The sequence below is a fragment of the Eleutherodactylus coqui genome, unplaced genomic scaffold (genome assembly GCF_035609145.1).
Source record: "Eleutherodactylus coqui strain aEleCoq1 unplaced genomic scaffold, aEleCoq1.hap1 HAP1_SCAFFOLD_30, whole genome shotgun sequence".
In the NCBI taxonomy this organism is placed as follows: domain Eukaryota; kingdom Metazoa; phylum Chordata; class Amphibia; order Anura; family Eleutherodactylidae; genus Eleutherodactylus; species Eleutherodactylus coqui.
The window spans coordinates 919,562-991,650 of NW_027102247.1; the positions used below are offsets into that span (position 1 = coordinate 919,562).

General features: G+C 48.6%; 5 pseudogenes; 1 reads left to right on the top strand and 4 right to left on the bottom strand.

Annotated features, from left to right (window-relative positions):
• Nucleotides 1–13,021: 13,021 nt before the first annotated feature.
• LOC136601086 (U2 spliceosomal RNA) lies at nt 13,022–13,149 on the bottom strand (annotated as a pseudogene).
• Nucleotides 13,150–18,905: 5,756 nt separating this feature from the next.
• On the bottom strand, nt 18,906–19,033 carry LOC136601087 (U2 spliceosomal RNA; annotated as a pseudogene).
• Nucleotides 19,034–25,307: 6,274 nt separating this feature from the next.
• LOC136601132 (U2 spliceosomal RNA) lies at nt 25,308–25,435 on the bottom strand (annotated as a pseudogene).
• A 6,272-nt stretch (nt 25,436–31,707) lies between these two features.
• LOC136601088 (U2 spliceosomal RNA) lies at nt 31,708–31,835 on the bottom strand (annotated as a pseudogene).
• A 12,768-nt stretch (nt 31,836–44,603) lies between these two features.
• On the top strand, nt 44,604–44,731 carry LOC136601084 (U2 spliceosomal RNA; annotated as a pseudogene).
• The last annotated feature ends 27,358 nt before the right edge of the window (nt 44,732–72,089 follow it).

Here is a 72,089-nt window from a genome sequence, read left to right on the forward strand (position 1 = left end):
CTTTCCGTGTCTTTTCTACCTCGCATTTTAAATCCCGCAACTTATCTTCCGGCAATTGACATACCATCGCCTCCGTATCAATCCAGATGCCCAAAAACTGAAGAGAAGTTGCAGGGCCCTCTGTCTTGTCGGGAGCCAAAGGCACCCCGAACCGATCCGCCACCCACTGTAACGTTCCCAGCAGAGTCGCACACATCGGCGATTCCGCTGGGCCAATACACAAAAAATCGTCAAGGTAGTGAATTACTGACTGCTGCTTTGCAGTGTCTTTCACTACCCATTCCAAGAAAGTGCTGAAGGCTTCGAAGTATGCACATGAGATTGAACATCCCATGGGCAGACACCGATCGGCGAAATACTTACCTCCCCAAAAACAACCAAGTAAGCGAATACTATCTGGAGAAACCGGCAAAAGGCGGAACGCCGACTCAATGTCGGCTTTCGCTAACAGCGCCCCCCTCCCATACCTTCTTACCCATTTTAGTGCCGCATCAAAAGATGTATAAACCACCGAACAGAGCTCAGGGTCTATACCATCGTTCACTGATGCCCCTTTCGGATAAGAAAGATGGTGTATTAACCGAAACTTATTCGGTTCCCTCTTAGGTACTACTCCCAGGGGAGACACTACGAAGTTCCGGAGGGGAGGCTCCTGAAAGGGGCCTGCCATCCGCCCTAAGCTAATTTCTTTTGCCAGTTTCTCCGAAACCACTTCCGGATTCCTCATGGCCGAGAGTAGGTTTTTTGTTGATAACGGAATCTCATGTTTTGGGGGAGGGATGTGAAACCCCCCCCGAAAACCTTCTTCCAACAATTTCGCCTTTTCCCTGTCAGGATACCTATTTAGAAACCTGACCATCTCTTCCAGCCTCACCGGCGTCCTCCCTTTTTCCACCCCCTCCTGCGGCCTTTCCTTTTCCTTTCTTAAAGCATTTTGATGCTCCATGTGACCCGCCATTGCAGTGTGAGCAGACATGCTTAAATCTGCAGCCTGCTCCGAATTTGCATTGGCCCTCATTAAATTGCCAACACAAACCGACTCTATTACCCCCTGACTGACCCCCCTGGTTTCCCCCCTGTGAGGTTGAAGCCAGGCCTGATGGCCCGGCTCCCCCGTGAAAAGGCTGCCCAAATCGACTAGGTGCCATGACCCGAAGCCACAGACCAATATCTTTTTGGTCCCAACGGATTGACGGCCTCACCGCCTTACGTTGCCTAAACTGTTCGTCGTACCTTAACCAGGTTTGACCCCCGTAAACCCGATACGCCTCGCCTATCGAATCTAGATAACAGAAGAGGCCGGAACAGTTCTCCGGCGCCTTCTCCCCAATTACGCTGGCCAATATAGCGAACGCCTGCAACCAATTATTAAATGTTTGAGGAATTAAACGCCATCTGCGTTTTTCTTCCTCCTCCTTCTTGTATTCGGTCCTTTTGCCTTTGTCCAAATTAAATTTCTCCAAAGGCAAGAGGGAGAATATCTCTACAAATTCGTCCCGCCATATCTTCTCCCTCGTTTCCTTCTTAAGATGTGCTCCTAACGGGCCCTCGAAACACACGTATACCTCCCCTTTTGCCCTATCGTCCAACCGCACTGCTTCCCCGTCCCTTTCCGTTTGTACGGCAACCGTCACCCCTGACGCCGTTTCATCTGCCCCCCCCGAGCTGACCCCTAGAGTACTTACCCTACTGGAAGGGGTTGCCATTGAAGTACTCCATGCAGCCACCGGCGATGGCCCCACGTCCGGCCCTCCCGTTCCCCCTGCCTGGACTCCCCCAGTCGCCCCAGCGGGGAAGCCCTCCCCGCCAGACGACACACTACCCGGCGTGTTAAACGCCGTTCCAGGCAAACCGACCGACCCCATTTCCTGCCTCCGCAGGAATTCCCACATACAACCCATAAGTGCCCTCAAATCGTTATCCCCCCCATGCGCACCAGCAAAACTGACCGCACCACTACCTATACCCCCCCCTACAGGCACAGATCTAGCAATAACATTTACAGTGTTTTGTGTGGTAGACTCACCGGGCTGCGCAGGTGCTGTGGGCCCACCAGCCGCCGCTCCGTCTTCCTGGCGTCTCATCCTGGGATCCGTCCATGTCCCGCCCGATCCGTCTGATTCCTCCGCCGACTGCCGCCTCTCCGCTGCGCGCGCAGCCGCCCCGCTGGAACTCAAAAAACCGGCATTAATAAAATCCTCCGGACCAGCCTGCTGCTGTCCCCTTCTTCCGCCGAACACCTGCTCCAGCTCCCCTCCCCTGGTCCCCCGGCTAACCCTCCCGCTGGGTCCACACTGCTCCCCTCCAGCAGCTCTGGACCCTCTGCTCTGTCCTGACACGGATCCTCTCGCCGAACTGGGACAAGGGCGCTCCTCTCTGCTACCCTCACCGCTGGAGCGCCCCCCCCCTCTAACTGCTCCTGGAGCCGACTGTGCAGTCGCAGGTCCCGGCCCCCTCGCAGCCCGGGTACCTGCGCTGCACGCAGCACCACGCCGCCGATTAGGATTCCTCCCAGCCCTGGCCCCCCCCCCTGCCGCTGCGGGGGCTGGCCCGGCTGGAGGTTCCACAGATGGGCTCCCTGTGCGGCGCCGGCGCACAGGCGCGTGCTCGGGGCTAAGCCTCTCCGGCGCACGCGCCCGACGCGGCCTCCTCTCCCTCTCTGGAACTGCCGCCGCTCCCCCCTCTCCCTCACTTGCCAGTCTTTCGAGCCACCCGATTCCTCGCTCAGCTGCCGCTGCCCGGATCCTCTCCATCAGCGCTTCCATCTCTTCAGGCTCTTCTTGAACTGCAGTACCTCCGATCTCCACCGGGGGCAATCTTCCTGCTCAGGTCCTGTCACCAACGGTGTTTTGTGCTCCGGTCTTCTGAACAGCGATCTTCCTGCTCCGGTCTTCTCACTAACTGTCTTCTTGCTCCGATCTCCTCACCAGCGGTCTTCCTGCTCTGGTCTTCTCACCAGCGGTCTTCTTGCTCCGATCTTCTCACCAGCGGTCTTCCTGCTCCGGTCTTCAGGTAGGTCTTCTAATTTCTTCTGTCTTCACCCGATCGTCCTCTGCTTCAGGTCCTCCCGATCCTCCTCAGCTGCCACGCTTAAATTCTTATCCTGCTGTCTTTTTTTCTTCGGTCTTCACTCTTCTCCCCGTCCAGGTTCCAGGTCCTTCTTCTTCCTCTGCTGCTCCCGGAATGACTCCTCCCCCTTTTCTTCCCGCTCTTTCTATCCCATAAACCTTTGCTCCCCCTCATTACACCCCCTCCCTTTTAACCTCCACCTCACCTTATTTTCATTTAAAATATTAACCCTTTCCTCCCCGTTAACCCCGTCATGATCGCCTTCACCTACGGCCCTGCGGGCCCCGTTTCCTGCCTCCCTTACTGTCCCTGCTTTTCTTCACCACAACTTTAATAGATCCAGACATCTCATTTGGACAATTAGTATGTTTTTCCGAAGCTTTGTTAGCTGTGTGCTAATTTGGTACAGTATTGTGATGGCACCTGTACGTTTGCAAGAAAATAAATAAAAGCTATTAGTGTATCCAAAAATGCCAAATAAAAAATAAAAATTCAAAAATTTTATGTAATCTGTTATCCGGCCTATAAGATGAAATTTTAACACAGCAAATTATTGTCCAAATTCGACGTACGTGTACACACGCGTACGTACATACACACGCGTACGTACGTACATACATACACGTACGTACGCGTACATACATACACGCACGTACATACATAAACGCATGTACGTACATACGTACATACATACACGCACGTACATACACGCACGCACGTACATACATACATACACGCACGTACATACATACACGCACGTACGTACATACAAACACGCACGTACATACATACATACATACATGCATGCACGTACGTACATACATGCACGCACGTACGTACATACATACACGCACGTACTTACATACATACACGCACGTACGTACATACATTGTGCATTTCGATCACACAAAAAAATACGCAGCATACTATATTTTCTCGCACATTCTCATAGGGAAAGAACGCATATTATACTAATTGTCTATTTCACTAGCTGAGATAATCGTTGCGTGTTATTTCTTTGTCTGTGCAAATATGCGTAAGCTCGTCGGAATCCAGCCTAAATGTAAAAATATATCTTTATAAGGCCATTTTCACCCTGTTTTTCCTCTCACTACGGTTCCATGTGTTTTTGGCGCTGCACTCCCATGTGTATCCAACATGTCGGGGCTTCCTCTATATCAGTCGTGTGAGACCGGCCTTCGGTAGATCGCTACCTTTTTATCACGTGACCAGGGACAGCTCAACGAGACCACCGATCACTGCTCCAGGCTCTTGGTGACCTTTGTTAGCCGGGAGCACAGAGATTTAAAATTTACCGGGCTCCCTAGCTGCTGCGCATGTGTCTGGCATTTTAAGGCAGGTTCATGCGCAGAAGCCGGAGAAGGTCCACGGAGGAGGATCACATCGAGGTTCAAATACGGAGGCCTCCGGTAAGAAGTTTCATCTCCTCTCACCGATCAAAGAGGGGAGATTAAACTTCAACTTTTTCTTAACTTTTACATGATCGCCGTTATCCAACCGAGGATAAGGATCCCGTCGGGGGACATCGCCGGAGGCCTTAGGAAAATATTTTCACCTTCCCTTACGGATTGGATTCGTGACAGGAGGTGAAGCTGTAACTCTTTTACTTTTACATGATCGCCGTTATCCATTGGCTAATGGCAATCACGTGACTGGGGACCACGTACTGCGGCCCACCATGAAATCTCCAGGCTCTCAGCTATGTTTGGTAGCCAGGAGCAGGGATATCTTAAATTACTCAGGCAATCTGCGGCTCTTGCATCGGCCAACGTTGACGACAGGCGTGTGCGCAGAAGCTGAGGTGAGGTCCAAGGGTAAATCCGGGGGCCTTAGGTATGTAAATGCATCTCCCCTCACGAATATGAGCGAAGATTACATTTTACCATTTTTTAACTTTCTGTTGACTTTTAAGGGTGACTGGTGGTCGCGCCAACAGCAGGGAGTTGTCATGTCAAGCACTGAGTTCCCATGAACGGCGGAGTCGTAGTCATGCAATGAGACTAGTGCTACGTGACCAAGATCGCTGTATAGCCCTGCGACCTCACACTCTCGGGCTGGCTTCACACCACCGGTTTCCTATTGTTCAATCCGCAGTCGTCGTCCACACGGAGGATCTGCAGCAAATCACATGCATTGAAAGATACATACTACTGCTACTTCCTTCACACTCGCGGTCATCTGCATTACAGAATCTGCAGGAACGCAGGGTCGCCGGCTGGGGTAACGGCCAGATTCCGCTGTGGTATCCCGCATTCGGAATGTGAAGCGGTCGTGTGCAGCTGGCCTTACTGAAGACAATGTAGTTGCGATACAACTCACAAGTAGCTGCGACCAATATATTGCAAAAATCCAACCTCGGTGAGGTTTTAGCACTCTATAGGTTGTGGGAACTTGCGCGACCCCATTGATATATTTGAGAATGCAAGTTCACAGGGCTGCACAGCGATCTTTGGTCACATGACCCATGTCATGGCGAAAGACTCCATAGAGCTCCAGCCTTAGGGCTCATGTCCACGATTGTGTTCTCACCGCAGAGAGGCAGCGTTTTACGCATACCACCGTGGGCTCTTCGGCCAGATTCACACAGATGTATTTGCGTAGCATATTACACATGAAAAATATACATGCTAAATACACGTCAGTAGAACCCGCTGATTGCAGCGAGTTCCTTCACATAAGTGTATTTTGCATGCGCATTTTGTCCAAAAAAAAAGCAGTCCCCTTTATTTTCTCGTGCATTTCTGCAGGGGAAGAACATGTATTATTCTAATTACACTAATTGCCTATTTCAATAAATGGCGGCATGGTTGCGTGTTTTTTTGCGCTTGCAAATGTGCTTGATTCATGCTAACAAAAGTACAGTAAGGGCCGCTTCACACAAACATATTTGTTTCAATGGGTGCCTTCAGAATTCTCTTTACAATATAGTTGCGTATAGGCTGCGGGTATATCCGCGACCACGGAGCACAATAGGCTCTATGCTGCGGATATCCGCGGTAAAATAGAACCTGCTGCGTTCTCTTTTCTGCTTCCATGGGTGGAAATTCTGCAGGAAATCCGGCAGCGGAATTTCCGCCCGTGTGCACGGGGCCTAAGGCTGCTCTAAGACGTGCGTTCAGAAAACACAGCTTAAAATCGTGGGTTTTTTACCTCAATTTTGAGCAGCACTTTTGAACGCATGGTAAAGCGGTTTTAATGCACCCCACAATTGTGATGGGTGGGGAGGTGCGTTAGAAAACGCAAATACAGGACAGATAGCGCTTAAAAATCACCGCTTCCGAGCTCACGTCTGAGTAATCGCATTCAAATCAATAGAAACAGTATACCGCAATAAAAAGCGGTGTGTGTGTGTGTGATTCTCATCTAGCGCAGGAAACGCGTTAATAGGGCTAATTCATGTATGGAAATTCGTTTTGCAGCTTTCCTAGCTATCCTCCGGCACGGCTACTTACCCGAAGTGATGCGAGGCGGTTTTGAGATAAAAATGCCTCACATCCGCGGGGAAATTGCATGTTGGCGAGGGAGTGATTCACGGCCCGATATCGCACTCGTCCGTGTGACGTTAGCTTTATAGTTTGGGGGATAGTTCTGGTATACACGCTGATTTTGTAGCATAGATGCGCTGTGAATTGAGGTGAATATATATTTTGGCAAGTCAGTCAATGGACCTAAAAGAGGAGTCAAGGCATGATCTACTGACTTAGGGCTAATGCCCACGGATGGATTTCTGCCGCGTTTCATGAACCTAATAATAGCTTACTGCCTTTAAATGTTCACACAGCATGAAAGAAATCGTGCCATGTTCTAATTGCCACGGGAAAACGCGCAGCCGGCGTCCATTGCAGTCAATTGAAGCCATGCATCACGTGATACATGGCGGAAGTATAGCATGATTACGCGTTTTTTTTGTTTTTTTCAGCCTCACTGCGGCTGTAGATTGCTGCGCCCGTGTGAAGGAGTCCTAAAGAATATTTAACATTAAGCAAAAACTAGTGCCAGATTCTTGACAAGCACACAAGCTACCGCTAATCTCTGCGCCAAAACTATGCCAAATGATTGTGCCCCAATACCTTTACCTTACTTATATTTGTTACTGTATTACTTTATTATTGCAACACACTGTATGCAAATGAGCCAGGTGTCTGGCAGGCTGATGTCACTGCATTGTGATGTCATCAATTTAGAAGTATAAATACCGGCAGCCATGTTAGTCAGTCTCCACTGCAGCTTGGAGACGGGAGGTGGGGGAACCCCTATCTCCTCCGAGAAGCCACAGAACTGGACCTTTTTTTATTTTTAGCTGAGTGCATTTTTAATGCAGCACACAAGGGGGAGACAGCGGCCTACCAAAATCTACTGGGTCATATGACGCGGCTGGCGGTGGGCGAGGAAGCGGTTTTTACTCTATCTTCCGCTGTGCTACAGCGTGACGGATGGCTTCCATTGACTAGAATGGAGGCCGGCCACGCGTACACCCGCGGCAAATAAAGCATACCGCGGGTGAGGTCGGGTGATTTCACAGTGCGGAATTCCGCGATGGAATTCCGCACCGTGAGCATTGAGCTATTAGGTTCAATAGAACCTAATAGCTGCGGGCAATGCAGCGGACTTACACAGCGTATTACGCAGTGGAAATCCCTCCGTGGGAAGGAGCCCTAACTTTAGCCAGCAGAAGGCGCCATAGTATAAGGCAGAAAAAGAAAAGCCCCTAGGCAACCCCGAATCCAAAATTGGATTGCAGAGGGTTAAAGAGGCCCTGTCCTTTTTAGAACGACGGGGTAAAATCATACGTCCTGATCAGCCCCGCCCCTGACACGTTGGCACTTTGCGATAAATAAGTGGCTTTTGTGTTGCAGTTTGGGTACCCAGTCTCTAAAAGGTTCGCCATCACTGATATAGAGGAAGCCCCGACATGTTGGACATGTTGGATACACATGGGAGTGCAGCGCCAAAAACACATGGAACCGTAGTGAGAGGAAAAACAGTGTGAAAATGGCCTTATAAAGATATATTTTTACATTTAGGCTGGATTCCGACGAGCTTACGCATATTTGCACAGACAAAGAAATAACACGCAACGATTATCTCAGCTAGTGAAATAGACAATTAGTATAATATGCGTTCTTTCCCTATGAGAATGTGCGAGAAAATATAGTATGCTGCGTATTTTGTTTGTGCGATCGAAATGCACAATGTATGTACGTGCGTGCATGTATGTATGTACGTACGTGCATGTATGTATGTATGTATGTATGTACGTACGTGTATGTATGTACGTACGTGCGTGTATGTATGTACGTGCGAGTATGTATGTATGTATGTACGTGCGTGTATGTACGTGCGTCTATGTATGTACGTATGTACATGTATGTACGTACATGCGTTTATGTATGTACGTGCGTGTATGTATGTACGTACGTACGCGTGTGTATGTACGTACGCGTGTGTACACGTACGTCGAATTTGGACAATAATTTGCTGTGTTAAAATTTCATCTTATAGGCCGGATAACAGATTACATAAAATTTTTGAATTTTTATTTTTTATTTGGCATTTTTGGATACACTAATAGCTTTTATTTATTTTCTTGCAAACGTACAGGTGCCATCACAATACTGTACCAAATTAGCACACAGCTAACAAAGCTTCGGAAAAACATACTAATTGTCCAAATGAGATGTCTGGATCTATTAAAGTTGTGGTGAAGAAAAGCAGGGACAGTATGTAGCTTATAGCGGTTTAGAGATTTATTAGAGATCTCCTGTGTGATCATTGTCCGGGTCTCCTGGACTCATGGTTAGTGTAGGGAATAGCGGTATAACCAGGAGCTTAGAAGTTCGCCCGCTAGCTTCACGTTTTGTCTAAAATGTCAAGTAATACCTGTTCTTTATAATCAGCCTATCTGTTAGTAGTGGTTGCATTTTTGGCTTCTGTATGCAGTGTTTTCTATCTCTGTGTATTCTGTTCCGTCTCTGTTATATGCCATGCGTGTGTCCTGTTCTGTGGCTCCTAGGATCAGCTATGGCCCAGTTCCGAAGACCGCTGGGCCGCCCTCTTATTTGGGCGATGTCTACGCTTAGGTTGGGCCACTGTCGACCCCCCCCCCCCCCCCTTTTAGCACAGGGTCAGTGGCATGGATTCCATGTGAATTTCCTGTGTGCATGTATACTACTAGACTACTAGTCCTTTGGTCACGATGGTGTTGGCAGTCTGCTAAATCTGCCCACACGATCATAACAGTCTGTTCAGAAAGCCACATAGTACTGATTACATTTTGGGTCCTATTTGTGCATACTAACATAACATTAGGGCCACAATGGGTACATTTCTGAAAACAATACAAACAGGGGTATCCATTTTGGGGTGTCAGTGCACATGAAAATGATTTTGGGGGAAAAAATTTTAGAATAGCACATTACCCGAACACTTTTTTTTTTTTTTTAATCTAAATTGCATTAATTTCTGAAAATGTGGGATCTAAATAATGTGGCGCGCATGCGCAGAAGCCGGCGAGCCCGGCAAATTCAAAATCTCCCTGCACCCGGCTGTCACAGATAGCCGAGTGCAGGGAGATATGACTGGGATAACGGTGATCATATAAAGTTAAAAAGTAAAAAAAAAAAAAAGTTAAAAGTTTAAAAAGTTAAAGTTTCATCTCCCCTTACGGATCGTATCCGTAAGGGGGATGAAATTACGTACCCAAGGTCCCGGATTTGTTCCCTGGTGGGATGTTGATCCGTGGACCTTACCCCAGCTTCTGCGCAAAAGTGAAAGATTGCCCAATAAATGTAACATCTCCCTGCTGCTGGCTACCAAAGGTCGCCAAGAGCCTGGAGATGTCACGGGGAGCCGCGGTATACGGTTACTGGTCACGTGATCGCCGTTATCCAATGCATAATGGCGATCACGTAAAAGTTCTTTAAAAAGTGGCAGTTTCATCTCCCCTCACCGAAGCGATCGGTGAGAGGAGATGAAACATCTTCTCGGAGGCTTCCGCATTTGAATCCAGATGCGATTATCCTCCATGGATCCTGCCAGCTCCTGGGTATGCGCCCGCCGGCAAAATGCCGGACACATTCGCAGGAGCTGGGGAGCCCAGGAAATTTTAAATCTCCTTGCTCCCAGCGACCAATGGTTGCTGCGTGCTTGGAGCAGTGACCGGGGGCCTCGTTGAGCGGTCCCCGGTCACATGATAAAGTAGCGAACTAACATTAGGCCGGTCACACATGACCGGAGAGGAATTACGGGTTCTGCATGCGCTTGATCAACGGTAATCCACGGATCAATCGCATGCATTGGATTACACAATTCCCCCCAATTAGCGGGTCGGAATTGCGTAATCCACTCGCAGAAACCACACACACATATATACACACACACACACACACACACACACACAAGGCTCTCACCCTGCAGCTGCTCCTCCTCAGCGATGCTCTCCTTGCTGCAGAGATCATGTTCTCTGCACTCCCCTTCCCTCCTCCGCGGCCGTTGTCAGTCTGCTATCGGCACTTCTCTATTACTGTCTGCATTAGACAGAACAAGCCGAGAGCAGACTGCCTACTGACAGCAGCACGGAGGAGTGAGGGAACTTACTGCATAGGCGGCGGGCCGGATTCGGCCTGCGGGCATTGTTTGACACCTGTGCTCTAGATCATACAAACTTCTAGGCTGTGGGAGTTGCCGTCCTAAATGCGCAGACCGGTGCCAGCGGCCGGGGAGTGACGTTTCTGTGTGGGGCTCTGCGATCCCTGCACAGAAATAGAGCATGCCGCGGTTTGTTTTCCACGTGTGATTTCGCGCGGACAAACCGCGGCCGTCTGCCTAGGATTGCGTTTTCTAACGCAATCCTATAGCAGCTTCCATGGGTGGAAATTCTGCGGGAAATCCGGCAGCGGAATTTCCGCCCGTGTGCACGGGGCCTAGGGCTGCTCTAAGACGTGCATTCAGAAAACACAGCTTAAAATCGTGGGTTTTTTACCTCAATTTTTAGCAGCACTTTTGAACGCATGGTAAAGCGGTTTTAATGCACCCTACAATTGTGATGGGTGGGGAGGTGCGTTAGAAAACGCAAATACAGGACAGATAGCGCTTAAAAATCACCGCTTCCGAGCTCACGTCTGAGTAATCGCATTCAAATCAATGGAAGCAGTATACCGCAATAAAAAGCGGTGTGTGTGTGTGATTTTCATCTAGTGCAGGAAACGCGTTAATAGGGCTAATTCATGTATGGAAATTCGTTTTGCAGCTGTATGCAGCATGATTTAGGTATGGGTACGCGGTGAGAAAGGTAAGGGGGGGCCCTGAGCTGAACTTTTGCACCCGGGCCCTTGAGCCTTTAGGTACGCCCCTGACCCTAAGGGTGTTTCTCACCTCATCTTTCTGCGTTTTATATACAAAAATGACAGGAAAGGGTTGTGACCCGGCGGCCGTCGCAGGGAGAAGATGACCATCGCCACTGTATGCCACGGAAAGGGGTGAACGCGCGTGTGAACTGGCATTTCAAGCGCAACCCGATTACTGTAAACCTTGTTTATGCACAAATACGCTCCACTGCGACAATAGTCTTGGCGTGTACACTCGTCTGCCGAAGCCCTAGGGCCTCTTTCTCCTTTACGGAGCCTAAAGTGGATGGTTTAAAATGCCACCCCTACCTAAGGTTCATTCATCCAGTGCAGATAGGCGCTGGATGAACAATATTTTGATTTTGTTAACTGTTAATGATGTTTTTTTTCCTTATGTCAAATATAGCATCACATCCCTAAATGTAAAAGGCCTGAACAGCCCCTATAAACGTAGCATGCTTTGGAGACAGGCTCTTAAGTCCCACTCAGACATCTTCCTCGCCCAAGAGACACACTTCCTGAGAGATAAACACCCCCCCTGCAACCACCCTAAATTTCCAAACATTTTCCTGGCATCAAATGAAGGGAAAAAAAAGAAAGGCGTAATGATAGCCATTAGCCGGAACGTTACATTTTCCCAAAAAAACGTATACGTGGACCCAGGCGGGCGATTTCTAATATTAGTCTGCGTAATTAACGCCACCACCTACACTCTAGTAAATGTCTACTTCCCATTTAAAAGGCAGGCCAAATTCTTCAAACATGTTCTTTCCGAAGTGGCTAAAATTCGAGAGGGGAATTTGGTGATCGGAGGAGATCTAAACTCAGTGGTGGACCCTACCTTGGACTCCACCGCGAGCGGCAGGGGCATGTCACCCATTGTCCCAATCATACACTCAGAAGAATTATACGACGTGTGGAGGTGCATGCATGGATCGTAGAGGGACTACACGTTTCTCTCCGCGCCACATGCATCTTATTCTAGGATAGATATGTTCCTGCTGCCGCGGGCAGGCCTCGAGGGGGTTTTACAGGCGGATATTGGAACAATATCATGGTCTGACCACGCCCCCATATCCTTAACGCTCCAAGAGAGCCCATTTCAATAAATGGCGGCATGGTTGCGTGTTTTTTTGCGCTTGCAAATGTGCTTGATTCGTGCTAACAAAAGTACAGTAAGGGCCGCTTCACACAAACATATTTGTTTCAATGGATGCCTTCAGAATTCTCTTTACTCACACATTTCGCATGCGTGCAAAACCTCACCATGCTCTATTTTTGTGCACATTTGCGCACCAAGGGTCCCTGTACAAGTCTATGGGAAGTGTGCACGTAACCGATTCCTATCTCCAAAAAAAGTTATAATAAACAGCGATAAAGTCTTATAAACTCCAAAATGGTACAAATAAAAACTACAGGACATCACGCAAAAACACGAGCCATCGCACAAGTATCATGCGATACTTCCGCCATGTATCACGTGGACATGAGGCCTAAATCTAAGTGCTTGGTTGTTAGCAGCCGCAGCTGCGCTGCACCTCTTGCTCATCAGTTTTTTTTCCTGCTTTTGGAAACTGCTGTAGGAAAGGGGGTGCACCAGTACTGGAGGTACTGCAATACCAGGTCAATGTGCGGAGTGGACAGAGCAAGCACTTTTTCCAGCTCCCTGTTCTAAAAATCCATTTAATATATGATCCCCAGATAGGGGACGTATCAGATGCAACACGCTCAGCCAGCACTCCGGGCACACCCACAATGCACTGAGGGAGCCGGAAGACCTTTGCATAGCCCCGCCCAACGCCTTCTCAACCAGGGTGAGCCGTCCCCGCGGGAGACCCGCGCCTGAATGGAGCATGTCCGGATTTTTTCCTGCACGCGGGACCCGCGACTGCAGGGAAAAATGACATCCGCAGGTATTTTACTACCTGCAGGTGTCTAATGCATCCATATCCATTGCATAGCGCCGATCGCAATGTCGGGGGTGGGGGGGTCCGAACAGCCCGGGATGACAGCTCCATGCTGCGGACACCGACAGCATGGAGCTGTCACGTCCAGAGCCCGAGGGGCTTTATTCTCTGCAGGACACATGTTTTTACTTCCTCAGAGAATAAAGCCCACTTCGGGAGGACGTAAAAACACTATGGCCCGGGGCGTGGCTTAGCAAGCAAGGAGAGAGGTCGCACGCTGTTTTGCTCCTCCACAGAATCTCCCTTTTCAGCCCTTTTCTGGGTCAAATCAGTGACCCAAACAGAGGCAGACAAGAGCACAGCACCTGGGGACCCACCAGAACCCACAACCGGCCCGGACAAGGCTCACCTGGTGATCTCCAGCCGCCAAAAAGAAGCCGAAGAGCCGCGGCCCTGCACAGCGGCCCGCGCCCTAACCCGACAAGTACCGCGCTCAGAAACACCCGGCGAGGACCGCTCACGGAGCGCCAAGCAGAGGACTATGGCACAAGGTAACCCCTGCCGACTTGGAGGGGAGGCTCTGTCACCCTCAGTGCCCGCGCTCTCACCGCAGCGCCTTGCAAATACACAGCCGCGGCTCCCTCCCTCTGAATATACCGCCGTGGCCACCAACCTGCAACTCGGCGGCACATACAATCATCAGGGTGATCCCCCGCTGGACTAATCCCCACGCTGGTGGTTTTCCCCCTCCTGCTCCCCAGAGCCGACAATCAGCACGGGCGGGCACACCGGAAGATCTGCACCTAGTCTCTAGCTCCCTGTGAGGCAGCGGCCATCTCGCCCCCCCTCCCCCCTGAGTCGAGCAGGCTGCTTGGCATACTAGCCAGACCAGAGCAGAAAAGTAAAAAAGAGAGGATACTGTGATCCTCCCAGCACATCAACACCAGGCAAAGTTTAAAGCAGTACTCACTATTTCTGACGTGCAGCGGGGGAACGGAGGTCCTCTCCCCGGAGCTCTCAGACCGACAGCAGGCTCCATTAAAGTGTAGTGCAATTCAAATATCAATGCACCACAGCACCATCTAGTGGCCAAAACAGAGATAACCAGGACCTGAACCTCTTCTCATCCCTTTCTCAAAGCACTAAACAAAGCCAATCCTTGCCCATTAGAAAGAGCAACGAGGCCCCTAAGGCCTCCTTCCCACGAGCGTGACGGGCTCCGCCGCGTAATATTACGCAGTGAAGCCCGTCACGGCGCCCCCCAGAGACCCCATACTTACCAGCGGAAGATCGCGTGAAGACACTTCCCTGCACACCGCCGTCGCGTCATGTGACACGCCCACCGCGTCACATGACGCGGCCGGCCGTGTCACGTGACGCGCCGGCCGCGTCATATGACGCGCGGCGGTAGGCGGGGAAGCGTTTTTTCACGCTATCTTCCGCTGGTTGCAGCGGGAGATAGCGTGAACGGAAGCCGTCAGCGCGTACACCCGCAGCAAATAGAACATGCTGCGGGTGACAACGGGAGATTTCACGGTGCGTAATTCCGCGGTGGAATTACGCATCGTGTGCATTGTGCTATTAGGTTCAATAGAACCTAATAGCATGGGGCAACGCAGCGGATTTTTGCCACGGATTTACGCGGCGTAAATCCGTTCGTGGGAAGGAGGCCTAAGGCCTCATGTCCACGGGGAAAATAAGAATTAAAATCCGCAGCGGATTTTAACTCTTCTCCCGCGCGCGGATCCGCACCCCATAGGGATGCATTGACCACCCGCGGGTAGATAAATACCCGCGGATCGTCAATAAAAGTGATTTTAAAAAAAATGGAGCATGAAAAAAATCTGGACCATGCTCCATTTTCATGCGGGTCTCCCGCGGGGACGGCTCCCGCGGGCTTCTATTGAAGCCTATGGAAGCCGTCCGGATCCGCGGGACACAAAAATCATATTTTACTTACACGCTCCGGTTCTTCTCTTCGGCGCCGCGCCATCTTCTCTCAGTCGCGGCCGGATCATTTTGCTTCGGCCCGGCGCATGCGCGAGGCACGTCACCGACGTCATCATGCACATCCGCCGAGCCGAAGAATGAAGATCCGGCCGCGACGAGAGAAGATGACGCCGCCGCGAAGAGAAGAAACGGAGCGGATGGGAGGTGAGTTTATTCTCATTTATTCCCATTTTCAGCGCTCATGTCCGCGGGGCAGGAGGGACCCGCTGCAGATTCTACATGGAGAATCTGCAGCGGATCTGATTTTCCCCGTGGACATGAGGCCTAAGTGTGTTGAGAAGAGGGACCCACAGTTAACTACAAGGAGAATACCTCCCCACCTTACTGCCAAGTGATCTGTGGAGGAATATCTGCATAGCCAGACTGCTATATAGAAACTGTCAGCAACCCACAAAGACAGACCCTGTGCCAAAGGGTACTGACAGAAAAACACTATATAGCCTCCTCAGCATTACAAAATAGCCTGGAAGCAAGTCCCAGCCCCCGCAACACCCAAGGAAGCAATACATCGCGCGCCTCGCAGACGCAAATATCAAATTCCCGGTGCGACCCAGCGGACTCCTCAATCCCAAACACTTTCTTCTCAGCAAATACTGATAGTTCTAAAAAAAGAAAGGACTCTTATCAGGCAAAGCCACACTTAACAAATCTTCAAAACTCTACAGGAGCGCTACCTAAGGCACTCAAGATGGAATAGCAGGACTCTATGTTCTAACTCCACCCGCCACATGAGGCTCCTCAGCAACACATAACAGGACCACTCAACATCAATGAGCTTCTAAAGGAACTTTTAACAAACAACTACGCCTTCCAACGCCTCCATAAAGAATACGCCACCCAGTAGACCACTATACAACAAATAGCGACCAATCCACAGCGCATATCCAAGAATTAACTATTCAGGATGGTTAAGCGACGTATTAAAGCAACGGCCCCCAGGAGACTCTCAGAGTACTTCCCGCCTGGCACACAGAGCAACAAAAACAAACCCGCCACATCTCATTCAAACATCCCCGTAACCGAAGAAATACCCAACACCCACAGCCCTGCGGCTCTGTCTCCATACTCCTCCACAGGATCTCTCCCGCCTACCCCAGCCAATCCCAACACCTCCCCTGGAAGCGAAGGGAAAAGGAATGTTCAGGACCCCCTACCAGCCTCCCCCTCCCCAAAAGGACCGGCGGCAAAAAAGAGCCAAAATAACAATCCACAAGAAACTCCCCCGCAGACAGATCCTATCAACAATCTCCAAGCTTATCCCGACTCTGAAAGCCCCTTAACTATAAACGCTCTGAAGACTATGCTAATCTCGCTGCAAAAGGACATTTCTAAAGATATACAGAGCCTCTCTGGTCAATTACAATCTAACATCGACCACCTAGCTACCAGAACTGACCACCTTGAACGGAAAATGGGAGAATTTACCAAAGCCCACAACGAGTTGGTAGATGCGCATGGCAGTATGGAAGAAGTCGCATATTTGAGAGAGAAGGTCATAGACTTGGAAGACCGATCCAGAAGAAACAATCTCAAATTTAGGGGAGTTCCAGAGACTGTGACCCCCCCTGACATTCCACAATATATACTCAAATTACTCCAAACGCTCCTCCCGGACCTTCCCGAGATCGAATATGCAGTTGACAGAGCCCACAGAATTCCAAAAGCACGCTCTGTCCCTGAGTCAGCCCCCAGAGAAATCTTAGCAAGAATACACTTCCATAAAATAAAAGAGGAAGTCTTGGCAGTTGGAAGGCGTAGAGGCACACTACCGACTCCATATGAAGACATACAAATATTTCCAGATCTTTCAGCCGCCACTCTGCAGTCTCGGAGAAAGTTTACAGAAGTTACAGCAGCACTACGAGAGGCGCACATCAAGTATAGATGGGGATTCCCAACCAAACTACTGATCTCAAAAAATGGAACCATCCAGGTTGCCACCTCGCCAGAAGAAGGCGTCTCGTTCCTGAAACAATGGGGGATCCCTATCCTTCAGAAGCCTCTGAGGACGGCGGTAGAATCTCCTACAAGAATCGAACAAGACTGGAAAACATCAGATAAGCATGGCAGACACGCATAAATTGATGTTGTAAAGGGTCTTGAACCCATAGTTATATTTCTCCTTTACGGAGCCTAAAGTGGATGGTTTAAAATGCCACCCCTACCTAAGGTTCATTCATCCAGTGCAGATAGGCGCTGGATGAACAATATTTTGATTTTGTTAACTGTTAATGATGTTTTTTTTCCTTATGTCAAATATAGTTATAAAAGGTTCAGTAGGAGGCCACTTCCCTACCCCCCCCCACCATACTTAATATGAAAAAACACAACGACTCCCCAGCGTATAAACCACCTACCAGTTATGCCCATTAGCATCACATCCCTAAATGTAAAAGGCCTGAACAGCCCCTATAAACGTAGCATGCTTTGGAGACAGGCTCTTAAGTCCCACTCAGACATCTTCCTCGCCCAAGAGACACACTTCCTGAGAGATAAACACCCCCCCTGCAACCACCCTAAATTTCCAAACATTTTCCTGGCATCAAATGAAGGGAAAAAAAAGAAAGGCGTAATGATAGCCATTAGCCGGAACGTTACATTTTCCCAAAAAAACGTATACGTGGACCCAGGCGGGCGATTTCTAATATTAGTCTGCGTAATTAACGCCACCACCTACACTCTAGTAAATGTCTACTTCCCATTTAAAAGGCAGGCCAAATTCTTCAAACATGTTCTTTCCGAAGTGGCTAAAATTCGAGAGGGGAATTTGGTGATCGGAGGAGATCTAAACTCAGTGGTGGACCCTACCTTGGACTCCACCGCGAGCGGCAGGGGCATGTCACCCATTGTCCCAATCATACACTCAGAAGAATTATACGACGTGTGGAGGTGCATGCATGGATCGTAGAGGGACTACACGTTTCTCTCCGCGCCACATGCATCTTATTCTAGGATAGATATGTTCCTGCTGCCGCGGGCAGGCCTCGAGGGGGTTTTACAGGCGGATATTGGAACAATATCATGGTCTGACCACGCCCCCATATCCTTAACGCTCCAAGAGAGCCCATTTCAATAAATGGCGGCATGGTTGCGTGTTTTTTTGCGCTTGCAAATGTGCTTGATTCGTGCTAACAAAAGTACAGTAAGGGCCGCTTCACACAAACATATTTGTTTCAATGGATGCCTTCAGAATTCTCTTTACTCACACATTTCGCATGCGTGCAAAACCTCACCATGCTCTATTTTTGTGCACATTTGCGCACCAAGGGTCCCTGTACAAGTCTATGGGAAGTGTGCACGTAACCGATTCCTATCTCCAAAAAAAGTTATAATAAACAGCGATAAAGTCTTATAAACTCCAAAATGGTACAAATAAAAACTACAGGACATCACGCAAAAACACGAGCCATCGCACAAGTATCATGCGATACTTCCGCCATGTATCACGTGGACATGAGGCCTAAATCTAAGTGCTTGGTTGTTAGCAGCCGCAGCTGCGCTGCACCTCTTGCTCATCAGTTTTTTTTCCTGCTTTTGGAAACTGCTGTAGGAAAGGGGGTGCACCAGTACTGGAGGTACTGCAATACCAGGTCAATGTGCGGAGTGGACAGAGCAAGCACTTTTTCCAGCTCCCTGTTCTAAAAATCCATTTAATATATGATCCCCAGATAGGGGACGTATCAGATGCAACACGCTCAGCCAGCACTCCGGGCACACCCACAATGCACTGAGGGAGCCGGAAGACCTTTGCATAGCCCCGCCCAACGCCTTCTCAACCAGGGTGAGCCGTCCCCGCGGGAGACCCGCGCCTGAATGGAGCATGTCCGGATTTTTTCCTGCACGCGGGACCCGCGCCTGCAGGTAAAAATGACATCCGCAGGTATTTTACTACCTGCAGGTGTCTAATGCATCCATATCCATTGCATAGCGCCGATCGCAATGTCGGGGGTGGGGGGGTCCGAACAGCCCGGGATGACAGCTCCATGCTGCGGACACCGACAGCATGGAGCTGTCACGTCCAGAGCCCGAGGGGCTTTATTCTCTGCAGGACACATGTTTTTACTTCCTCAGAGAATAAAGCCCACTTCGGGAGGACGTAAAAACACTATGGCCCGGGGCGTGGCTTAGCAAGCAAGGAGAGAGGTCGCACGCTGTTTTGCTCCTCCACAGAATCTCCCTTTTCAGCCCTTTTCTGGGTCAAATCAGTGACCCAAACAGAGGCAGACAAGAGCACAGCACCTGGGGACCCACCAGAACCCACAACCGGCCCGGACAAGGCTCACCTGGTGATCTCCAGCCGCCAAAAAGAAGCCGAAGAGCCGCGGCCCTGCACAGCGGCCCGCGCCCTAACCCGACAAGTACCGCGCTCAGAAACACCCGGCGAGGACCGCTCACGGAGCGCCAAGCAGAGGACTATGGCACAAGGTAACCCCTGCCGACTTGGAGGGGAGGCTCTGTCACCCTCAGTGCCCGCGCTCTCACCGCAGCGCCTTGCAAATACACAGCCGCGGCTCCCTCCCTCTGAATATACCGCCGTGGCCACCAACCTGCAACTCGGCGGCACATACAATCATCAGGGTGATCCCCCGCTGGACTAATCCCCACGCTGGTGGTTTTCCCCCTCCTGCTCCCCAGAGCCGACAATCAGCACGGGCGGGCACACCGGAAGATCTGCACCTAGTCTCTAGCTCCCTGTGAGGCAGCGGCCATCTCGCCCCCCCTCCCCCCTGAGTCGAGCAGGCTGCTTGGCATACTAGCCAGACCAGAGCAGAAAAGTAAAAAAGAGAGGATACTGTGATCCTCCCAGCACATCAACACCAGGCAAAGTTTAAAGCAGTACTCACTATTTCTGACGTGCAGCGGGGGAACGGAGGTCCTCTCCCCGGAGCTCTCAGACCGACAGCAGGCTCCATTAAAGTGTAGTGCAATTCAAATATCAATGCACCACAGCACCATCTAGTGGCCAAAACAGAGATAACCAGGACCTGAACCTCTTCTCATCCCTTTCTCAAAGCACTAAACAAAGCCAATCCTTGCCCATTAGAAAGAGCAACGAGGCCCCTAAGGCCTCCTTCCCACGAGCGTGACGGGCTCCGCCGCGTAATATTACGCAGTGAAGCCCGTCACGGCGCCCCCCAGAGACCCCATACTTACCAGCGGAAGATCGCGTGAAGACACTTCCCTGCACACCGCCGTCGCGTCATGTGACACGCCCACCGCGTCACATGACGCGGCCGGCCGTGTCACGTGACGCGCCGGCCGCGTCATATGACGCGCGGCGGTAGGCGGGGAAGCGTTTTTTCACGCTATCTTCCGCTGGTTGCAGCGGGAGATAGCGTGAACGGAAGCCGTCAGCGCGTACACCCGCAGCAAATAGAACATGCTGCGGGTGACAACGGGAGATTTCACGGTGCGTAATTCCGCGGTGGAATTACGCATCGTGTGCATTGTGCTATTAGGTTCAATAGAACCTAATAGCATGGGGCAACGCAGCGGATTTTTGCCACGGATTTACGCGGCGTAAATCCGTTCGTGGGAAGGAGGCCTAAGGCCTCATGTCCACGGGGAAAATAAGAATTAAAATCCGCAGCGGATTTTAACTCTTCTCCCGCGCGCGGATCCGCACCCCATAGGGATGCATTGACCACCCGCGGGTAGATAAATACCCGCGGATCGTCAATAAAAGTGATTTTTAAAAAAATGGAGCATGAAAAAAATCTGGACCATGCTCCATTTTCATGCGGGTCTCCCGCGGGGACGGCTCCCGCGGGCTTCTATTGAAGCCTATGGAAGCCGTCCGGATCCGCGGGACACAAAAATCATATTTTACTTACACGCTCCGGTTCTTCTCTTCGGCGCCGCGCCATCTTCTCTCAGTCGCGGCCGGATCATTTTGCTTCGGCCCGGCGCATGCGCGAGGCACGTCACCGACGTCATCATGCACATCCGCCGAGCCGAAGAATGAAGATCCGGCCGCGACGAGAGAAGATGACGCCGCCGCGAAGAGAAGAAACGGAGCGGATGGGAGGTGAGTTTATTCTCATTTATTCCCATTTTCAGCGCTCATGTCCGCGGGGCAGGAGGGACCCGCTGCAGATTCTACATGGAGAATCTGCAGCGGATCTGATTTTCCCCGTGGACATGAGGCCTAAGTGTGTTGAGAAGAGGGACCCACAGTTAAAGGGGTTGTCCCGAGGCAGCAAGTGGGTCTATACACTTCTGCATGGCCATAATAATGCACTTTGTAATGTACATTGTGCATTAATTATGAGCCATACAGAAGTTATAAAAAGTTTTATACTTACCTGCTCCGTTGCTGGCGTCCTCGTCTCCATGGTGCCGACTAATTTTCGCCCTCCGATGGCCAAATTAGCCGCGCTTGCGCAGTCCGGGTCTTCTCCTCTTCTCTATGGGGCTCCGTGTAGCTCCGTGTAGCTCCGCCCCGTCACGTGCCGATTCCAGCCAATCAGGAGGCTGGAATCGGCAATGGACCGCACAGAAGCCCTGCGGTCCATGAAGACAGAGGATCCCGGCGGCCATCTTCAGCAGGTGAGTATGAAGACGCCGGACCGCCGGGATTCAGGTAAGCGCTGTGCGGGTGGTTTTTTTAACCCCTGCATCGGGTTGTCTCGCGCCGAACGGGGGGGGGGGGTTTAAAAAAAAAAAAAACCCGTTTCGGCGCGGGACATCTCCTTTAACTACAAGGAGAATACCTCCCCACCTTACTGCCAAGTGATCTGTGGAGGAATATCTGCATAGCCAGACTGCTATATAGAAACTGTCAGCAACCCACAAAGACAGACCCTGTGCCAAAGGGTACTGACAGAAAAACACTATATAGCCTCCTCAGCATTACAAAATAGCCTGGAAGCAAGTCCCAGCCCCCGCAACACCCAAGGAAGCAATACATCGCGCGCCTCGCAGGCGCAAATATCAAATTCCCGGTGCGACCCAGCGGACTCCTCAATCCCAAACACTTTCTTCTCAGCAAATACTGATAGTTCTAAAAAAAGAAAGGACTCTTATCAGGCAAAGCCACACTTAACAAATCTTCAAAACTCTACAGGAGCGCTACCTAAGGCACTCAAGATGGAATAGCAGGACTCTATGTTCTAACTCCACCCGCCACATGAGGCTCCTCAGCAACACATAACAGGACCACTCAACATCAATGAGCTTCTAAAGGAACTTTTAACAAACAACTACGCCTTCCAACGCCTCCATAAAGAATACGCCACCCAGTAGACCACTATACAACAAATAGCGACCAATCCACAGCGCATATCCAAGAATTAACTATTCAGGATGGTTAAGCGACGTATTAAAGCAACGGCCCCCAGGAGACTCTCAGAGTACTTCCCGCCTGGCACACAGAGCAACAAAAACAAACCCGCCACATCTCATTCAAACATCCCCGTAACCGAAGAAATACCCAACACCCACAGCCCTGCGGCTCTGTCTCCATACTCCTCCACAGGATCTCTCCCGCCTACCCCAGCCAATCCCAACACCTCCCCTGGAAGCGAAGGGAAAAGGAATGTTCAGGACCCCCTACCAGCCTCCCCCTCCCCAAAAGGACCGGCGGCAAAAAAGAGCCAAAATAACAATCCACAAGAAACTCCCCCGCAGACAGATCCTATCAACAATCTCCAAGCTTATCCCGACTCTGAAAGCCCCTTAACTATAAACGCTCTGAAGACTATGCTAATCTCGCTGCAAAAGGACATTTCTAAAGATATACAGAGCCTCTCTGGTCAATTACAATCTAACATCGACCACCTAGCTACCAGAACTGACCACCTTGAACGGAAAATGGGAGAATTTACCAAAGCCCACAACGAGTTGGTAGATGCGCATGGCAGTATGGAAGAAGTCGCATATTTGAGAGAGAAGGTCATAGACTTGGAAGACCGATCCAGAAGAAACAATCTCAAATTTAGGGGAGTTCCAGAGACTGTGACCCCCCCTGACATTCCACAATATATACTCAAATTACTCCAAACGCTCCTCCCGGACCTTCCCGAGATCGAATATGCAGTTGACAGAGCCCACAGAATTCCAAAAGCACGCTCTGTCCCTGAGTCAGCCCCCAGAGAAATCTTAGCAAGAATACACTTCCATAAAATAAAAGAGGAAGTCTTGGCAGTTGGAAGGCGTAGAGGCACACTACCGACTCCATATGAAGACATACAAATATTTCCAGATCTTTCAGCCGCCACTCTGCAGTCTCGGAGAAAGTTTACAGAAGTTACAGCAGCACTACGAGAGGCGCACATCAAGTATAGATGGGGATTCCCAACCAAACTACTGATCTCAAAAAATGGAACCATCCAGGTTGCCACCTCGCCAGAAGAAGGCGTCTCGTTCCTGAAACAATGGGGGATCCCTATCCTTCAGAAGCCTCTGAGGACGGCGGTAGAATCTCCTACAAGAATCGAACAAGACTGGAAAACATCAGATAAGCATGGCAGACACGCATAAATTGATGTTGTAAAGGGTCTTGAACCCATAGTTATATTTCTCCTTTACGGAGCCTAAAGTGGATGGTTTAAAATGCCACCCCTACCTAAGGTTCATTCATCCAGTGCAGATAGGCGCTGGATGAACAATATTTTGATTTTGTTAACTGTTAATGATGTTTTTTTTCCTTATGTCAAATATAGTTATAAAAGGTTCAGTAGGAGGCCACTTCCCTACCCCCCCCCCACCATACTTAATATGAAAAAACACAACGACTCCCCAGCGTATAAACCACCTACCAGTTATGCCCATTAGCATCACATCCCTAAATGTAAAAGGCCTGAACAGCCCCTATAAACGTAGCATGCTTTGGAGACAGGCTCTTAAGTCCCACTCAGACATCTTCCTCGCCCAAGAGACACACTTCCTGAGAGATAAACACCCCCCCTGCAACCACCCTAAATTTCCAAACATTTTCCTGGCATCAAATGAAGGGAAAAAAAAGAAAGGCGTAATGATAGCCATTAGCCGGAACGTTACATTTTCCCAAAAAAACGTATACGTGGACCCAGGCGGGCGATTTCTAATATTAGTCTGCGTAATTAACGCCACCACCTACACTCTAGTAAATGTCTACTTCCCATTTAAAAGGCAGGCCAAATTCTTCAAACATGTTCTTTCCGAAGTGGCTAAAATTCGAGAGGGGAATTTGGTGATCGGAGGAGATCTAAACTCAGTGGTGGACCCTACCTTGGACTCCACCGCGAGCGGCAGGGGCATGTCACCCATTGTCCCAATCATACACTCAGAAGAATTATACGACGTGTGGAGGTGCATGCATGGATCGTAGAGGGACTACACGTTTCTCTCCGCGCCACATGCATCTTATTCTAGGATAGATATGTTCCTGCTGCCGCGGGCAGGCCTCGAGGGGGTTTTACAGGCGGATATTGGAACAATATCATGGTCTGACCACGCTCCCATATCCTTAACGCTCCAAGAGAGCCCATTTCAATAAATGGCGGCATGGTTGCGTGTTTTTTTGCGCTTGCAAATGTGCTTGATTCGTGCTAACAAAAGTACAGTAAGGGCCGCTTCACACAAACATATTTGTTTCAATGGATGCCTTCAGAATTCTCTTTACTCACACATTTCGCATGCGTGCAAAACCTCACCATGCTCTATTTTTGTGCACATTTGCGCACCAAGGGTCCCTGTACAAGTCTATGGGAAGTGTGCACGTAACCGATTCCTATCTCCAAAAAAAGTTATAATAAACAGCGATAAAGTCTTATAAACTCCAAAATGGTACAAATAAAAACTACAGGACATCACGCAAAAACACGAGCCGTCGCACAAGTATCATGCGATACTTCCGCCATGTATCACGTGGACATGAGGCCTAAATCTAAGTGCTTGGTTGTTAGCAGCCGCAGCTGCGCTGCACCTCTTGCTCATCAGTTTTTTTTCCTGCTTTTGGAAACTGCTGTAGGAAAGGGGGTGCACCAGTACTGGAGGTACTGCAATACCAGGTCAATGTGCGGAGTGGACAGAGCAAGCACTTTTTCCAGCTCCCTGTTCTAAATATCCATTTAATATATGATCCCCAGATAGGGGACGTATCAGATGCAACACGCTCAGCCAGCACTCCGGGCACACCCACAATGCACTGAGGGAGCCGGAAGACCTTTGCATAGCCCCGCCCAACGCCTTCTCAACCAGGGTGAGCCGTCCCCGCGGGAGACCCGCGCCTGAATGGAGCATGTCCGGATTTTTTCCTGCACGCGGGACCCGCGCCTGGAGGGAAAAATGACATCCGCAGGTATTTTACTACCTGCAGGTGTCTAATGCATCCATATCCATTGCATAGCGCCGATCGCAATGTCGGGGGTGGGGGGGTCCGAACAGCCCGGGATGACAGCTCCATGCTGCGGACACCGACAGCATGGAGCTGTCACGTCCAGAGCCCGAGGGGCTTTATTCTCTGCAGGACACATGTTTTTACTTCCTCAGAGAATAAAGCCCACTTCGGGAGGACGTAAAAACACTATGGCCCGGGGCGTGGCTTAGCAAGCAAGGAGAGAGGTCGCACGCTGTTTTGCTCCTCCACAGAATCTCCCTTTTCAGCCCTTTTCTGGGTCAAATCAGTGACCCAAACAGAGGCAGACAAGAGCACAGCACCTGGGGACCCACCAGAACCCACAACCGGCCCGGACAAGGCTCACCTGGTGATCTCCAGCCGCCAAAAAGAAGCCGAAGAGCCGCAGCCCTGCACAGCGGCCCGCGCCCTAACCCGACAAGTACCGCGCTCAGAAACACCCGGCGAGGACCGCTCACGGAGCCCCAAGCAGAGGACTATGGCACAAGGTAACCCCTGCTGACTTGGAGGGGAGGCTCTGTCACCCTCAGTGCCCGCGCTCTCACCGCAGCGCCTTGCAAATACACAGCCGCGGCTCTCTCCCTCTGAATATACCGCCGTGGCCACCAACCTGCAACTCGGCGGCACATACAATCATCAGGGTGATCCCCCGCTGGACTAATCCCCACGCTGGTGGTTTTCCCCCTCCTGCTCCCCAGAGCCGACAATCAGCACGGGCGGGCACACCGGAAGATCTGCACCTAGTCTCTAGCTCCCTGTGAGGCAGCGGCCATCTCGCCCCCCCTCCCCCCTGAGTCGAGCAGGCTGCTTGGCATACTAGCCAGACCAGAGCAGAAAAGTAAAAAAGAGAGGATACTGTGATCCTCCCAGCACATCAACACCAGGCAAAGTTTAAAGCAGTACTCACTATTTCTGACGTGCAGCGGGGGAACGGAGGTCCTCTCCCCGGAGCTCTCAGACCGACAGCAGGCTCCATTAAAGTGTAGTGCAATTCAAATATCAATGCACCACAGCACCATCTAGTGGCCAAAACAGAGATAACCAGGACCTGAACCTCTTCTCATCCCTTTCTCAAAGCACTAAACAAAGCCAATCCTTGCCCATTAGAAAGAGCAACGAGGCCCCTAAGGCCTCCTTCCCACGAGCGTGACGGGCTCCGCCGCGTAATATTACGCAGTGAAGCCCGTCACGGCGCCCCCCAGAGACCCCATACTTACCAGCGGAAGATCGCGTGAAGACACTTCCCTGCACACCGCCGTCGCGTCATGTGACACGCCCACCGCGTCACATGACGCGGCCGGCCGTGTCACGTGACGCGCCGGCCGCGTCATATGACGCGCGGCGGTAGGCGGGGAAGCGTTTTTTCACGCTATCTTCCGCTGGTTGCAGCGGGAGATAGCGTGAACGGAAGCCGTCAGCGCGTACACCCGCAGCAAATAGAACATGCTGCGGGTGACAACGGGAGATTTCACGGTGCGTAATTCCGCGGTGGAATTACGCATCGTGTGCATTGTGCTATTAGGTTCAATAGAACCTAATAGCATGGGGCAACGCAGCGGATTTTTGCCGCGGATTTACGCGGCGTAAATCCGTTCGTGGGAAGGAGGCCTAAGGCCTCATGTCCACGGGGAAAATAAGAATTAAAATCCGCAGCGGATTTTAACTCTTCTCCCGCGCGCGGATCCGCACCCCATAGGGATGCATTGACCACCCGCGGGTAGATAAATACCCGCGGATCGTCAATAAAAGTGATTTTAAAAAAAATGGAGCATGAAAAAAATCTGGACCATGCTCCATTTTCATGCGGGTCTCCCGCGGGGACGGCTCCCGCGGGCTTCTATTGAAGCCTATGGAAGCCGTCCGGATCCGCGGGACACAAAAATCATATTTTACTTACACGCTCCGGTTCTTCTCTTCGGCGCCGCGCCATCTTCTCTCAGTCGCGGCCGGATCATTTTGCTTCGGCCCGGCGCATGCGCGAGGCACGTCACCGACGTCATCATGCACATCCGCCGAGCCGAAGAATGAAGATCCGGCCGCGACGAGAGAAGATGACGCCGCCGCGAAGAGAAGAAACGGAGCGGATGGGAGGTGAGTTTATTCTCATTTATTCCCATTTTCAGCGCTCATGTCCGCGGGGCAGGAGGGACCCGCTGCAGATTCTACATGGAGAATCTGCAGCGGATCTGATTTTCCCCGTGGACATGAGGCCTAAGTGTGTTGAGAAGAGGGACCCACAGTTAAAGGGGTTGTCCCGAGGCAGCAAGTGGGTCTATACACTTCTGCATGGCCATAATAATGCACTTTGTAATGTACATTGTGCATTAATTATGAGCCATACAGAAGTTATAAAAAGTTTTATACTTACCTGCTCCGTTGCTGGCGTCCTCGTCTCCATGGTGCCGACTAATTTTCGCCCTCCGATGGCCAAATTAGCCGCGCTTGCGCAGTCCGGGTCTTCTCCTCTTCTCTATGGGGCTCCGTGTAGCTCCGTGTAGCTCCGCCCCGTCACGTGCCGATTCCAGCCAATCAGGAGGCTGGAATCGGCAATGGACCGCACAGAAGCCCTGCGGTCCATGAAGACAGAGGATCCCGGCGGCCATCTTCAGCAGGTGAGTATGAAGACGCCGGACCGCCGGGATTCAGGTAAGCGCTGTGCGGGTGGTTTTTTTAACCCCTGCATCGGGTTGTCTCGCGCCGAACGGGGGGGGGGTTTAAAAAAAAAAAAAACCCGTTTCGGCGCGGGACATCTCCTTTAACTACAAGGAGAATACCTCCCCACCTTACTGCCAAGTGATCTGTGGAGGAATATCTGCATAGCCAGACTGCTATATAGAAACTGTCAGCAACCCACAAAGACAGACCCTGTGCCAAAGGGTACTGACAGAAAAACACTATATAGCCTCCTCAGCATTACAAAATAGCCTGGAAGCAAGTCCCAGCCCCCGCAACACCCAAGGAAGCAATACATCGCGCGCCTCGCAGGCGCAAATATCAAATTCCCGGTGCGACCCAGCGGACTCCTCAATCCCAAACACTTTCTTCTCAGCAAATACTGATAGTTCTAAAAAAAGAAAGGACTCTTATCAGGCAAAGCCACACTTAACAAATCTTCAAAACTCTACAGGAGCGCTACCTAAGGCACTCAAGATGGAATAGCAGGACTCTATGTTCTAACTCCACCCGCCACATGAGGCTCCTCAGCAACACATAACAGGACCACTCAACATCAATGAGCTTCTAAAGGAACTTTTAACAAACAACTACGCCTTCCAACGCCTCCATAAAGAATACGCCACCCAGTAGACCACTATACAACAAATAGCGACCAATCCACAGCGCATATCCAAGAATTAACTATTCAGGATGGTTAAGCGACGTATTAAAGCAACGGCCCCCAGGAGACTCTCAGAGTACTTCCCGCCTGGCACACAGAGCAACAAAAACAAACCCGCCACATCTCATTCAAACATCCCCGTAACCGAAGAAATACCCAACACCCACAGCCCTGCGGCTCTGTCTCCATACTCCTCCACAGGATCTCTCCCGCCTACCCCAGCCAATCCCAACACCTCCCCTGGAAGCGAAGGGAAAAGGAATGTTCAGGACCCCCTACCAGCCTCCCCCTCCCCAAAAGGACCGGCGGCAAAAAAGAGCCAAAATAACAATCCACAAGAAACTCCCCCGCAGACAGATCCTATCAACAATCTCCAAGCTTATCCCGACTCTGAAAGCCCCTTAACTATAAACGCTCTGAAGACTATGCTAATCTCGCTGCAAAAGGACATTTCTAAAGATATACAGAGCCTCTCTGGTCAATTACAATCTAACATCGACCACCTAGCTACCAGAACTGACCACCTTGAACGGAAAATGGGAGAATTTACCAAAGCCCACAACGAGTTGGTAGATGCGCATGGCAGTATGGAAGAAGTCGCATATTTGAGAGAGAAGGTCATAGACTTGGAAGACCGATCCAGAAGAAACAATCTCAAATTTAGGGGAGTTCCAGAGACTGTGACCCCCCCTGACATTCCACAATATATACTCAAATTACTCCAAACGCTCCTCCCGGACCTTCCCGAGATCGAATATGCAGTTGACAGAGCCCACAGAATTCCAAAAGCACGCTCTGTCCCTGAGTCAGCCCCCAGAGAAATCTTAGCAAGAATACACTTCCATAAAATAAAAGAGGAAGTCTTGGCAGTTGGAAGGCGTAGAGGCACACTACCGACTCCATATGAAGACATACAAATATTTCCAGATCTTTCAGCCGCCACTCTGCAGTCTCGGAGAAAGTTTACAGAAGTTACAGCAGCACTACGAGAGGCGCACATCAAGTATAGATGGGGATTCCCAACCAAACTACTGATCTCAAAAAATGGAACCATCCAGGTTGCCACCTCGCCAGAAGAAGGCGTCTCGTTCCTGAAACAATGGGGGATCCCTATCCTTCAGAAGCCTCTGAGGACGGCGGTAGAATCTCCTACAAGAATCGAACAAGACTGGAAAACATCAGATAAGCATGGCAGACACGCATAAATTGATGTTGTAAAGGGTCTTGAACCCATAGTTATATTTCTCCTTTACGGAGCCTAAAGTGGATGGTTTAAAATGCCACCCCTACCTAAGGTTCATTCATCCAGTGCAGATAGGCGCTGGATGAACAATATTTTGATTTTGTTAACTGTTAATGATGTTTTTTTTCCTTATGTCAAATATAGTTATAAAAGGTTCAGTAGGAGGCCACTTCCCTACCCCCCCCCCACCATACTTAATATGAAAAAACACAACGACTCCCCAGCGTATAAACCACCTACCAGTTATGCCCATTAGCATCACATCCCTAAATGTAAAAGGCCTGAACAGCCCCTATAAACGTAGCATGCTTTGGAGACAGGCTCTTAAGTCCCACTCAGACATCTTCCTCGCCCAAGAGACACACTTCCTGAGAGATAAACACCCCCCCTGCAACCACCCTAAATTTCCAAACATTTTCCTGGCATCAAATGAAGGGAAAAAAAAGAAAGGCGTAATGATAGCCATTAGCCGGAACGTTACATTTTCCCAAAAAAACGTATACGTGGACCCAGGCGGGCGATTTCTAATATTAGTCTGCGTAATTAACGCCACCACCTACACTCTAGTAAATGTCTACTTCCCATTTAAAAGGCAGGCCAAATTCTTCAAACATGTTCTTTCCGAAGTGGCTAAAATTCGAGAGGGGAATTTGGTGATCGGAGGAGATCTAAACTCAGTGGTGGACCCTACCTTGGACTCCACCGCGAGCGGCAGGGGCATGTCACCCATTGTCCCAATCATACACTCAGAAGAATTATACGACGTGTGGAGGTGCATGCATGGATCGTAGAGGGACTACACGTTTCTCTCCGCGCCACATGCATCTTATTCTAGGATAGATATGTTCCTGCTGCCGCGGGCAGGCCTCGAGGGGGTTTTACAGGCGGATATTGGAACAATATCATGGTCTGACCACGCCCCCATATCCTTAACGCTCCAAGAGAGCCCATTTCAATAAATGGCGGCATGGTTGCGTGTTTTTTTGCGCTTGCAAATGTGCTTGATTCGTGCTAACAAAAGTACAGTAAGGGCCGCTTCACACAAACATATTTGTTTCAATGGATGCCTTCAGAATTCTCTTTACTCACACATTTCGCATGCGTGCAAAACCTCACCATGCTCTATTTTTGTGCACATTTGCGCACCAAGGGTCCCTGTACAAGTCTATGGGAAGTGTGCACGTAACCGATTCCTATCTCCAAAAAAAGTTATAATAAACAGCGATAAAGTCTTATAAACTCCAAAATGGTACAAATAAAAACTACAGGACATCACGCAAAAACACGAGCCGTCGCACAAGTATCATGCGATACTTCCGCCATGTATCACGTGGACATGAGGCCTAAATCTAAGTGCTTGGTTGTTAGCAGCCGCAGCTGCGCTGCACCTCTTGCTCATCAGTTTTTTTTCCTGCTTTTGGAAACTGCTGTAGGAAAGGGGGTGCACCAGTACTGGAGGTACTGCAATACCAGGTCAATGTGCGGAGTGGACAGAGCAAGCACTTTTTCCAGCTCCCTGTTCTAAAAATCCATTTAATATATGATCCCCAGATAGGGGACGTATCAGATGCAACACGCTCAGCCAGCACTCCGGGCACACCCACAATGCACTGAGGGAGCCGGAAGACCTTTGCATAGCCCCGCCCAACGCCTTCTCAACCAGGGTGAGCCGTCCCCGCGGGAGACCCGCGCCTGAATGGAGCATGTCCGGATTTTTTCCTGCACGCGGGACCCGCGCCTGCAGGGAAAAATGACATCCGCAGGTATTTTACTACCTGCAGGTGTCTAATGCATCCATATCCATTGCATAGCGCCGATCGCAATGTCGGGGGTGGGGGGGTCCGAACAGCCCGGGATGACAGCTCCATGCTGCGGACACCGACAGCATGGAGCTGTCACGTCCAGAGCCCGAGGGGCTTTATTCTCTGCAGGACACATGTTTTTACTTCCTCAGAGAATAAAGCCCACTTCGGGAGGACGTAAAAACACTATGGCCCGGGGCGTGGCTTAGCAAGCAAGGAGAGAGGTCGCACGCTGTTTTGCTCCTCCACAGAATCTCCCTTTTCAGCCCTTTTCTGGGTCAAATCAGTGACCCAAACAGAGGCAGACAAGAGCACAGCACCTGGGGACCCACCAGAACCCACAACCGGCCCGGACAAGGCTCACCTGGTGATCTCCAGCCGCCAAAAATTTGTTTCAATTCTTTATGTTTATTATTGTATTTTGTGATGAAGCGTAGCACTCCCTTTTCTGCTGATTGAAATGATGTTTTGTTTTGTTTTCCCACTATTCTTTCCTCGTCTCTAGCCTTCCTATAGGAATCGTTTATAAGGGTCATCGGGTATTTCTTTTCTCGAAACCTATCACACAAGATTTTGGCTTGTTTTTCAAAGTTTCCATTAGAGGTACAGTTTCTTCTGATCCTCTTAAGTTGTCCATAGGGGGCGTTAGTTTTCCATGCTTTATGGTGATTACTCCGGAAATCCAACAGGCTGTTAGCATCTACTTCTTTAAAGTGTGTCTGGGTCTCAATTTTACCTCCCTTGATACTGATATCTAAGTCTAAGAATGTGACTTCAGTAGGACTAAGGGTTCCTGTGAATTTAAGGTTCCAATTGTTGGAATTTAATTTGGAAACAAAATTGTTTGCTTCATCGATTGTCCCATCCCATATCATGATGATATCATCAATGAAGCGTCTATAGAAACGTATGCAGGGGTTTGTAATAGTCTCCTCAAATGCCCCCATGTAAAGGTTGGCAAAACAGGGGGCACACTTCGTGCCCATTGCTGTACCACGGGTCTGGACATAGTATAAATGAGGATAGGACACTATGTACAGAATTATTTAGAGATTGCAAATAGTGATTGTTCACATCTAAGCTCCTCCCTTTCCTTTTCCTTTAGTGTTTGTTTGCTATAAATAAGAAGCACTTGATAACTGCTCCCTATGCTTGAAAAAGGCTTGTCAAAAGCCGAAACGCGTTGCGATACCCACCTGTTTCTGTATGCAATAAATTGTTTTATGAAGAATACTCCTGCCTCGTTGGAATTTCCCTGTTTCCTTTGGATATCGGGGTGCCAGGAGTCCAGGCACCCCGCTTCAAGTAAGAATTCAATACTTTGATACGGTTGGACGGAGCGCATTAAGTGAGTCCTTTTGCTTATATAGATTTCGCAGCCAATGATTCCCGACGGTTCCCTTCCCTTCAGCAAGGTTTTCACTGATGTGATGTTGAGAGAGAAAATCGCAGCCTGCTGTGTCCTTCTGCGCAGTGCGTTTTTTAAAATCTCCCATGTAATCCTATGGAGGCTGCGTTTTATCGCATCACAAGGCGACAAATATGCGCTGCAATGTTAACATTGGAAAGTCCTACCGACTTGCGCGTTAAACAAAAACATGCGGTTTTTAATGTGCGCGGCAGCGATGCGATTTAATCCTCTAAAAAAAAGCATCGCTGGTGATGGTCACGGCCGTATATTGGGACAAAACTAAGCCTAAGATTTCTGTGGTTTCGTTTTCACCAGCAGTATTCTCTCCCGTTAATACTTGACCGAGAAAATATTTAAGGGGTCTAGTTTTTTAAACAGGGTCATTTGTGGGGGTTCTCCAAAGCGCTCAAGGGCTCCACAAGTGAGCAATGGGACCTAACACACTTTCATGCAAAATAACTGTTCACGAAGCCACCGGCTGCTCCTTTCGGTTTGGGCCCCATTGTGCATACGGACACAAGATTAGGGCCACAATGGGTATATCTCTGAACACGGGACATACGGGGGGGGTCTCCATTTTGGGGTGCCAATCCTCATCTTCATGTGCAATATAGAAAAAAAGCCCATCATTAAAATTAAAATGACATATTTGCAAAAATATGAAATTTAATTTCTTCCCCTCCAAATTGCATTAATTCTTGACAAAAACTGTGGGGTAAAAATCCTCCTGACCCCCTCAGTGAATACATTAAGGGGTGTAGTTTATACCCATGAGACTTTGCAATCTTGGCTTGGTGCAGGAAAAGAAAGTGTTCCTCAAAATGTTAAAAATCAATGTAAAATTTGTACGTCTCCAAAATATGAACCCCCAGCGATCCGCTGTAATCCAAAGAAGATCTGGCAGTAAGGCTAATGTCACACAGCGAGTGCGATACCAGGCCGTGAATCGCGGCCCGTTTTCGCGCTCGCTAACGTACGATTTTTCTGTGGATGTGAGTCATTTTTGTAATAAAGCTGCCTCCCCTCCCTCCCGCTGCGGCTGTCCGCACCTAGCACGCGGTGCGATGCTGCCGCCAGCCCCATTAAAACAATGGGTGATGCAAGGCCCCGCCCAAAGATAGAACGAGCCGCGGGAAAATATTTATATTTATATTATACTATTATACTATCACATACAGGACACGATCAATGCATGCAACCCGATACCAACAAAAGCAAAATGGTGGATCATGTGAGTGGGAACCGCATACAGCGGCTCCCGGTGACAGCTCCCTGCTCTCGGCTACTCATTCTAGTCGAGAGCAGGGAATTTTTAAATTTCCCGGGCCTCCCGGCTCTCTGCGGATGCGCGTGACGTAATGCGTCTGACGCGCAGACGCCGGCGGCAGTGCCGGGGAGAAGACAGAAGGATCCGGACGCTGCGGAGGACCGGAAGTGAGTACTCTCAGCTCCCCTTACGGATCGAATCAGTATGGGGAGCTGAAACTTTAATTGTTTTTAACTTTCCATTGAGTTTAACGCGATCGCGTGACCGGGGGTGGGGTCCCGCGGCCCGGGATGACAGCTCCATGCTGTCGGCTACCTCCGGTAACCGGCAGCATGGAGCTATCACGTCCTGAGCCTGCAGGGCTGTCATTCCTAGAGGATGCATAAAACTACGTCCTCTAGGAATAAAGCCCAGCCGGCCAGGACGTAGAATCCCGATGGGGCCGTCGTTAAGGGGTTAAAGAGCCGATTCCATGGGAAAAACGCATTTTCCGTCAGCTCTGTACAGGTAAGCGGAAACATTTGTCCATTTTCATCAACAAATATTTAATTGATTTTCTAAATTATTGATTTGACAAAGTATATAAAATGCAAATCACAATAATAAAGTATATAATAAAACAAAAGAACTGTTGTGATGAGTCTATGGATTAACCTCGCCTTGTTTCTCAGTGGTAACAAGTCTAAATCATATTCCACATTATTTGAAAGATGCAAAATTGGCCAATCGTTACATTTCGTATTATTCGGTTTGCATAATTTAATTCTTAACCCCTTAGTGACTAGCCCATAGTGTTTTTACGTCCTGCCCAAGTGGGCCTTAATCCCTGAGGACGTAAAAACATGTGTCTGGGTGGATGACAGTGATCATGTAAAGTTAAAAAAAAAAGTGTGAAAAAGTAAAAAAAAAAAAAAGTTAAAGTTTTAAAAAAGTTTAAAAAGCGTACGTTTCATCTCCCCTCACGGATCATATCCGTGAGGGTGGATGAAAGTACGCACGTAAGGCCCCCAGATTTATCCGCGGACCTTACCCCAGCTTCTGCGCACACGCCTGTCGCCAAAATGGCGGACGCATGCGCAAAAGCTGTGGATTGCCAGGATAATTTAAAATCTCCCTGCTCCTGGCTACAAAACTGAGGCAAGAACCTGGAGATTTCACGGGGGGCCCCGGTGAGTGGTTCCTGATCCCGTGTTCGCCGTTATACAATGGATAATGGCGATCACGTAAAAGTTTTTTTTTTAAAATTGAAGTTTCATCTCCCCCTCACCGATGCGATCGGTGAGAGATGAAACTTTTTACCGGAGGCCTCCGTATTTGCACCCCAACGCGATCCTCATCCGTGAACTTACCCGGATTCTGCACATGCGACCGCTGGCAAAACACCGGACACATGCGCAGGAGTCGGGGAGTCCAGGAAACGTAAAATCTCCTTGCTCCCTGGAGAGCCTGGAGCAGTGACCTTGTTGAGCGGTCCCCGGTCACGTGATAAAAAGGTAGAGATCTACCTTAGGCCGGTCTCACATGACCGGATAGGAATTACGGATTCCGCATGCGTCTGATCCGCGGTAATAAGCAGATCAATCGCATTGGATTACACAATTCCGCTCACATTAGTGGGTTGGAATTATGTAATCCACTCGCAGAAAAGAGAACGCAGCAAGTTCTATTTTACCGCGGATATCCGCAGCATAGAGCCTATTGTGCTCCGTGGTCGCGGATATACCCGCAGCCCATACGCAACGACGTTGTAAAGAGAATTCTGAAGGCACCCATTGAAACAAATATGTTTGTGTGAAGCGGCCCTTACTGTACTTTTGTTAGCATTAATCAAGCACATTTGCAAGCGCAAAAAAACACGCAACCATGCCGCCATTTATTGAAATGGGCAATTAGTGTAATTAGAATAATACATGTTCTTCCCCTGCAGAAATGCACGAGAAAATAAAGGGGACTGCTTTTTTTTTGGACAAAATGCGCATGCAAAATACACTTATGTGAAGGAACTCGCTGCAATCAGCGGGTTCTACTGACATGTATTTAGCATGTATATTTTTCATGAGTAATATGCTGCGCAAATACATCTGTGTGAATCTGGCCAAAGAGCCCACGGTGGTATGCGTAAAACGCTGCGTCTCTGCGGTGAGAACACAATTGTGGACGTGAGCCCTAAGGCTGGAGCTCTATGGAGTCTTTCGCCATGCCATGGGTCATGTGACCAAAGATCGCTGTGCAGCCCTGTGAACTTGCATTCTCAAATATATCAATGGGGTCGCGCAAGTTCCCACAACCTATAGATTGCTAAAACCTCACCGAGGTTGGATTTTTGCAATATATTGGTCGCAGCTACTTGTGAGTTGTATCGCAACTCCATTGTCTTCAGTAAGGCCAGCTGCACACAACCACTTCACATTCCGAATGCAGGATACCACAGCGGAATCTGGCCGTTACCCCAGCCGGCGACCCTGCGTTCCTGCAGAATCTGTAATGCGGATGACCGCGAGTGTGAAGGAAGTAGCAGTAGTATGTATCTTTCAATGCATGTGATTTGCTGCAGATCCTCCGTGTGGACGACAACTGCGGATTGAACAATAGGAAACCGGTGGTGTGAAGCCGGCCCGAGAGTGTGAGGTCGCAGGGCTATACAGCAATCTTGGTCGCGTAGCACTAGTCTCATTGCATGACTACGACTCCGCCGTTCATGGGAGCTCAGTGCTTGACCATCTCCGTCAGCTCGACAGAAGTGAATGGAGAAGTAGTCACACGTTTAAAGAAATCTCATCCATATAATGTTGTCTCTATTGTATATATTGTTATTATGCTGTCTCCATATGTGTATATGTCTGTATATGTGTGTGTGTGTGTGTGTGTGTGTGTATGTATATATATATATTTTTTTTCTTTTTCTTTCCTGAGGAAGCGAAGCATGCCTTGAGGCTTGTGTTCTGGATGTTTTAAAACTCTGCTAAAACCACTGATTACCAATGATCTATTGGTGGGCAATTAAAAAAAAACAGTAATGGAGCTAAAAGTGATGTAGAAGTAGTAGCCGTGAAAGGGAGTGGAGGTTGGAGGGGTCTGTAGAGGGCCCCAAGCTAAACTTATGCACCCGAGCCCATGAGCCTCTATCTACGCCCCTGCTCTGGGTAATATGCAAATAAGGGAGCTGGCATGAATCCTCCTTAGGGAGAGCAACTACAAACTGAGTAAGCAGATGCACCTGGCCATGCACGCTCCTCTGGGTAATATGCAAATAAGGGAGCTGGCATAAATCCTCCTTAGGGAGAGCAAGTACAAATTGAGTAAGTAGACGCACCTGGCTGTGCACGCTCCTCTGGGTAATATGCAAATGAAGGAGCTGGCATGAATCCTCCTTAGGGAGAGTACCTACAAACTGAGTAAGGAGACGAACCTGGCCATGCACGCTCCTCTGGGTAATATGCAAATAAGGGAACTGGCATGAATCCTCCTTAGGGAGAGCATATACAAATTGAGTAAGTAGACGCACCTGGCCGTGCACGCTCCTCTGGGTAATATGCAAATGAAGGAGCTGGCATGAATCCTCCTTAGGGAGAGCACCTACAAACTGAGTAAGGAGACGAACCTGGCCATGCACGCTCCTCTGGGTAATATACAAATAAGGGAACTGTCATGAATCCCCCTAACGGAGAGCAACTGCAAACTGAGTAAGTAGACGCACCTGGCCATGCACGCTCCTCTGGGTAATATGCAAATGAGGGAGCTGGCTGCGTAATTGCGCAGGAGAGGAACACACCCAGAACTCGTTAGACTAATTTCAATAGCTGGGATCAGCGGTGGGTATCTTTCTGAATGCACAAAAGCCAGCAAAATATCTGCAGATGCGAATACACATACGCGGGCAAGCGCAATATCGCTACAAGAAAATCAGACTGATATCGCACTCATAAAGCTGCTTTCATACAAATGTTTTCTCGCAGATAAATGTCGCCCACAAATCGTCGCCATGTAAAGCATTGGACTCCAATGCATTCATTCACACGGGCGATTATTACCCCCCCTCCCCTCCCGCACAGCATCAAAATATGAGCCATGACCTATTTTTTGACAAAAACCGCAGAGAGGGGGAGGGAGTTTACCGGCACTTGTTGCAGAAGACAGCGGGCTTCTATTTAGCTATTAAGGCTTAACAAAAGCCATTCTGCCGACCGCAGCAGCGGAGTCCATTCACGCGATGCAGCCCTGTGAATGGACGAGACAGCGCTAATTCCAAAAGGGATTAGATTGCAGCAATGCTGCGCTGCCGCAATTCTTCCACGTGATGCCTTTGCGTGTGAATGCAACGCTTGTATGAAAGAGGCCTAAAGCTGCGGGGTTTTTTTCTCCCCCCTTCCCCCAATGCACAGAATTAGGGGCTTATTCACACGGGCATATTTTTCATCAGTATTTTGTGAGCCAAAACCAGAAGTGTAGAGAAAGTCTAATTGGGAAGATTTTCATTTCTTCCGTATTTTGCGCCCGTTCCTGGTTTGGCTCACAAAATACTGATGTATAATTCGTCATGTGAATAAGGCCTAAGGCTTATTCAGACTGGCACAGGCGAAACTACGCTCGGCAGCACGGGCAAATCATGCGCAGAAATCACAGGCAGGAAAGGAGGTGGTGAAAACGAAACCACTGAAATCCCATAGAGATCCGCGGTTTCGTTTTTTTTCCCTTTTTATATGCTTGTGATTATAAGGGGACTAAAGTACATTCGTGTGAAGGAGCCCTCGGCGCAATTTTATGCATATGAGAGCGCATTTGCTTACCCCCTTAGACTCTAATGGAATATCGGGAGCGCAAATGCACGTAAAAATCATTGCGGTTTCTGCGACCGCTTTTCTGCTAAATTTAGCACGCCGTGTGAAAGAGGCCCTAGGGCTTCGGCAGACGAATGTACACGCCAAGACTATTGTCGCAGTGGAGCGTATTTGTGCAGAAACAAGGTTTACAGTAATCGGGTTGCGCTTGAAATGCCAGTTCACACGCGCGTTCACCCCTTTCCGTGGCATACAGTGGCGATGGTCATCTTCTGCCTGCGACGGACGCCGGGTCACAACCCTTTCCTGTCATTTTTGTATGTAAAACGCAGAAAGATGAGGTGAGAAACACCCTTAGGGTCAGGGGCGTACCTAAAGGCTCAAGGGCCCGGGTGCAAAAGTTCAGCTCAGGGCCCCCCCTTCCCTTTCTCACCGCTTACCCATACCTAAATCATGCTGCATACAGCTGCAAAACGAATTTCCATACATGAATTAGCCCTATTAACGCGTTTCCTGCACTAGATGGAAATCACACGCCTGCGGGAGCCATCCCCACGGGAGACCCGCGCCTGCATGGAGCATGTCCGGATTTTTTCCTGCACACGGGACCCGCGCCTGCAGGAAAAAATGACATCCGCAGATATTTTACTACCTGCGGGTGTCTAATGCATCCCTATGGGGCGCGGATCCGCGTGCAGGAAAACCGCTGCGGATTTAAAATCCGAATTTTAAACCATCCACTTTAGGCTCCGTAAAGGAGAAATATAACTATGGGTTCAAGACCCTTTACAACATCAATTTATGCGTGTCTGCCATGCTTATCTGATGTTTTCCAGTCTTGTTCGATTCTTGTAGGAGATTCTACCGCCGTCCTCAGAGGCTTCTGAAGGATAGGGATCCCCCATTGTTTCAGGAACGAGACGCCTTCTTCTGGCGAGGTGGCAACCTGGATGGTTCCATTTTTTGAGATCAGTAGTTTGGTTGGGAATCCCCATCTATACTTGATGTGCGCCTCTCGTAGTGCTGCTGTAACTTCTGTAAACTTTCTCCGAGACTGCAGAGTGGCGGCTGAAAGATCTGGAAATATTTGTATGTCTTCATATGGAGTCGGTAGTGTGCCTCTACGCCTTCCAACTGCCAAGACTTCCTCTTTTATTTTATGGAAGTGTATTCTTGCTAAGATTTCTCTGGGGGCTGACTCAGGGACAGAGCGTGCTTTTGGAATTCTGTGGGCTCTGTCAACTGCATATTCGATCTCGGGAAGGTCCGGGAGGAGCGTTTGGAGTAATTTGAGTATATATTGTGGAATGTCAGGGGGGGTCACAGTCTCTGGAACTCCCCTAAATTTGAGATTGTTTCTTCTGGATCGGTCTTCCAAGTCTATGACCTTCTCTCTCAAATATGCGACTTCTTCCATACTGCCATGCGCATCTACCAACTCGTTGTGGGCTTTGGTAAATTCTCCCATTTTCCGTTCAAGGTGGTCAGTTCTGGTGGTCGATGTTAGATTGTAATTGACCAGAGAGGCTCTGTATATCTTTAGAAATGTCCTTTTGCAGCGAGATTAGCATAGTCTTCAGAGCGTTTATAGTTAAGGGGCTTTCAGAGTCGGGATAAGCTTGGAGATTGTTGATAGGATCTGTCTGCGGGGGAGTTTCTTGTGGATTGTTATTTTGGCTCTTTTTTGCCGCCGGTCCTTTTGGGGAGGGGGAGGCTGGTAGGGGGTCCTGAACATTCCTTTTCCCTTCGCTTCCAGGGGAGGTGTTGGGATTGGCTGGGGTAGGCGGGAGAGATCCTGTGGAGGAGTATGGAGACAGAGCCGCAGGGCTGTGGGTGTTGGGTATTTCTTCGGTTACGGGGATGTTTGAATGAGATGTGGCGGGTTTGTTTTTGTTGCTCTGTGTGCCAGGCGGGAAGTACTCTGAGAGTCTCCTGGGGGCCGTTGCTTTAATACGTCGCTTAACCATCCTGAATAGTTAATTCTTGGATATGCGCTGTGGATTGGTCGCTATTTGTTGTATAGTGGTCTACTGGGTGGCGTATTCTTTATGGAGGCGTTGGAAGGCGTAGTTGTTTGTTAAAAGTTCCTTTAGAAGCTCATTGATGTTGAGTGGTCCTGTTATGTGTTGCTGAGGAGCCTCATGTGGCGGGTGGAGTTAGAACATAGAGTCCTGCTATTCCATCTTGAGTGCCTTAGGTAGCGCTCCTGTAGAGTTTTGAAGATTTGTTAAGTGTGGCTTTGCCTGATAAGAGTCCTTTCTTTTTTTAGAACTATCAGTATTTGCTGAGAAGAAAGTGTTTGGGATTGAGGAGTCCGCTGGGTCGCACCGGGAATTTGATATTTGCGCCTGCGAGGCGCGCGATGTATTGCTTCCTTGGGTGTTGCGGGGGCTGGGACTTGCTTCCAGGCTATTTTGTAATGCTGAGGAGGCTATATAGTGTTTTTCTGTCAGTACCCTTTGGCACAGGGTCTGTCTTTGTGGGTTGCTGACAGTTTCTATATAGCAGTCTGGCTATGCAGATATTCCTCCACAGATCACTTGGCAGTAAGGTGGGGAGGTATTCTCCTTGTAGTTAACTGTGGGTCCCTCTTCTCAACACACTTAGGCCTCATGTCCACGGGGAAAATCAGATCCGCTGCAGATTCTCCATGTAGAATCTGCAGCGGGTCCCTCCTGCCCCGCGGACATGAGCGCTGAAAATGGGAATAAATGAGAACAAACTCACCTCCCATCCGCTCCGTTTCTTCTCTTCGCGGCGGCGTCATCTTCTCTCGTCGCGGCCGGATCTTCATTCTTCGGCTCGGCGGATGTGCATGATGACGTCGGTGACGTGCCTCGCGCATGCGCCGGGCCGAAGCAAAATGATCCGGCCGCGACTGAGAGAAGATGGCGCGGCGCCGAAGAGAAGAACCGGAGCGTGTAAGTAAAATATGATTTTTGTGTCCCGCGGATCCGGACGGCTTCCATAGGCTTCAATAGAAGCCCGCGGGAGCCGTCCCCGCGGGAGACCCGCATGAAAATGGAGCATGGTCCAGATTTTTTTCATGCTCCATTTTTTTTAAAATCACTTTTATTGACGATCCGCGGGTATTTATCTACCCGCGGGTGGTCAATGCATCCCTATGGGGTGCGGATCCGCGCGCGGGAGAAGAGTTAAAATCCGCTGCGGATTTTAATTCTTATTTTCCCCGTGGACATGAGGCCTTAGGCCTCCTTCCCACGAACGGATTTACGCCGCGTAAATCCGCGGCAAAAATCCGCTGCGTTGCCCCATGCTATTAGGTTCTATTGAACCTAATAGCACAATGCACACGATGCGTAATTCCACCGCGGAATTACGCACCGTGAAATCTCCCGTTGTCACCCGCAGCATGTTCTATTTGCTGCGGGTGTACGCGCTGACGGCTTCCGTTCACGCTATCTCCCGCTGCAACCAGCGGAAGATAGCGTGAAAAAACGCTTCCCCGCCTACCGCCGCGCGTCATATGACGCGGCCGGCGCGTCACGTGACACGGCCGGCCGCGTCATGTGACGCGGTGGGCGTGTCACATGACGCGACGGCGGTGTGCAGGGAAGTGTCTTCACGCGATCTTCCGCTGGTAAGTATGGGGTCTCTGGGGGGCGCCGTGACGGGCTTCACTGCGTAATATTACGCGGCGGAGCCCGTCACGCTCGTGGGAAGGAGGCCTTAGGGGCCTCGTTGCTCTTTCTAATGGGCAAGGATTGGCTTTGTTTAGTGCTTTGAGAAAGGGATGAGAAGAGGTTCAGGTCCTGGTTATCTCTGTTTTGGCCACTAGATGGTGCTGTGGTGCATTGATATTTGAATTGCACTATACTTTAATGGAGCCTGCTGTCGGTCTGAGAGCTCCGGGGAGAGGACCTCCGTTCCCCCGCTGCACGTCAGAAATAGTGAGTACTGCTTTAAACTTTGCCTGGTGTTGATGTGCTGGGAGGATCACAGTATCCTCTCTTTTTTACTTTTCTGCTCTGGTCTGGCTAGTATGCCAAGCAGCCTGCTCGACTCAGGGGGGAGGGGGGGCGAGATGGCCGCTGCCTCACAGGGAGCTAGAGACTAGGTGCAGATCTTCCGGTGTGCCCGCCCGTGCTGATTGTCGGCTCTGGGGAGCAGGAGGGGGAAAACCACCAGCGTGGGGATTAGTCCAGCGGGGGATTACCCTGATGATTGTATGTGCCGCCGAGTTGCAGGTTGGTGGCCACGGCGGTATATTCAGAGGGAGGGAGCCGCGGCTGTGTATTTGCAAGGCGCTGCGGTGAGAGCGCGGGCACTGAGGGTGACAGAGCCTCCCCTCCAAGTCGGCAGGGGTTACCTTGTGCCATAGTCCTCTGCTTGGGGCTCCGTGAGCGGTCCTCGCCGGGTGTTTCTGAGCGCGGTACTTGTCGGGTTAGGGCGCGGGCCGCTGTGCAGGGCCGCGGCTCTTCGGCTTCTTTTTGGCGGCTGGAGATCACCAGGTGAGCCTTGTCCGGGCCGGTTGTGGGTTCTGGTGGGTCCCCAGGTGCTGTGCTCTTGTCTGCCTCTGTTTGGGTCACTGATTTGACCCAGAAAAGGGCTGAAAAGGGAGATTCTGTGGAGGAGCAAAACAGCGTGCGACCTCTCTCCTTGCTTGCTAAGCCACGCCCCGGGCCATAGTGTTTTTACGTCCTCCCGAAGTGGGCTTTATTCTCTGAGGAAGTAAAAACATGTGTCCTGCAGAGAATAAAGCCCCTCGGGCTCTGGACGTGACAGCTCCATGCTGTCGGTGTCCGCAGCATGGAGCTGTCATCCCGGGCTGTTCGGACCCCCCCACCCCCGACATTGCGATCGGCGCTATGCAATGGATATGGATGCATTAGACACCTGCAGGTAGTAAAATACCTGCGGATGTCATTTTTCCCTGCAGGCGCGGGTCCCGCGTGCAGGAAAAAATCCGGACATGCTCCATTCAGGCGCGGGTCTCCCGCGGGGACGGCTCACCCTGGTTGAGAAGGCGTTGGGCGGGGCTATGCAAAGGTCTTCCGGCTCCCTCAGTGCATTGTGGGTGTGCCCGGAGTGCTGGCTGAGCATGTTGCATCTGATACGTCCCCTATCTGGGGATCATATATTAAATGGATTTTTAGAACAGGGAGCTGGAAAAAGTGCTTGCTCTGTCCACTCCGCACATTGACCTGGTATTGCAGTACCTCCAGTACTGGTGCACCCCCTTTCCTACAGCAGTTTCCAAAAGCAGGAAAAAAAACTGATGAGCAAGAGGTGCAGCGCAGCTGCGGCTGCTAACAACCAAGCACTTAGATTTAGGCCTCATGTCCACGTGATACATGGCGGAAGTATCGCATGATACTTGTGCGACGGCTCGTGTTTTTGCGTGATGTCCTGTAGTTTTTATTTGTACCATTTTGGAGTTTATAAGACTTTATCGCTGTTTATTATAACTTTTTTTGGAGATAGGAATCGGTTACGTGCACACTTCCCATAGACTTGTACAGGGACCCTTGGTGCGCAAATGTGCACAAAAATAGAGCATGGTGAGGTTTTGCACGCATGCGAAATGTGTGAGTAAAGAGAATTCTGAAGGCATCCATTGAAACAAATATGTTTGTGTGAAGCGGCCCTTACTGTACTTTTGTTAGCACGAATCAAGCACATTTGCAAGCGCAAAAAAACACGCAACCATGCCGCCATTTATTGAAATGGGCAATTAGTGTAATTAGAATAATACATGTTCTGCCCCTGCAGAAATGCACGAGAAAATAAAGGGGACTGCTTTTTTTTTTTTAACAAAATGCGCATACACTTATGTGAAGGAACTCGCTGCAATCAGCGGGTTCTACTGACGTGTATTTAGCATGTATATTTTTCATGCATAATATGCTGCGCAAATACATCTGTGTGAATCTGGCCGAAGAGCCCACGGTGGTATGCGTAAAACGCTGCGTCTCTGCGGTGAGAACACAGTCGTGGACATGAGCCCTAAGGCTGGAGCTCTATGGAGTCTTTCGCCATGACATGGGTCATGTGACCTGCCCGGCGCTGCTGCAGCTTCCTCCCAGTATATATGTATATATATATATACACTGGGAGCTGTCCAAATCCGCAGCTATGGTTGTGGTTTACACAGAAAGACGACAAGGAGAATAATGCTGATAATAATAGAAATTCTGTATGTCTGTTTTCAGCCTTACAAAACTATAACTATAGAAGTTTAAATTTATACGTAAAGCTAGATATTTTTAGAAATATCTATATTGATATATAACTATCTATTTTTATAGCTAGATATATATCTATGCAGTAAGATACATTAGATCGATGGTGACACACGCACCCGAAACAAGGACCACAGGTTGTAAGCAGCCATTTTTCCGTCAGTCTCCACTGGAGTCTCTCCCAGGCCCAAACTGAACCTACCTACCTGAATTGTAAGTACCTACCTTCTTGTTCTCTATGAAAGAACTGAGCGTACCTTTTAAAAAAATGGCGTCGGCAGCAGCAACCAATCAGATTTTGTATAGTTTATGTATAGCTACCTGCCATGCTGTCCATTGGTTTCTACAGTAACATTGCAGCGCCCTCTGTTGGTTTTACAGAAACGTGTTGCACCACCTATTGGATTTACCCAAACTTACAGCACCATAGAGATTAGCGGGTCACCTCCCAGTTCTCCATCTTTTTGCCCTATTTTTCTCTAGGGTGGTTTCAAACCGGCGGGTAAAATCGCGCCATTTTTAACCGATGCGTTGGTTATTGAAAAAAAAAAAAAGCAGATTTCGCAGCCAATGATTCCCGACGGTTCCCTTCCCTTCAGCAAGGTTTTCACTGATGTGATGTTGAGAGAGAAAATCGCAGCCTGCTGTGTCCTTCTGCGCAGTGCGTTTTTTAAAATCTCCCATGTAATCCTATGGAGGCTGCGTTTTATCGCATCACAAGGCGACAAATATGCGCTGCAATGTTAACATTGGAAAGTCCTACCGACTTGCGCGTTAAACAAAAACATGTGGTTTTTAATGTGCGCGGCAGCGATGCGATTTAATCCTCTAAAAAAAAGCATCGCTGGTGATGGTCACGGCCGTATATTGGGACAAAACTAAGCCTAAGATTTCTGTGGTTTCGTTTTCACCAGCAGTATTCTCTCCCGTTAATACTTGACCGAGAAAATATAGGACCTCCCCTATGAATACTATGTGCGTGAAAGATCAGGCGGCCGCCATATTCCCACCATTTATTTTGTTTCTTACAGTTGCTCCTACAGCGGTGTGTGTGTGTTTGTTTATGTATGTGTATATATTTTACACACATACACACATCGCAATGCATTGTTCTTACAAGGCGCACTGCACTGCCAGACACACTCGCATATTTGCCATGCGAGATATTGGTTTGAGTTTCTCGGGCTGATATAGTGCTAATGAGCGGACTAACGAGGAAATGCTCATTTGTTGGCTGATGGCGTCCTTTACATGGGCTAAACATGAACGGCTCCTTGTCGTCTCTCCGTGTAAACCACAACCATAGCTGCGGATTTGGACAGCTCCCAGTGTGTGTATATATATATGTGTATATATATATATATATATATATATATATATATATATATATATATATACTGGGAGGAAGCTGCAGCAGCGCCGGGCAGCGCTCCTAGGTGATGTGTGTGTATATATATAGGCCTTAGGTTATGGCTGTGATGATAGGATTTCCTCCTGTCAAAGTTGCATCGCACACCGCACAAAAATCACGCTTTCATGCGATGCAACAGAGAGGAAGGCTCCATAGGATAACATGGGCCACGAAACCTCACGAGTCGCGGGCATATCGGGATGTCGCACCCTCCAAAACATGTGAATTGCCCCATTGGAAAGCATAGGCCGAACAAACACGTGATTTGTCGCAGTGTGACTTTGACGCTCATGTAAACGCGGCCTGAGTATTAGGGGACTCCCTAATATATACGAGCCTCCTAACATTTAGGCCATGTTTGTAGCTTGCTGGACCACGTGGTGCTAATAATCTCCGCTGTCGGTGTCCTGCGGCAGATTTGTACGTATTGCTGCGAACGTGTCGGACGCTCCTCGACTTCACAGCAGGTTTGCTGTTTCTGTGTTCATTGTGTGAAAATCCTGCTTAAGACGTGTTCTGCCTCCGAACGCCAACCGTAAATGCGCCAATATTCAGATGGAACATAAACGGTTGTATTCCCACGTTTGAGCGTTTCACTATTACCCGACTCCAGTTTACCATATGGTGCAGCCAACATGTCTGTTCATCATATGGCAGAAGGACGGCGTAATACTTAATTTCTCCTGCGGGGGCGTTGCAGGGGAATTGAACACTTCGGCCTTTTTCACGCGGCAGAGCAAATATTGCACGTATATGAACCGCGGCTCGTTCTATCTTTGGGCGGGGCCTTGCATCACCCATTGTTTTAATGGGGCTGGCGGCAGCATCGCACCGCGTGCTAGGAGCGGACAGCCGCAGCGGGAGGGAGGGGAGGCAGTTTTATTACAAAAATGACTCACATCCACAGAAAAATCGTACGTTAGCGAGCGCGAAAACGGGCCGCGATTCACGGCCTGGTATCGCACTCACTGTGTGACATTAGCCTTACTGCCAGATCTTCCTTGGATTACAGCGGATCGCTGGGGGTTCAGCTAACCTAATGCCAACACAATGGATCTCCCAGCTTTCCTAGAACCCTCTAGAGCAGTGCTCCCCACCTCCGCCCCTCAGCGCCCCCAACAGGTCATGTACAGGATCTCGTATAGTAAGAACACCTGTGGCAATGTCTGAGGTACCGATGATAATTACATCACCTGTACAACACTGAGGAAGTCCTGAAAACATGACCTGTGGGGTCCCGAGGACTGGAGGTGGGAGTCACTGCCCTACAGTGATATGACAAAAGGAGGCTGACTGGCCATTCAGGGACTAGGAAAGCTGGGTGACAGAACTGTTGGTAACCTGATGACCATCATGGAGCCCCCTACCGCTGACACGAACAGAGCCTCGCTCGGTAGTCGTCACACCACTTGCCTCGGCTCCTGAAAACAAAGTGGTGTAGACATGTAATGATGTTGTGCAGAAGACTAGGAAAGCTGGAGGCAAGTTGTGGTGGTGGCCATATTCAGTTCACTAAGATACAAAAATATCGTGAGTTCAGAACTGCTGCGTCCTCCCCAGAGCTGCCGCTCACTAGCCCCGCCCCCGCTCACTGATTGGATGGTGCGTCTGGAGTGTATTGGCTGCTGGGAGATCCTACCACCAGCCAATACATTCTAGCCAGCAGATCAGTGAAGTGGCTAGAGTGGAGCTACTGAAGAGAGGAGCCGCTCCAATCTAGTCTTGTGGAGCTAGTGAGCGCTATATTACCTTCAGAGAGGAAGGATGGGTGGGGGGCCGCTGGATCCTGATGGGTGGGGGGCCGCTGGATCCTGATGGGTGGGGGGCCGCTGGATCCTGATGGGTGGGGCGCTGTTGGATCCTGATGGGTGGGGGGGCTGGTGGATCCTGATGGGTGGGAGGGGGGGGGGGTTGTTGGATCCTGACAGTCATCAAAGGGATGACAACCAGCTAGAACTAGGAGTAATAGATGCAATATAGACCATCCACCATAACACTGATACATATGGTTGGTGAGGAGACAAACTGTTATAGGCGTGCCGCGTGCGTGCGCCGGGCACATCTGCCGGGCCGAAGAAAGAAGATCGGGCCGCAAAGAAGAGAAGATCTGCCCGGTCCGCTACGGGTAAGTTATTCTTATTTTAGGTCTCCCGCGGATCCGGACGGCTTCCATAGGCTTCAATAGAAGCCTGCGGGAGACCCGCACCTAAATGGAGCATGTCCATTTTTTTTTTCATGCTCCACATTTTTCTTAATTCACTTTTATTGACCATCCGCGGGTATTTATCTACCTGCGGGTGGTCAATGCATCCCTATGGGGTGCGGATCCGCGTGCGGGTGATCCGCTGCGGATTTTAATTCTTCTTTTCCCCGTGGACATGAGGCCTAAAGGCTCTGCATATCCAAGTGATTCTGATATTGTTTTTTTGCCACATGTTGTACTTCATTTAGGTGGTGAAAATAGTCTGAGAAAATTAGTGTATATTTATTAAAAGCGTCAAAATTGAGAAAAAATTTATAAAAATGTAATTTATTTTCAGCCACAATATCTCAAATATGTGCAAACATACTGTACAAATCTTTGATAAGATATATATTTCCATCTGTTTACTTTATTCTGGACGCACATTAGAAAAACAGGAGACGTACAAATTTTACATTGATTTTTAACATTTTGAGGAACACTTTTTTTTCCTGCACCAAGCCAAGATTGCAAAGTCTCATGGGTGTCCAAATGATAGATCCCCCCACAAATGACCCCATTTTATAAACTACACCCCTTAATGTATTCACTGAGGGGGTCAGGAGGATTTTTACCCCACAGGTTTTGTCAAGAATTAATGCAATTTGGAGGGGAAGAAATTAAATTTCATATTTTTGCAAATATGTCATTTTAATTTTAATGATGGGCTTTTTTTCTATATTGCACATGAAGATGAGGATTGGCACCCCAAAATGGAGACCCCCCGTATGTCCCGTGTTCAGAGATATACCCATTGTGGCCCTAATCTTGTGTCCGTATGCACAATGGGGCCCAAACCGAAAGGAGCAGCCGGTGGCTTTGTGAACAGTTATTTTGCATGAAAGTGTTTTAGGTCCTATTGCTCACTTGTGGAGCCCTTGAGCACTTGGGAGAACCCCCACAAATGACCCTGTTTAAAAAACTAGACCCCTTAACGAATTCCTCTAGGGCTGTGCTGCGTATTTTGACCCACAGTATTTGAATGAATCTGAGCAAAGCAGAAGGAAAAAAGTTAAAGTTGTACTACCTCTAGCTTGGATACAAAATGTGAAACAGATCCTGTTGTATCGCCTCTAGCTTGGATACAAGACGTGATATGGGTGGGCAAGCTGCCACTTGGGATGCATTATGCATTGACACTTGGGGGTCAGGATAACAGCATGCTGACAATAGAGGGCAATGTATAGCTTTATGTCTTTGGTGATGTTAAATTCATTCTCTGTGGCTGATTTTACACAAGTGAGCACTATATCAGCCCGAGAAACTCAAACCTATATCTCGCATGGCAAATATGCGAGTGTGTCTGCCAGTGCAGTGCGCCTTGTAAGAACAATGCATTGCGATGTGTGTATGTGTCTAAAATATATACACATACATACACACATACATATACAAACACACACACACCGCTGTAGGAGCAACTGTAAGAAACAAAATAAATGGTGGGAATATGGCGGCCGCCTGATCTTTCACGCACATAGTATTCATAGGGGAGGTCCTATATTTTCTCGGTCAAGTATTAACGGGAGAGAATACTGCTGGTGAAAACGAAACCACAGAAAGCTTAGGCTTAGTTTTGTCCCAATATACGGCCGTGACAATCACCAGCGATGCTTTTTTTTTTTAGAGGATTAAATCGCATCGCTGCCGCGCACATTAAAAACCACATGTTTTTGTTTAACGCGCAAGTCGGTAGGACTTTCCAGTGTTAACATTGCAGCGCATATTTGTCGCCTTGTGATGCGATAAAACGCAGCCTCCATAGGATTACATGGGAGATTTTAAAAAACGCACTGCGCAGAAGGACACAGCAGGCTGCGATTTTCTCTCTCAACATCACATCAGTGAAAACCTTGCTGAAGGGAAGGGAACCGTCGGGAATCATTGGCTGCGAAATCTGCTTTTTTTTTTTTTCAATAACCAACGCATCGGTTAAAAATGGCGCGATTTTACCCGCCGGTTTGAAACCACCCTAGAGAAAAATAGGGCAAAAAGATGGAGAACTGGGAGGTGACCCGCTAATCTCTATGGTGCTGTAAGTTTGGGTAAATCCAATAGGTGGTGCAACACGTTTCTGTAAAACCAACAGAGGGCGCTGCAATGTTACTGTAGAAACCAATGGACAGCATGGCAGGTAGCTATACATAAACTATACAAAATCTGATTGGTTGCTGCTGCCGCCGCCATTTTTTTAAAAGGTACGCTCAGTTCTTTCATAGAGAACAAGAAGGTAGGTACTTACAATTCAGGTAGGTAGGTTCAGTTTGGGCCTGGGAGAGACTCCAGTGGAGACTGACGGAAAAATGGCTGCTTACAACCTGTGGTCCTTGTTTCGGGTGCGTGTGTCACCATCGATCTAATGTATCTTACTGCATAGATATATATCTAGCTATAAAAATAGATAGTTATATATCAATATAGATATTTCTAAAAATATCTAGCTTTACGTATAAATTTAAACTTCTATAGTTATAGTTTTGTAAGGCTGAAAACAGACATACAGAATTTGTATTATTATCAGCATTATTCTTATAATTGCCATTGATGTTATTCCAGGGTCAGGTAATACACTGCATGAGGCTTTGACCAATTTTTACTATTTTAGGTAAAAAGCTGCATTGACTGCACTTCTGCATTTAGTGCGATATGGTAGGACTGCAAGCAAAGCCTGAGACAAGATCTTGGTGCGCCCCATGACAATACATATCAGGTAGGTATCCTGCCCTAGAGGTATGAAGGCACCATACAGCAGCACTCATCTGTAATCCAACCTGCAGGGACATTGTGTGCTGCTGTAATGCCCCAAAGTTACTGTAAGATTCTATTGCTTTACTGGTTTTTGCTTTTTTTGGTGTTTTTTATCTTTCATCCCAGTGCTACAAAGACCGAGGACAGAAAGCTCTGGCACTGAAATACTGTGATGAGGCTTCAGCCATGCCACCTGTTACTAAAGAGGTGAGGACTGTCAGTAGTAACGTGGTAACACAATTCAACTGTTATTTCAGCCATTGATTTACTGACCTACTCCACTGCTTACTGTATTGATTCTCTAGAATAGAGCCTCCATAGCCGCCTGTTCCCCATCTTCTATACTAGAAGCTAGAAGTGGTACAACGCAGTACTAGAGTCCCCTTCCCTGTCCTTATCTTATCTTTTATCCAAGCTACAAGGCGTACAACAGGGTACTAGAGCCTCCATTCCCATCTGTATAACCTCTTGTATCCAAGCTAGAAGTGGTACAACAGGATACCAGAGCCTCCTTGCCCACGTTTCATGTTTTGTCACCAGCTGCTTCCTTTGGGTAAGTGAGAATAGTGAGAATTTTGGCCCATGTGAAAGGGGAATTACTGTATGCTAAACTGTTCACTTCATTTTCATTACCTTCTATGACATTTATGGAAATGACACGGCACAGATTATTGTTAGGGGTTCCATCACACTCCCCTTCTGTAGCCGCACCGCCTCCACGCTCCCCTCATGTAAGCCCACTTTCCTAGTGTAACCGTATTGTCACCACACCCCCCTTAGGTAACCATACCGTCTTCACACTCCCCGCATGTAACCATACCACGGTTCGAAAAGTGTCATAATAGAGCCTTAAAGGGGTTCTGTCATTAAAAACAAAAAAATATACTGTATACTTACCTATTGCTCCCCAGGGAGCCTGCTTACCTCTTCTTCTTATCCCAAATCTTCTCCTGGAGCCGCTTGTCACTTCGGTCACGTGACCTCCAGCAACCCGATTTTCCTCCATCCGGTCAAAAAGTGTACATTGCGCTACCTTCCGCTTCCTTCACTAGTGACGTATGCGTACATTGCCTTGTCAGGAAGCGCGGAATGAAAGCAGCCGTGCGAGACAATGGCGCGACTGCGCACGTGCGAACCCGGCACACGACTGCGCATGCAGCTATCCTGGAGATAGCTATAGTCTATGGAATATACACGGGCTTTAGCCTTGGCAGTCGTCGTCTTTAAAATCTATGTATAGCTACCTCCCATGCTGTCCATTGGTTTCTACAGTAACATTGCAGCGCCCTCTATTGGTTTTACAGAAACGTGCTGCACCTATGCTCCCTTTAATAAATGATCCCCAAATAGGGGACGTATCAGATGCAACACGCTCAGGCAGCACTCCGGGCGCACCCACAATGCTCTGAGGGAGCTGGAAGACCTTTGCATAGCCCCACCCAACGCTTTATCAACCGCGCCCTCCCCCCTCCCCCTCACATCCTCCTCAGTCCTTCCTCTTGCACCGTGCTCACGCATCCTAGGCTTGCAGAGCCTGCAGGACTCGTCACCTCCCTACGCAGGATGGTTAAGCAGACGATGACACTAGAAGCAAGCACTAGTTTGCCTCTGAAGGTGCGTCCGTCGGTCGTTTTGAGAGATCTCTTTTGGTGGACGCATTTCGAGTGGGGACGGACGGAAACTTTTTCCCAAAAAAAGGAAAATTGGCTTCGAGCCCATAGGGCTTTATTGGCTTCCCCTGGGCTGGCATTAGTAGACCCTAGTAAGAATAACTATAGATCAGCATGGTCATCTGAAGAAGTTAAAATGTACAGCAGGCCTTTTTTTTTTCCCGCCATACATAAATAAATTCATCCATCCATCCATAACTATAGATTATATAGAGAAATAAATCTTGCTATTTGTATAGCGATAGATAGATAGATAGATAGATAGATAGAGTGAGTAGATTATAGACATACATTATATCCAGATGATAGATTTTAGATTATTTATATCTGTGTAGATTTTATCATCTATATTAATTATATAATAGATCTATGGATTATCTATCTATCAATCAATAGATCTATTATATAATCAACATACATTATAGAATCTACATATATACATAATACAGCTTTATGTGTTTGTGTATGTATGTAGATATATAAATATATATATATATATATCATCTAAAATCTATCTTTAATCTATATGCACAAGATCTATAATTCAGATATAATCTATATCTATAATCTACATAATTAATAAATAGATAGATTCATTCAGTCATACTCATTCATTCATACATACATACATACATACATACACACTGTATGCAAATGAGCCAGGTGTCTGGCAGGCTGGTGTCACTGCATTGTGATGTCATCAATTTAGAAGTATAAATACCGGACTTGGCAGCCATGTTAGTCAGTCTCCGCTGCAGCTCGTGGACTGGAGGTGGGGGATCCCCTATCTCCTCCGAGAAGCCACAGAACTGGACCCTTTTTATTTTTAGCAGAGTGCATTTTTAATGCAGCACACAAGGGGGAGACAGCGGCCTACCAAAATCTACTGGGTCATATGACGTGGCTGGCGGTGGGCGGGGAAGCGGTTTTTACTCTATCTTCCGCTGTGCTACAGCGGAAGATAGCGTGACGCACTGCTTCCATTGACTAGAATGGAGGCCGGCCGCGCGTACACCCGCGGCAAATAAAGCATACCGCGGGTGAGGTCAGGTGATTTCACGGTGCGGAATTCCACGATGGAATTCTGCACCGTGAGCATTGAGCTATTGGGTTCAATAGAACCTAATAGCTGCGGGCAACGCAGCAGATTTACGCAGCATAAATCCCTCCGTGGGAATGAGCCCTAACTTTAGCCAGCAGAAGGCGCCATAGTATAAGGCAGAAAAAGAAAAGCCCCATGGCAACCCAAATCCAAAATTGGATTGCAGAGGGTTAAAGAGGCCCTGTCCTTTTTAGAACGACGGGGGTAAAATCATACGTCCTGATCAGCCCCGCCCCTGACACGTTGGCGCTTTGCGATAAATAAGTGGGTTTTGTGTTGCAGTTTGGGTACCCAGTCTCTAAAAGGTTCGCCATCACTGATATAGAGGAAGCCCCGACATGTTGGATACACATGGGAGTGCAGCGCCAAAAACGCATGGAACCGTAGTAACAGTGTGAAAATGGCCTTATAAAGATATATGTTTACATTTAGGCTGGATTCCGATGAGCTTACGCATATTTGCACAGACAAAGAAATAACACGCAACGATTATCTCAGCTAGTGAAATAGACAATTAGTATAATATGCGTTCTTTCCCTATGAGAATGTGCGAGAAAATATAGTATGCTGCGTATTTTTTTGTGCGATCGAAATGCACATGGAAAATACGCGCCTGTGAACAAACCCATTGAAATCAATCATTTCTATTTTCTGTGACTTTCGTAGGTGCAACTGCCCCAGAACAAATGGAATCCTGTCCCCTTCACCAGCAGTTTACACTCCGTGCCAGTGCACGGAAGTTTGGAAATTGCTACGAGATGACAGGCGCCGCCCGATCTTCACCACCTAAATCAAGTACAACATGTGGCAAAAAAACAATATCAGAATCACTTGGATATGCAGAGCCTTTAGGCCTCATGTCCACGGGGAAAAGAAGAATTAAAATCCGCAGCGGATCACCCGCACGCGGATCCGCACCCCATAGGGATGCAATGACCACCCGCGGATAGATAAATACCTGCGGATGGTCAATAAAAGTGAATTAATAAAAATGTGGACATGCTCCATTTAGGTGCGGGTCTCCCGCGGGGACGGCTCCCGCAGGCTTCTATTGAAGCCTATAGAAGCCGTCCGGATCCGCGGGAGACCTAAAATAAGAATAACTTACCCGTAGCGGACCGGGCAGATCTTCTTTCTTCGGCCCGGCGGATGTGCCCGGCGCACGCGCGCGGCACGCCTATAGCAGTTTGTCTCCTCACCAACCATATGTATCAGTGTTATGGTGGATGGTCTATATTGCATCTATTACTCCTAGTTCTAGCTGGTTGTCATCCCTTTGATGACTGTCAGGATCCAGCAGCCCCCCACCCATCCTTCCCCTCTGAAGGTAATATGGAGCTCACTAGCTCCACAAGACTAGATTGGAGCGGCTCCTCTCTTCAGTAGCTCCACTCTAGCGACTTCACTGATCTGCTGGCTAGAATGTATTGGCTGGTGGTAGGATCTCCCAGCAGCCACTACACTCCAGACGCACCATCCAATCAGTGAGCGCGGGGCGGGGCTAGTGGGCGGCAGCGCTGGGGAGGACGCAGCAGTTCTGAACTTCATGTCTTTTGGGGTGGGTGCGGTGGCCTTCAGTTCCTGCAGGCAGAGCTGCACATCCAGCAGGTGAGGCCATCATATCTCTAGTGGGCATTAGTGTTTACAGCTGCTTTAACCAGGGCATTGTGGGTAATGGGCGGGGCCATAGTCTCCGCTGGGGCATTGTGGGTAATGGGGGGGGCTCTCTAGTCTTCGCTGGGACTAGTGGGGTCATAAATAAAGAGAGGTTTATGCGCACAACAGAACCATCTGCACAGCGCAGGCCGAGTCTTCATGCATGGCTGCTGCCGCACAGGAGGCTGGAGGGGCGGGTGAATAACAGCACCTAGCGGACATGGCGCGGCCCCAACTGCACCGCTCTGCGCCATCTGCGTGCAGCACGGGGACTTCTTACAGATGCGACACCATTGTACCCTTTACATTCCACGGTCAGCATAGATTGCTGTCAGTCCCAACCAGCTCCCACTGTGAACCCTTTACATTCCACGGTCAGCATAGATTGCTGTCAGCCCCAGCCAGCTCCCTCTGTGAACCCTTTACATGTCACGGTCAGCATAGATTGCTGTCAGCCCAAGCCAGCTCCCTCTGTAAACCTTTTACATGCCACGGTCAGCATAGATTGCTGTCAGCCCCAGCCAGCTCCCTCTGTAAACCCTTTACATGCCGTGGTCAGCATTTATTGCTTTCAATCCCAGCCAGCTCCCACTGTGAACCCTTTACATGCCGCGGTCAGCCAAGATGGCTGTCAGTCCCAGCCAGCTCCCTCTGCGAACCCTTTACATGCCGCGGTCAGCATAGATTGCTGTCAGCCCCAGCCAGCTCCCTCTGTAAACCCTTTACATGTCGCGATCAGCGTAGATGGCTGTCAGTCCCAGCCAGCTCCCTCTGTAAACCTTTTACATGCCCAGTCAGCATAGATTGCTGTCAGCCCCAGCCAGCTTCCTCTGTGAACCCTTTACATGCCGCGGTAAGCATAGATTGCTGTCAGTCCCAGCCAGCTTCCTCTGTGAACCCTTTACATGCCACGGTCAGCATAGATTGCTGTCAGTCCCAACCAGCTCCCTCTATAAACCCTTTACATGCCACGGTCAGCATAGATTGCTGTGAGCCCCAGCCAGCTCCCACTGTGAACCCTTTACATGCCACGGTCAGCATAGATTGCTGTCAGTCCCAGCTAGCTCCCATTGTGAAGCCTTTACATGTCACGGTCAGCATAGATTGCTGTCAGCCCCAGCCAGCTCCCTCTTTGACCACTTTACATGCCGTGGTCAGCATAGATTGCAGTCAGTCCCAGCCAGCTCCCTCTGTGAACCCTTTACATGCCACGATCAGCATAGATTGCTGTCAGTCCCAGCCAGCTCCCACTGTGGGATAGTACAATCTCAGATTCTGCTCCCACGAGTTTACAGCAAGTACCAGCCACCCAGGACATAAGTTATCTCTTAAGGGGTTAAACCCTTAATGCCACCGGATGTACGTCTGTCCTGGCTGTGTGGTACTTGCCACAACAGGACACAAACGTACATCATGTGGATGGCGTGGGATCAGAAGCTGAGCTCACACCATCCGATAGCGGGCTTCCCACTGCTACAGCAGGGTACCTAAGGATAGCGATCCCTACTATTAAACTCCTACATTCTGTTGAGATGGCAGCAAGTAGAGGATTCCCTGAGGGAGCATGCTCCCTATGTTATGTCGTCTGGCCCTTGTAATCGTGGCGGGCCGATTGGTTGCCATGACAACAGGTGTCCCTGCTTGCCATTACCTATGATCACTACTGTAACTGATGAGGCATTGCGGTACAGAAGCCTCTTGTATAATCATGGCTGTTGTGGCCCCTATAGAGAGAGATATAGATATTCAACTTTTCTGTGCATTTTCCTCTATTTCATATGGGGGGGGGGTGAAGACCCCCATATTTGGTATCACCATATCCGTAATGGCCTGTACAATACACTGAATACACTATCAAACACAGAAAAACTGGAGAAAGACAAACCTCTAATAAATGGAGGCAAAATACTAAGTGATCAAAAGTATGGACCCAAAATGGGGCAAAAAGCTCGTCACGTAGAAAGCAAGGCCTCACATACCTCTGACCGGGAAAGATGCAGAAGTTATGGGATGCTGAATGCGGGGATGGGAAAAGAACTTCCAAAACCAAGTGTTGTGTTTGATATGGAGATAATCTGCCCCCCGCAGGACACAATGTATCCGGGCATTAATGCTGGAATACATCACAGGCGTCGAGAGATGGGAAAATAAGAACTACACTTCACCAGGCCTCATATGGCCATGTCCTCAAGGGGCTTCCAAGAAATACATTGACCCCTGGGGAAGGGGGGGACAAACACAGGGCAGTCAGAATATGACAGTCATGGGACCAGCCCTCCGGAACAGGACCAATGCTCTCTACAGGTGCCAGGAGCAGAAGAATGATGATGTCATCATCCGGCTCCACTACATACACCGCGTCGGCCGACACTCCACCCCTCCCACAACAGGCGTCCGGCAGTGTGAAGGGACCACACAGGCGCCAGGAGCAGGATGATGATGTCATCATCCAACTCCGCGCCAGCCGACCCTCCACCCCTCCCACAACAGTTGTCTGGTAGTGTGAGGAGACCACACGGGTGCCAGGAGCAGAAGAATGATGATGTCATCAACCAGCTCCGCGCTGTACACTGCATTGGCCAACCCTCCACCCCCTCCCACAACAGGCAGTGCGGCAAGGGAGTAACGCACTCCATGCACAGTCTTTATATGGTGGGGGCCTCTGAGTTCCCTCACCGCAGGGGCCGGTTTGCAATTGTGACACCTGACGGTACACCTATGCTTTTCCTAAAGGCACACAATCTGCTGGTCAGTACGATTAAGGGCGCCCACCCACTGGCGATTTTTTTCCCTGCGAAATTCGCAGCATTTTGTTCTCTGCAGGGGTCTACGGGACTTGTAATGTTAAAATTGCGATCGCGCAAAATCGCGATAAATTGCGATTTTGCGCGATCGCGATTTTAACATTACAAGTCCCATAGACCACTGCAGAGAAAAAAATGCTGCGAATTTCGCAGGGGGGAAAAAAAATAAAAAAATAAAAATCGCCAGTGCGTCGGCGCCCTAAGGGTTAATACATTTGTGGCATTTATGCGCATCGTTTACTTAGACTAGTAACGTCCCCGCGCTCTCGTGGAAGGTTGTACATACACTGGAACTATAAGATTTGGGCTCTCCCATTCCCCGACCATAGATGCAAAAACTTCAGACGAGACACCCAATGAGTATTCCGGAAATTTCTCCCCCCACCCCCGAAACAAATACCAATCATCATCTTCCGCCAGGAGCTGTCATGTCCACAGCCCCCAGGGCTTTAATCCTCAGAGTGAGCATGTTTTTACGGCCCTAGGGATCAAAAACACTATAGGGCGGTCAATAAGGGGTTAAGGAGCAAACAGACTTTGTCTCTAAGGCCTCTCTATTTTAGTTTGTTTCAGCCCTTTTTAACGCCCCTCATCACCTATTGTAATGATGGAGTGCGTTACACAACGCTGTTGAGCACGTTTGAAAATGGCGTTCGAAAACACTTTAAAATGCAGCATTTTACCAGACGCCTGTGTGAAAGCAGCCTTAGGGCTCATGTCCACGGGCGTATACGTAACACACTGTGGGTCTCCTGCGGTGTTTTACAAATTGCAACCAATACTCTCTGCCGGCAGATAGACGGCAGAGGCCGCGTATGTGGTAAGTATAGCACTGTGCATGCCCACTAATTTCACATCACGGACATGCGCAGTTTGATTTTTTTTTTTTAATTCCCGCTCTGTTCAGAGCAGGAGAGTGTATCGAAACACTGCCCTCTTGCAATTTGGAATTTCTGCGGTTTTGTTTTTACCACTTCTTTTCCCGCCCGTTATTTGTGCGCTCGGGAAAAGATAATACCTGCCCTATCATGTAGTGACAGTACCTGCAGGGAAGATCGGGCGGCGCCGTAGCAATTTCCAAACTTCCGCGCACTGGCACGGAGTGTAAACTGCTGGTGAAGGGGACAGGATTCCATTTGTTCTGGGGCAGTTGCACCTATGAAAGTCACAGAAAATAGAAATGATTGATTTCAATGGGTTTGTTCACAGGCGCGTATTTTCCATGTGCATTTCGATCTCACAAAAAAATACGCAGCATACTATATTTTCTCGTACATTCTCATAGGGAAAGAACGCATATTATACTAATTGTCTATTTCACTAGCTGAGATAATCGTTGCGTGTTATTTCTTTGTCTGTGCAAATATGCGTAAGCTCATCGGAATCCAGCCTAAATGTAAACATATATCTTTATAAGGCCATTTTCACACTGTTTTTCCTCTTACTACGGTTCCATGCGTTTTTGGCGCTGCACTCCCATGTGTATCCAACATGTCGGGGCTTCCTCTATATCAGTGATGGCGAACCTTTTAGAGACTGGGTACCCAAACTGCAACACAAAACCCACTTATTTATCGCAAAGCGCCAACGTGTCAGGGGCGGGGCTGATCAGGACGTATGATTTTACCCCCGTCGTTCTAAAAAGGACAGGGCCTCTTTAACCCTCTGCAATCCAATTTTGGATTTGGGTTGCCATGGGGCTTTTCTTTTTCTGCCTTATACTATGGCGCCTTCTGCTGGCTAAAGTTAGGGCTCATTCCCACGGAGGGATTTATGCTGCGTAAATCTGCTGCGTTGCCCGCAGCTATTAGGTTCTATTGAACCCAATAGCTCAATGCTCACGGTGCGGAATTCCACCGTGAAATCACCTGACCTCACCCGCGGTATGCTTTATTTGCCGCGGGTGTACGCGCGGCCGGCCTCCATTCTAGTCAATGGAAGCAGTGCGTCACGCTATCTTCCGCTGTAGCACAGCGGAAGATAGAGTAAAAACCGCTTCCCCGCCCACCGCCAGCCACGTCATATGACCCAGTAGATTTTGGTAGGCCGCTGTCTCCCCCTTGTGTGCTGCATTAAAAATGCACTCTGCTAAAAATAAAAAGGGTCCAGTTCTGTGGCTTCTCGGAGGAGATAGGGGATCCCCCACCTCCAGTCCACGAGCTGCAGCGGAGACTGACTAACATGGCTGCCAAGTCCGGTATTTATACTTCTACATTGATGACCTCACAATGCAGTGACATCAGCCTGCCAGACACCTGGCTCATTTGCATACAGTGTGTATGTATGTATGTATGTATGAATGAATGAGTATGACTGAATGAATCTATCTATTTATTAATTATGTAGATTATAGATATAGATTATATCTGAATTATAGATCTTGTGCATATAGATTAAAGATAGATTTTAGATGATATATATATATATATATATATATTTATATATCTACATACATACACAAACACATAAAGCTGTATTATGTATATATGTAGATTCTATAATGTATGTTGATTATATAATAGATCTATTGATTGATAGATAGATAATCCATAGATCTATTATATAATTAATATAGATGATAAAATCTACACAGATATAAATAATCTAAAATCTATCATCTGGATATAATGTATGTCTATAATCTACTCACTCTATCTATCTATCTATCTATCTATCGCTATACAAATAGCAAGATTTATTTCTCTATATAATCTATAGTTATGGATGGATGGATGAATTTATTTATGTATGGCGGGAAAAAAAAAGGCCTGCTGTACATTTTAACTTCTTCAGATGACCATGCTGATCTATAGTTATTCTTACTAGGGTCTACTAATGCCAGCCCAGGGGAAGCCAATAAAGCCCTATGGGCTCGAAGCCAATTTTCCTTTTTTTGGGAAAAAGTTTCCGTCCGTCCCCACTCGAAATGCGTCCACCAAAAGAGATCTCTCAAAACGACCGACGGACGCACCTTCAGAGGCAAACTAGTGCTTGCTTCTAGTGTCATCGTCTGCTTAACCATCCTGCGTAGGGAGGTGACGAGTCCTGCAGGCTCTGCAAGCCTAGGATGCGTGAGCACGGTGCAAGAGGAAGGACTGAGGAGGATGTGAGGGGGAGGGGGGAGGGCGCGGTTGATAAAGCGTTGGGTGGGGCTATGCAAAGGTCTTCCAGCTCCCTCAGAGCATTGTGGGTGCGCCCGGAGTGCTGCCTGAGCGTGTTGCATCTGATACGTCCCCTATTTGGGGATCATTTATTAAAGGGAGCATAGGTGCAGCACGTTTCTGTAAAACCAATAGAGGGCGCTGCAATGTTACTGTAGAAACCAATGGACAGCATGGGAGGTAGCTATACATAGATTTTAAAGACGACGACTGCCAAGGCTAAAGCCCGTGTATATTCCATAGACTATAGCTATCTCCAGGATAGCTGCATGCGCAGTCGTGTGCCGGGTTCGCACGTGCGCAGTCGCGCCATTGTCTCGCACGGCTGCTTTCATTCCGCGCTTCCTGACAAGGCAATGTACGCATACGTCACTAGTGAAGGAAGCGGAAGGTAGCGCAATGTACACTTTTTGACCGGATGGAGGAAAATCGGGTTGCTGGAGGTCACGTGACCGAAGTGACAAGCGGCTCCAGGAGAAGATTTGGGATAAGAAGAAGAGGTAAGCAGGCTCCCTGGGGAGCAATAGGTAAGTATACAGTATATTTTTTTGTTTTTAATGACAGAACCCCTTTAAGGCTCTATTATGACACTTTTCGAACCGTGGTATGGTTACATGCGGGGAGTGTGAAGACGGTATGGTTACCTAAGGGGGGTGTGGTGACAATACGGTTACACTAGGAAAGTGGGCTTACATGAGGGGAGCGTGGAGGCGGTGCGGCTACAGAAGGGGAGTGTGATGGAACCCCTAACAATAATCTGTGCCGTGTCATTTCCATAAATGTCATAGAAGGTAATGAAAATGAAGTGAACAGTTTAGCATACAGTAATTCCCCTTTCACATGGGCCAAAATTCTCACTATTCTCACTTACCCAAAGGAAGCAGCTGGTGACAAAACATGAAACGTGGGCAAGGAGGCTCTGGTATCCTGTTGTACCACTTCTAGCTTGGATACAAGAGGTTATACAGATGGGAATGGAGGCTCTAGTACCCTGTTGTACGCCTTGTAGCTTGGATAAAAGATAAGATAAGGACAGGCAAGGGGACTCTAGTACTGCGTTGTACCACTTCTAGCTTCTAGTATAGAAGATGGGGAACAGGCGGCTATGGAGGCTCTATTCTAGAGAATCAATACAGTAAGCAGTGGAGTAGGTCAGTAAATCAATGGCTGAAATAACAGTTGAATTGTGTTACCACGTTACTACTGACAGTCCTCACCTCTTTAGTAACAGGTGGCATGGCTGAAGCCTCATCACAGTATTTCAGTGCCAGAGCTTTCTGTCCTCGGTCTTTGTAGCACTGGGATGAAAGATAAAAAACACCAAAAAAAGCAAAAACCAGTAAAGCAATAGAATCTTACAGTAACTTTGGGGCATTACAGCAGCACACAATGTCCCTGCAGGTTGGATTACAGATGAGTGCTGCTGTATGGTGCCTTCATACCTCTAGGGCAGGATACCTACCTGATATGTATTGTCATGGGGCGCACCAAGATCTTGTCTCAGGCTTTGCTTGCAGTCCTACCATATCGCACTAAATGCAGAAGTGCAGTCAATGCAGCTTTTTACCTAAAATAGTAAAAATTGGTCAAAGCCTCATGCAGTGTATTACCTGACCCTGGAATAACATCAATGGCAATTATAAGAATAATGCTGATAATAATACAAATTCTGTATGTCTGTTTTCAGCCTTACAAAACTATAACTATAGAAGTTTAAATTTATACGTAAAGCTAGATATTTTTAGAAATATCTATATTGATATATAACTATCTATTTTTATAGCTAGATATGAAATGTGTGAGTAAAGAGAATTCTGAAGGCATCCATTGAAACAAATATGTTTGTGTGAAGCGGCCCTTACTGTACTTTTGTTAGCACGAATCAAGCACATTTGCAAGCGCAAAAAAACACGCAACCATGCCGCCATTTATTGAAATGGGCTCTCTTGGAGCGTTAAGGATATGGGAGCGTGGTCAGACCATGATATTGTTCCAATATCCGCCTGTAAAGCCCCCTCGAGGCCTGCCCGCGGCAGCAGGAACATATCTATCCTAGAATAAGATGCATGTGGCGCGGAGAGAAACGTGTAGTCCCTCTACGATCCATGCATGCACCTCCACACGTCGTATAAATCTTCTGAGTGTATGATTGGGACAATGGGTGACATGCCCCTGCCGCTCGCGGTGGAGTCCAAGGTAGGGTCCACCACTGAGTTTAGATCTCCTCCGATCACCAAATTCCCCTCTCGAATTTTAGCCACTTCGGAAAGAACATGTTTGAAGAATTTGGCCTGCCTTTTAAATGGGAAGTAGACATTTACTAGAGTGTAGGTGGTGGCGTTAATTACGCAGACTAATATTAGAAATCGCCCGCCTGGGTCCACGTATACGTTTTTTTGGGAAAATGTAACGTTCCGGCTAATGGCTATCATTACGCCTTTCTTTTTTTTTCCCTTCATTTGATGCCAGGAAAATGTTTGGAAATTTAGGGTGGTTGCAGGGGGGGTGTTTATCTCTCAGGAAGTGTGTCTCTTGGGCGAGGAAGATGTCTGAGTGGGACTTAAGAGCCTGTCTCCAAAGCATGCTACGTTTATAGGGGCTGTTCAGGCCTTTTACATTTAGGGATGTGATGCTAATGGGCATAACTGGTAGGTGGTTTATACGCTGGGGAGTCGTTGTGTTTTTTCATATTAAGTATGGTGGGGGGGGGGGGTAGGGAAGTGGCCTCCTACTGAACCTTTTATAACTATATTTGACATAAGGAAAAAAAACATCATTAACAGTTAACAAAATCAAAATATTGTTCATCCAGCGCCTATCTGCACTGGATGAATGAACCTTAGGTAGGGGTGGCATTTTAAACCATCCACTTTAGGCTCCGTAAAGGAGAAATATAACTATGGGTTCAAGACCCTTTACAACATCAATTTATGCGTGTCTGCCATGCTTATCTGATGTTTTCCAGTCTTGTTCGATTCTTGTAGGAGATTCTACCGCCGTCCTCAGAGGCTTCTGAAGGATAGGGATCCCCCATTGTTTCAGGAACGAGACGCCTTCTTCTGGCGAGGTGGCAACCTGGATGGTTCCATTTTTTGAGATCAGTAGTTTGGTTGGGAATCCCCATCTATACTTGATGTGCGCCTCTCGTAGTGCTGCTGTAACTTCTGTAAACTTTCTCCGAGACTGCAGAGTGGCGGCTGAAAGATCTGGAAATATTTGTATGTCTTCATATGGAGTCGGTAGTGTGCCTCTACGCCTTCCAACTGCCAAGACTTCCTCTTTTATTTTATGGAAGTGTATTCTTGCTAAGATTTCTCTGGGGGCTGACTCAGGGACAGAGCGTGCTTTTGGAATTCTGTGGGCTCTGTCAACTGCATATTCGATCTCGGGAAGGTCCGGGAGGAGCGTTTGGAGTAATTTGAGTATATATTGTGGAATGTCAGGGGGGGTCACAGTCTCTGGAACTCCCCTAAATTTGAAATTGTTTCTTCTGGATCGGTCTTCCAAGTCTATGACCTTCTCTCTCAAATATGCGACTTCTTCCATACTGCCATGCGCATCTACCAACTCGTTGTGGGCTTTGGTAAATTCTCCCATTTTCCGTTCAAGGTGGTCAGTTCTGGTAGCTAGGTGGTCGATGTTAGATTGTAATTGACCAGAGAGGCTCTGTATATCTTTAGAAATGTCCTTTTGCAGCGAGATTAGCATAGTCTTCAGAGCGTTTATAGTTAAGGGGCTTTCAGAGTCGGGATAAGCTTGGAGATTGTTGATAGGATCTGTCTGCGGGGGAGTTTCTTGTGGATTGTTATTTTGGCTCTTTTTTGCCGCCGGTCCTTTTGGGGAGGGGGAGGCTGGTAGGGGGTCCTGAACATTCCTTTTCCCTTCGCTTCCAGGGGAGGTGTTGGGATTGGCTGGGGTAGGCGGGAGAGATCCTGTGGAGGAGTATGGAGACAGAGCCGCAGGGCTGTGGGTGTTGGGTATTTCTTCGGTTACGGGGATGTTTGAATGAGATGTGGCAGGTTTGTTTTTGTTGCTCTGTGTGCCAGGCGGGAAGTACTCTGAGAGTCTCCTGGGGGCCGTTGCTTTAATACGTCGCTTAACCATCCTGAATAGTTAATTCTTGGATATGCGCTGTGGATTGGTCGCTATTTGTTGTATAGTGGTCTACTGGGTGGCGTATTCTTTATGGAGGCGTTGGAAGGCGTAGTTGTTTGTTAAAAGTTCCTTTAGAAGCTCATTGATGTTGAGTGGTCCTGTTATGTGTTGCTGAGGAGCCTCATGTGGCGGGTGGAGTTAGAACATAGAGTCCTGCTATTCCATCTTGAGTGCCTTAGGTAGCGCTCCTGTAGAGTTTTGAAGATTTGTTAAGTGTGGCTTTGCCTGATAAGAGTCCTTTCTTTTTTTAGAACTATCAGTATTTGCTGAGAAGAAAGTGTTTGGGATTGAGGAGTCCGCTGGGTCGCACCGGGAATTTGATATTTGCGTCTTCGAGGCGCGCGATGTATTGCTTCCTTGGGTGTTGCGGGGGCTGGGACTTGCTTCCAGGCTATTTTGTAATGCTGAGGAGGCTATATAGTGTTTTTCTGTCAGTACCCTTTGGCACAGGGTCTGTCTTTGTGGGTTGCTAACAGTTTCTATATAGCAGTCTGGCTATGCAGATATTCCTCCACAGATCACTTGGCAGTAAGGTGGGGAGGTATTCTCCTTGTAGTTAACTGTGGGTCCCTCTTCTCAACACACTTAGGCCTCATGTCCACGGGGAAAATCAGATCCGCTGCAGATTCTCCATGTAGAATCTGCAGCGGGTCCCTCCTGCCCCGCGGACATGAGCGCTGAAAATGGGAATAAATGAGAATAAACTCACCTCCCATCCGCTCCGTTTCTTCTCTTCGCGGCGGCGTCATCTTCTCTCGTCGCGGCCGGATCTTCATTCTTCGGCTCGGCGGATGTGCATGATGACGTCGGTGACGTGCCTCGCGCATGCGCCGGGCCGAAGCAAAATGATCCGGCCGCGACTGAGAGAAGATGGCGCGGCGCCGAAGAGAAGAACCGGAGCGTGTAAGTAAAATATGATTTTTGTGTCCCGCGGATCCAGGCGGCTTCCATAGGCTTCAATAGAAGCCCGCGGGAGCCGTCCCCGCGGGAGACCCGCATGAAAATGGAGCATGGTCCAGATTTTTTTCATGCTCCATTTTTTTTAAAATCACTTTTATTGACGATCCGCGGGTATTTATCTACCCGCTGGTGGTCAATGCATCCCTATGGGGTGCGGATCCGCGCGCGGGAGAAGAGTTAACCCCTTCCCGCTCCTGGACGTACCTGGTACGTCATGGTAGCGGGATACTTCCCGCAACATGACGTACCTGGTACGTCATGCCATTAAAGTGTCGCCGCGGTGACAATCGCGGCGACACAGCAGTGATGTCTGCTGATATAGTCAGCAGACAAGTGCTGCGTCCGGGCTGGGGACCAATCAGAGCGGTCCCTCCCCCACGATCGCTGTGATTGGTCAGAGAAAAACTCCCTGACCAATCACAGCGCAGCAGCGGACTTCGCGCTGTTTACAGTAGGGGCTCCATGTGCAAGCATCCGGTGCTTGTAGATAGAGCACCTACTGTGATAAAAAAGAGCGATTAGTGTGTAGATTAGGCAGGGAGTGAGTGTAGTGTAGTGTAGTGTAGTGTAGTGTAGTGTAGTGTAGTGGAGTGTAGTGTAGTGTAGTGTAGCAGAGTGGAGTTAGTGATCAGTGTAGTGGAGAGGAGTTAGTCATCAGTGTGGTGTAGTGGAGTGTAGTGGAGTGTAGTGGAGTGTAGTGTAGCAGAGTGGAGTTAGTGATCAGTGTAGTGGAGAGGAGTTAGTCATCAGTGTAGTGGAGAGGAGTTAGTCATCAGTGTAGTGGAGTGTAGTGGAGTGGAGTGTAGTGGAGTGTAGTGGAGAGGAGTTAGTCATCAGTGTGGTGTAGTGGAGTGAGTGTTAGTGATCAGTGTGGTGTAGTGTAGTGAGTGTAGTGAGTGATTGATCAGGCAGTGTAGTGTAGTGAGTGTAGTGAGTGATTGATCAGGCAGTGTAGTGTAGCAGAGTGGAGTGAGTGATCAGAAGTGCAGTGTAGTGTAGTGAGTGAGGGATCTGTAGTGTGTGATCAGAAGAGTAGTGAGTGAGCTGTAGCGTGCGATCAGCAGTGTAGTGTAGCGCAGCGTGTAGTCAGTGTATCCCTTGGTGTAAAAAAATTAAAAAATAAAAAAAAAGTTCCTGTTGTTCCCATTTCGTTACCTGTCCCGTCACCCGTTATTAGTTAGTGTAGCGTGTCGTTAGTCCGTCTAGTGTGTAGCGTGTCGTTAGTCCGTGTACTGTCAGTGTATTCGTCTGTGTAAAAAAAAAAAAAAAAAAAAAAAAAAAAAGTTCCTGTTGTTCCCATTTTGTTACCTGTCCCGTCACCCGTTATTAGTTAGTGTAGCGTTTAGTTAGTCCGTCTAGTGTGTAGCGTGTCGTTAGTCCGTGTACTGTCAGTGTATTCGTCTGCGTAAAAAAAAAAAAAAAAAAAAAAAAAAAAAAGTTCCTGTTCCCATTTCGTTACCTGTCCCGTCACCCGTCATTAGTTAGTGTAGCGTGTCGTTAGTCCGTCTAGTGTGTAGTGTGTCGTTAGTCCGTGTTGTGTCAGTGTATTCGTCTGTGTAAAAAAAAATAAATAAAAAAAAAACACACTTACGTGAATACACCACATAAGTTTCCGCGTTCTTTCCGACCCCCGTCCCGTGGTCACCCCATCCCGCAGTGTCCCATCTAATAAAACTTTTTCCCCGTGTGCCCCATTTTATATAAATATGGCCCGCAGGAGGTACACTTCAGAGGAACTGTATGCAATCATTGCATCAGACTCGGACTCAGGTAGTGGGGATGACGACCCCACTTTTTTGGCATTCTCCGACTCCTCATCCTCATCCAGCGAGTCTGAGCTCCCTGCACCCCCGAGAAGGCGTCCAAGGACCGCCACTGACCCCAATGCATCAGATGCTCACTGGAGTACCCCGGAAGATTACAGACCCCAGATCCCTGATTTTATTGGGAACCCAGGGATTCAATTTGACACGGAAGGGCTCAGAGGGAAGGACTTCTTCAAGTTTTTTTTTTCTGAAGAGTTCATTGCCCACATTATTACCCAGACGAATTTGTACGCCCAGAATTTTATAGAAGAAAATCCCACCTCCAGCTATGCCAGACCCGATAAGTGGACCCCTGTGGATGCACCAGAGATAAAAAAATTTGGGGGGCTTATACTAACCATGGGGCTAATAAAGAAGCCAACAATCAGGGCGTACTGGTCTACCGATATTTTGTACCACACCCCAATGTTCCGCATGGCGATGTCGAGGACGCGCTTTGAGTGTATTTTAAAATTTCTGCACTACAATGACAACCAGCTGTGCCCCCCCAGCGATCACCCCAATTACGATCGGTTGTATAAGATCAGGCCCGTAATAGACCATTTTAACGCCAAGTTTGCCCAGGCGTATGCCCCACAGATAAACATTGCAGTAGACGAGTCCCTGGTACACTTCAAGGGGAGGCTAAAATTCCGCCAGTACCTGCCCAGTAAGCGGGCATGGTATGGTGTGAAGTTGTACAAGCTGTGCGAAAGTACATCAGGGTACACCCACAAGTTCCGTATTTACGAGGGGAAGGACACTAAAATTGAGCCCCCAGAATGCGCCCCCGTGCTGGGAGTAACAGGGAAAATAGTGTGGGAACTGGTGCACCCACTATTAGACCAGGGTTACCATCTGTACCTGGATAACTTTTATACCAGTGTCCCCCTGTTTCAGTGCCTCGCTTCCAGAGGAACAGTGGCATGTGGCACTGTTCGGAAAAATCAAAAAAGCCTCCCTAAGACGCTGCTTGGGCAACTGCTCAGAAGGGGTGAGAGCCGGGCCCAATGCAGCGACAATGTATTGTGCGTCAAATATAAGGACAAGAGGGATGTCCTTATGTTGACGACAATACACGGCCACAGCAGTACCCCCTGCCCAGTACGAGGTACCAGTGCAGAGACCCCCAAACCAGACTGCGTCCTCGACTATAATAAGTACATGGGAGGGGTCGATCTATCAGACCAGGTACTGGAGCCCTATAGAGCCATGCGGAAAACACGGGTGTGGTACAAAAAACTGGCCGTGCACCTCATACAGATGGCACTGTATAATGCCTACGTGCTGTTCCGAGGTGCAGGCCACAGGGGGACATTCCTTGAATTTCAAGAGGAAGTTATCAAGGACCTAATATTTGGGGACCAGGAGGTGGGGGAGAGGCCCAGTACTTCTGGAAGCGAGGCCACAAGAATTGGACCAGGGCAGCATTTTCTCAGTGAAATTCCCTCCACTGCGACGAAGGGAAGGCCCCAAAAGAGGTGCAGAGTGTGCTACAAACAGGGGATAAGAAAAGACACCATATACCAGTGTAAAACGTGCCCCACACAACCCGGCCTCTGTATAAATGAGAGTTTTAAGATCTACCACACGTCCCTGAAATTTTAATTTTTTTATTGCCCTGACGTTTTACCCTGATGTACTTCGCACAGCTCGTACATAAAGCCACATGCTAAGTCCTTCCCTTCTGAGCCCTGCGCCCTAAAAACAGTTTAGATTCACATATGGGGCATTTCCCTGTTGGGTAACATCATGGGTTACGTTTTCTCCTTCTGCCCCTGGTAAAAAATAAAAATCTGGGCCTAAACTGAGCATTATTGGAAAAATACCCTGAGGGGTGTAGTTTCCAAAATGGGGTCGGTTGTTGGGGGTTTCAAATGCACTGGTACCTCAGGGGCACTGCAAACACTACATGGGGTCTGAAAATTATTCCAGCAAAATCTGCATTCAAAAAAAGCGCTCCTTTCTTTCTGAGCCCTGCCATGTGCCCAAATAACAGTTTACATCCACATATGGGGCATTTCCGTGCTCGAGAGTAATTGGGTAATGCATTATGGACTATGTTTTCTCCTTCTGCCCCTGGTGAAAAATAAAAATCTGGGCCTAAAGCTGAACATTATTGGAAAAATTTGAATTTTTCGTTCTCAACTCAAATTGTTAAAAAAAATTCCTCAAATACCTGTGGGTTCAAACCGCTCACTACACCCCTTAAAAAATTCCCTGAGGGGTGTAGTTTCCAAAATGGGGTCAGTTGTTGGGGGTCTCAAATGCACTGGTACCTCAGGGGCACTGCAAACACTACATGGGGTCTGAAAATTATTCCAGCAAAATCTGCATTCAAAAAAAGCGCTCCTTTCTTTCTGAGCCCTGCCATGTGCCCAAATAACAGTTTACATCCACATATGGGGCATTTCCGTGCTCGAGAGTAATTGGGTAATGCATTATGGACTATGTTTTCTCCTTCTGCCCCTGGTGAAAAATAAAAATCTGGGCCTAAAGCTGAACATTATTGGAAAAATCTGAATTTTTCGTTCTCAACTCAAATTGTTAAAAAAAATTCCTCAAATACCTGTGGGTTCAAACCGCTCACTACACCCCTTAAAAAATTCCCTGAGGGGTGTAGTTTCCAAAATGGGGTCGGTT